Below are 72,089 nucleotides of genomic sequence, written 5' to 3'. Positions count from 1 at the left end.
AAAAGAAGTAATTGACCCAAAAGATTTTGACTTCGCTCTCTCATTGTCCACCTCTCCTCCAACCTCTACCCAGTGTTTCTTCATCGTGTGGCGCTAATCAGTCAGATATTTTTGCATTTGTCTTACCATGACATCGTTGATTGCTGGATTGTCTTGTGGATAAATGAATTTGTCCTAAAATCACAATTAAATTTGGAATTTGTTAAAATATTATGAAGATAGACAAAATATTTAATAATGAGTTATTAAAGGTTTAAAAAATGCTTACAGATAGCCTATTTTGAATAACTTGGATATCAGCTAGTTTTACTTGTTCCCAAGCTAGTTTAGTTGGGGGTACGGTGTTACGCAAATAACGAGCCATGGAATTGTTGAACCACTTGTCGTACGTTTTAATAGTTTTTCCAGTTTGTGCATCAAACTCTACTTTCAAATGACTAACTTTTTTGGTGGCCAGCTCCTTCTCGATATTGGCACTGTAATAAGCTCCCCTACCCCTCTTGGAGCCACCACCTGTGTCATTACTTGGTTCGGCCATTCTACATTAAAATATTCATTAATTAACTAATTCAAATTATGTATGTCTGTTGTTTTTTGTTATAAAATTAATATTTATTCATTATGGTATTTCCAAACCTACCATATTCCGACCTAGTGAATCCTTTGGAGGTAGTAAGGAATCATGTACTTCTCCTCATTTTTTTAAAATGTTTCTCAAACATTTTGAAAAAATGAGGAGCAATACATGAATACATTGGCTATCCCCAAGGCATCCACTAGGTGCATCACTATTGTTTTTTGTTATTAAATTAACATTTTATTACTTATTGTCTTTCCCAACCTACCATATTACGACATAGTGGATCTCTAACCTACTATATTACGACCTAGTGGATCCCTTAGAGATAGTAAGAAAACATGTTCGAATACCCATTTTTTCAAGATATTTAATCAAATATCTTGAAAAAATGAGTACCAGTACATAAATACATTGACTATCCCCAAGGCATCCAATAGGTGCATGTGTACCTATATCTGATACTATCATTAATTAATGATAATAAAGAAAGTTTTCATTGAATTAAATAAAAAGTTACATATATTGGTTCAAATTACATATCACTGTCCTCATCATCACTAACTACAACATCATTACGGACACCACTATCACTATCACTATCGACTAGAACATTGTCGTCATCCTCATCGTCTTCATACTCGGCCAACGTGTCGTCTTCAAATTCAACTTCATCATCGACGACAAATTCATCTGAACCTTCGCCAATCAAATCATCGACGTTGTACACTTTAGTGGCATTGACATCAACCCGATCATACTGAAGATTATCAAAAATTGGAAGTTCTACCCACAACTGAAATGAAGAAGAATTAACTTCTTGCAATATTGGTATATCATTTGTGGTCTCAGTATCATCAACATCGGAATTTGAGAAATCCCATACATTCCTCGGAATGTATTCATTAACGAGCCTCCAATCATCCCTATTTTTCACATCTCGAAGATAATTATAACGTCCCTAAGGTAGGGTACGTCTGCCACATACTCATAATTCTAGGGTTTACGAGTATGTAAGGCACTTGACCAAAAGAATTAAATAAAATGATACGAAGAAATACAGAAAAATTTAAAACTTTTATATAAACTTATTAGAAGAAATTATTACACGTATGAGTACTTTAAATTTAAGGCAGCCATATGAAAACTCTAAACCATTATTGCATTGCTACTTAGTCCGTGCTCCACAAGTTGCTCAACAGCTAAAGCCACACCTGGAAAAATGTTGGAAAATAACATAATGAGCTAACGCTCAGTAAGTAAATCTCATGCATACACATACACATGAATGTCGTGAGTTTGTAGTGCACATATACTAATATGTTGACTTATATACTTATGCATTTCATTTATTACTCATGCACTTTCAAACTTTACTTTTATGCTCTTTCTTTTAGTTTCACATTTTTATGGGTCCAATATCACTTGTGCAAACTGTTTGATTCGGCCAATGCCTGCAGGGCTTGTCACACATATCATATAGAATCCCATGGGTTCTCCTCCGGCTAGCCATCATCTCAGCTAGGCTCATCATAACACTCATTTCACCGTCGCCATAGCTGCCATACTTATTACACATATGGAGGGGAAAGACGGGAACATGGCAAGCATGTCTGAATGGTCAACTCTGACCTAGCCCATACTAGTGGGCAGCCACTATTAGTCTTATAGACCTCCGTCTTCTTTGCTGAACTTACTTTATTGCTTCATCAAAACAGTGGCACCCTTTTTAAACATATTATTATCACTTTGCTTAAGTCTTGTGCCATTAAAATGTTAAATTTTACATAAGACTTTTCAAGGCATGTCATAACTTTTCTCATATTCATATGCATGGTCTTATATTACATAATAATGTATCACATAACTGTACATGCCATGCATACATGCTAATGCGAAAATGCCAATGTTCATGTTCATGATTCATGTTGATGGTATTCAATCAAGGCATTGTATCACATCTCATATAACTCAAAACATCTTTAGTCATAATACATGAAGCTTTGGATTGGTAGCGTTATTATACCTTAACGTAGAGCTATGGCTCAGGTCTAAGGTTTCCAGCCTAAAAACTTAAACGCTTCATATATCATAACATATAACAAATCATGAACATAAAGTAATCCACATATCCATCAACATAAGAACACATACTTGCACATAATTCATATCATTCTTAACCAAGTAAGACATCTTTCACATATCACGGAATTCATCAATTACATATCACACAACACCCTTATGGTGTTCATATAACAATTCTTCACATACTTATCACATGCATCATCATCATACCATACTTAACTCATCAGATGTACACAATCAATGTAGTCATGCATCTTACACTTAAGCACAAAATGTGAGATTTACTTACCTTAGGTCCTTAGCTTATTTTAAAATTGCTCAGCAAGAGTCAATCAATCAAATCCATACAAATCCTATTCAAGGCACATCATTTATTAAATTCTATCAAAATCGTAAATATACACTATTGATAGTGTATATTAACAATACCATAAACTATATGAATGATAATAATAATTATTATCAACGCAATACAAATAACTCTTCATATAAAACCATGCTTTAAACCTTGCTCATAAGATAATGTACTCTTATGATAATAATAACAAGAATAATAATTATCGTCTATAAATAAACTTACTTCAATATTAATAACAAAAATACTTCAATAACAATACATATATGAATGTATATATTCAAATAGTCATTTTATAAAAGAAATCATATTTTTAACATAAAGTTGTAATAATCGATATAATGATAATAATATAAATATAAATATTTATATTATTATTAATTAGTCATAATATCAATTCCAGTGATATAATAAATATACTTTATCCAAAATTTACTGGTCTTACAAATATCAATAACTGTAAGAAACTAATACTGATATTATTTTGATATTCAAATATTAACAAAATATTAATATATAAGAATAATTGTTAAATAATAGGTTTACTATAAATCACACTTTATATATATATATATGAAACTATATTCTTGATTTACTTAACAAAATAATAACAATAATAATTAAAATTTCCATATTAATATAAAATCAATTAAATATGTATTTTTTTACTTTATTTAATATCTAATATTTTCTAGAAAATTGGACAGCACAACAGCTATAAAATGGACAATCCCAAAATCAAAACCTGTATAAAAAATACATATAATCTCAGACAGCCAGTAAATTACAGAAAATATTCCATATATCAATAATATATAATTATATACTATAAATACACATAATAACAATTACTCTAATCAATCACAATTAAATCGCAATATAGGTCAAATAAATTATACCACAATGATCGGGTTCCACAACAAGTCAATCAGTGATTTTCCGAAACTCAAAACGTACTTCGGAACCTCAAACACTCAGTTTCGACCGTCGGTCTACGGTGGATCGCGGTTGCTCGTGGTGGGCCCACCACCCAACTATGGTAGATGTAGGAACAAGTTATTGGGTTTTGAAGCCCACAACACGAGGAGCACGATGGTGGTGACGGATCGGTAAACGGATGCCCGAGGTGGCCGAATCGCAACTTTGAAGTCTCGGGGTGGCCGAACTTAAATCGAGTTGTTGAGGCGTTTAATCGGCGAGTGAGCTCTATATTCTCGCGTGGGACGATAGTTCGGAAGCCTCTGAATCCAACGGTCCGGCGCATGGCTAAAAGTGGTGGCCGAAAAGTACTCCTGCGTCGTCGGCAACAGTAGCACGCAGAGAGAGAGAGAGAGAGTTTCTAAGGAGAGAGAGAGGGGCTCGGGTAAAAAGAAAGGCTGAAGCCTTTTCTTTTCTTTTTTTTATTTTTTTATTTTTTATTTTTTTTAAAATTACACTTGGACCCAAAATACTAAAATTCTTTTCAAATAAGCCCTTTAGCAAAACTTTCTTAATTTTATAAAAATTCCCAATTAAAATTATATGACATTTGGGTCCAATACTTGACTACTCAAGTTTCTCTCTCTTTAATCTCATTAAAACATAAAATGATATTTTAAACACTGTTTTTCCATTACTATTTCTTAAATTTGTAAACTTGTACATTTTATGTATTAAAACTCTGATTTATAATAAAAAAATGTATAATGAAAATATTGGATATTACAATAATACACCAACTTCGCTTGAGATGTGAGAACGAAAGGATCATCTTTATAACATTCTTCATTCACATATACGCTCGTAAAATTGGATTCCACTTTAATTCTACTTATATTGAACCATCTACACTTGAATAGGACAACACTGTAACTCATCAAGTAGGACAATTCAATTACTTCTTCCAGAACTCCATAGTAATTCACTCCTTCCTCACTTGGCACCATTACACCGCAATTTTGTGTTTTAAGCTTCATATCACGACCATGTGTCACAAATTTCACACCATTCACTTTCATCCCTGGATATGAGAACACGGTACCGCTTGATTTGTTTGCGAGAGCATACAATTCATTAATCACTTTAATAGGTGTTGACTCATGCAAACCGTTCACCTATCAACATTAACATTGAAAGTTAGTTTTGGATTGATTAAGTGGGGTTTCGGAAAAGAATTGACTAATATACATACTCTTTCTTTGAACCACTGAGGAAAATCAGCTTCTTGTTGAACTTCAAGATTCGAGCCCCCCGTCTTCTTAATTCATCCATATGCTCACTACAAATGGACAACAATGTTATGATTTTTGTCTTTACTCGGTATATAAACCAAACAAATTTATTGAAAAAAGACTAGAAAACACACCTAAGGTACTCTTTAATTTCGGCACAATTGTTCAAGATATACCACTCAGCCTTTTGCTTTAACTGCGGATTGAGGAGCATACTTGATTTCTTACCAAATGGACGACCAACAACCTTATAAATAGAATATTCCCAATTTGGTTGGGATTCAACGCGATCGTCATTCCTCCCAGGTCGATTGAATTGAGTCTCAACCCCCCGGAGGTACATTGAGCGAAAGGTTAAGGCCTCGTTGACCACGTAAGCTTCTGCGATTGAACCTTCCGGACGTGCACGATTTCTTACATATTGTTTATAAACCTCCATCGAACGTTCAATGGGATACATCCACCTAAAGTGCACGGGACCGCCAAGAATTGCCTATTTCGGAAGATGCAAAACCAAATGCACCATAATGTCAAAAAATGCTGGAGGAAATATCATTTCCAACTTGCATAAAATGGTGATAATGTCTGTCTCCATCTTCTCAAGGTCTTTCACATTCAAAGTCCGTGAACAAAGTTTTTTGAAAAAACCGCACAACTCAATAATTGGCTTTCGAACTTCAGGAACCAAAAACGACCTAAGCAACCTTGTGATTTCAGCCCAGTTATCTTGCTATCATTGACATTGACATTCTTCGAAAGGTTTGCAACAAAATCGTCCGAGAATTCAACTGACTTCACAAATTCACAGAAAACTCGATGCTCCGGGACACTAAGGGTGTAACTGGCGTGCGGTTTCTTCCACTTGTTTCCCTCTTGCAGAGGTGGAGTTTTTCCCTAATTTTCATGTCTGCTAAATCAAGTCTTGTCTTGTCAGTGTCTTTAGATTTTTCCTCTAAGTTCAACAAAGTTCCCAAGACACTGTCGCAAACACTCTTCTCAATGTGCATTACGTCCAAGTTATGCCTCAGCAATAATTCCTTCCAATAATCAAGCTCGAAAAATATGCTCTTCTTCGACTAATTAAGTTCAATCGGAGCCCTTTTGTGTTTCACACCACCAAATTCTTTGTGTTTCCTAGGATGTCTAATCTGCAAATTCTCTAATTGCTTCAACACATCATCACCGGAGTAATCTTTCGGTGGTGGCCTGAGTTCCTTGTTACCATCGAATAGTGCTCGTTTGCTCCTCCATTCATGATCCATATCAAGAAATTTCCTATGGCCAATGTATGCAATTTTATTTCTAATCCCTACAGAGAGAGTTTCTTCATTGCATGTGGGGCACGCCTTGTACCATTTTGTGCTCCACCCAAACATCATAGCATAAGCTGGGTAGTCGTTAATGGTCCACAAGATTGCTGCATGCATATTGAACAAGGTATTATTGTATGCATCTCGTGTCTTGACACCATTCACCCATAACTCCTTCAACTCGTCAAGCAAATGTCTCATATAGACATCAATATCTTTTCCAGGTGAAGAAGGACCTGGAATTAGAATAGACAACATTAATGACTGTGGTTTCATGCACTTCCACGGCGGCAAGTTGTATGGGACAAGTATCACAGGCCACATGTTGTAAGAGTTGCTCATGTTCCCAAAAGGATTGAAACCATCTGTAGCCAACCCAAGCCTAACATTTTGAGGTTCGGCTGCGAAAGATGGGTACAACTCATCAAGGTGCTTCCACGCCTTACTGTCAGCGGGGTGCCTCATCACACCATCTTCCTTTGGCCTTTTAGAATAGTGTCATCTCATATCCTCTGCAATATATCTGGAATTGTACAGCCTTTTCAATCTCGGTGTCAACGGAAAGTACCGCATGACCTTATGGGCCACTTTCTTCCCGTTCCCACGATTATCTTGCCAGCGACACTCACCACAAACCGGACAGAATTCCAAATTCGCATTCTCCTTCCAAAATAGTGCACAGTCATGCTTGTAAGCATCGATGGACTCATATCCCAATCCAATACTCTGCAACTTTGCCTTCGCCTCATAGTTAGACTTAGGTAAAATTGTTCCGTCAGGCATAGCGTCGACTAACAATTCCAGCAAACCATCAAAGTAATGATTGATGCAATTGTCAATAACTTTCAGATGCATCAACTTCACCATGGAGTTCAACGCGGAATACTTTCGGCAACCCGGGTACAGTTCACTTGGCATCTCCTTAAATAAATTGTCATACTTGTCACGATGTTGAGGATCATCTTGGGGAGGATCATTATAGTTTCCAGCAGCAACGTCATCTTCAGCATAAACATCCTCCAGGATATCCGCTATCTCATCACTATCATGATCTCGTACCACAGTTGGTGGCGACGGCAGCGCCTCTCCATGGTAATGCCACACTTTGTAGGACTGTATGATGTCATTGTTGAATAAATGCATCGAAATTGCATTTATTGGCTGGAACTTAACATTCCCACATTTCTTGCACGGACAACGAACCAAACCCCGATCGTTCAACTGATTTTTGGCGATATCGAAGAACTCCTTAACACCATTTCTATACTCTAGAGACCAACGATTCCTCGCACTCATCCAGCTTCTGTCGCTCGCCATCTTTAAGCGAAATAATTAAGAAAATATTAATAATTGTCTTAAAATGAGGGAAATGATAGTCAAAATATTTCATGACTGTTTGTCTCCCTAATTATCACTAACTGATAATAATATCCTATCTTTGGCAAAAAAAATTATTTATAGGGATATTTGTAGCTAAAATACTCAAACTTACAATTTACTAACACTTAAATGACACGTGGCACCACATGATTGGTACACATTATTATTATTATTTTAAATAATTTTTCATGAAAAATATCATTTTATATTTTTCATTTTTTTAAAAAAAATCAAATTTATTGTTTTTCAATTTAAAAGTAACAAAAAATAATTTTTTCTTATTTAAAAAAAAAATCAAATTTGTTGCTTTTAATCAATTATTTAAGATTAAGTAAAAAAAATATTTAATCTTAAATTATTGCTTGGATTTTAAACAAAATTACTTAATTTTTATTTGAAAAAAAGTAGACAAAATGATAAATAGGAAGATTTTAATAATAATAATAAATTTAAAAAATTGAGGATATTAACAATAAAAAATTAAATTAAAAAAAAATGTATTTTTCATACTTAATCTTAAATTGAAAAAATTTTGAATTTTTTTTTGAAAAAAAATGTAAATTTTATTTTTTGTTAAATTGAAAATTATTTTAAGAATAATAACAATGTGGACCAATCATGCAATGCCACGTGTCCTTTGACCAGTCAACTTTAACATTTAACACTGTGTATCTCTAATTGCAAGTAAATTTCACATTTTGGTGCTTTTGCCACCAAAAAATCAGTTTTGGTATTTAAGTGTTAGTAAGTTGTAAGTTTGGGTATTTACTTATTTATTACTTTTATTTTAAAATTAATTTAATTATAAATTAATTTAATTTTGTAATTTTTTATTAAATTCTTCAATTTGTATTGGATTATTTACTTAATCAATAACAATTTTATTATATTTATATTTTACTTAATTATATTTTATTAAATCATTTATATTTTTAACTTTTTTAATTACAAAACATCTAATATTAATGTTAAAATTAATTATTAATTATTATGATTGGTAATTTTATTTTATTTAAATTATAGTTAAAAATTAATTTTTTGATGAATTTTTAATTATACTTAAATTTTTATTTAATTAATTATTAAACTTTTATTAATTTTACTAACTCTAACAAAATTTGGGCAGCATAACGACTATATTTCAAACTATTCCAAAAATTAAAAAACTTACAAATTAAACACATATATAACCAGAATATTCTCAGATCATACAAAACATATATATACATTAACAAATACATCAATTTACATATATACAAATATTTAACCACAAAAAAACATATACGAAAACTAATTTTTTTATTAATACAAAAAAAAATTATTAAATACATATTTATAAAAATATCACCTTTAATATAAAACAATTTAAAAATATAAACATACATTATTAATCTAATTTTTTTTAAGTTCATACTTTAACTAAAATACATATAACACAAAATGCAATATAATAAATATTAACAAGCAAAATTAAACAAATACATATAACACATTAAAATAAAAAAAAATACATATTCAAATCCGTTTTTTTTTATTTTACAAAAAAAATTAATAAATATAAAAAACATATATTATAAAAGTAACTTGAATATAGTTGTTATTAAGAGAAACAAATACATGTAAAGCATTAAAATAAAAATTAATATTAAGGACTATATTTTTTGTAATTAATGTTTATTTTCCTAAGACTAACAAAATTTGGGCAGCATAACAGCTATATTTTAAACTATCCCAAAATTTTATAAAACCTGCAAACTACACACAAAAATATACATAATATTACTAGATCAATATACAGAATATTTCCAAAGCATGCACAACATAAACGCATATTTACATTTATAAATTTTGATTTTTAATTGCTAAAATTTAATCTTATTATAATACCAAATCTAATCTCATAATCTTAAGATTAATCGAATACTAATTAAATTAATTTCTAATTATGAGATCATCTAATGTAATGATTTTTACTATACTATCATGCACAACATAAAATTTGATTTTTTTCTTGTTCCTTTTTTTCTAAAATTTAAAACAAAAAAAAAATAAAAAATAAAAACAGAAAACAAAAATTAAATCATATATAAACAGAAATAAAAAAAATACAAAAATACAAAACAGAAAAAAAAATATAAATATAAATATAAATATAAACATATACCATTTTAAAACATAAAAAACATATATAAATATAAATATATATCAGTTTAAATATATAATATATATAAGATTATATAATATATAATATATATATCAGATTATATATATAATATATATCAGTATATACTAGATGACGTGGTGGTCCGGTGGTGGCGGAGTGGTCCGGTCGGCGTGGTGGTTCGGTGATGGCGGGGTGGTCCGGTCAGCTGGTCCGATGTACAACTGAGAAAAAAAAAATAGAAATGTGAGGGAAAATCCATGGGCAAAACAAATAAACAATGGGGAAAATAAAATAACTTACCTTACCTTGAGAGGAAAAATAAAGGGTGGTGCTGTTAAAGAAGAGAGGAAAATTGTGAAGATGAGAGAAATTTGAGAAATTGAAAATAATGGGGAAGAAGGCTCGGGCGGCTGAGCTATATCCTTATGACTTTTGCCGGCGCGTTTCGTTGCGCCGGCAAAAGTATAAAAATGCGTCGACAAAAGTCTATCAGAGAAACCCTAGTTCAAAACGAAGCCGTTTAAATAAGCATACATTTACCGACGCATTTTTAGACTTTCGCCGACGCAACGAAACGCGCCGGCAAAAGTCTGGTCACCTACCTCCTTGAAAACGTGCACAACATTAATTTCACACTGACTTTTGCCAGCGCGTTAGGTGAATTGCGCCGGCAAAAGTCCCTTCATATTATATTGTTAAACTTTTGCCGGCACAACTCGGAATGCGTCGGCAAAAATCTTGTTTCTTGTAGTGACATTAGATAAATACAAAGATAATAAGAATAGAAGATAGATACAAAGAGAAGAACAATATAAGAGAATATTGAGGCTTAGAATCTAAAACCTAGAGCATCTTCTCAAAAACCAAAATTTTATAAAACCTGCAAACTACACACAAAAATATACATAATATTTCCAAAGCATGCACAACATAAACGCATATTTACTTAAAATTTATAAAATATTTTAAAATTTGATTTTTAATTGCTAAAATTTAATCTTATTATAATACCAAATCTAATCTCATAATATTAAGATTAATCGAATACTAATTAAATTAATTTCTAATTATGAGATTATATTAGATCATCTAATGTAATGATTTTTACTATACTATCATGCACAACATAAAATTTGATTTTTTCTTGTACATTTTTTTCTAAAATTTAAAACAGAAAACGAAAATAAAAATAAAAACAGAAAACAAAAATTAAATCATATATAAACAGAAATAAAAAAAAATTTAAAAATAAGAAAATACAAAACAGAAAAAAAATATAAATATAAACATATACCATTTTAAAACATAAAAAACATATATAAATATAAATATAAATATATATATACACCAGTTTAAATGTAATATATATAAGATTATATAATATATAATATATATCAGTATATACCAGATGGCGTGGTGGTCCGGTGGTGGCGGGGTGGTCCGGTTAGTTGATCCGGTGTACAACTGAGAAAAAAAAAATAGAAATGAGAGGGAAAATTCATGGGCAAAACAAACAAATAATGGGGAAAATAAAATAACTTACCTTACCTTGAGAGGAAAAATAAAGAGTAGTGCTGTTAAAGAAGAGAGGAAAATGGTGAAGATTAGAGAAATTTGAGAAATTGAAAATAATGGGGAAAAAGGCTCGGGCGGCTAAGCTATATCCTTATGACTTTTGCCGGCGCGTTTCGTTGTGCCAGCAAAAGTATAAAAATGCGTCGGCGAAAGTCTATCAGAGAAACCCTAGTTCAAAACGACGCCGTTTAAATAAGCATACCTTTACCGACGCATTTTTAGACTTTCGCCAGCGCAACGAAACACGCCAGCAAAAGTCTAGCCACCTACCTCCTTGAAAACGTGCACAACATTAATTTCACGCTGACTTTTGTCGGCGCGTTAGGTGAATTGCGCCGGCAAAAATCCCTTCATATTATATTGTTAAACTTTTGCCGGTGCAACTCGAAATGTGTCGGCAAAAACCTTGTTTCTTGTAGTGACATTAGACAAATACAAAGATAATAAGAATAGAAGATAGATACAAAGAGAAGAAGAATATAAGAGAATATTGAGGCTTAGAATCTAAAACCTAGAGCATCAAGAATAGATCTTCTCAAAAACCAAGTCTTTCATAAATCTAATTTCAACTATCACTTAGCATTCTTTTTATAGGCTCAATTATGTCATTTATTTAAATTAAAATCAATTATGTCGAAATTCTCATGGGCTTTACACCTGTGAAATTTCTCATTTAATTATAACCCTATTATACTTAAAATCAAAGCATATTTTTTTTTTATTATTTATTGATAAAATAATTAAAAAATAAAATAAATTATTTGTCTAACCCCTCTCCCTTTCTCTTTCTCTTTCTCTTTCTCTTTCTTCCTCTATCTTCTCTTCCTCTAAACCCAGTCATTAGCTCGCACGAATGAGATCCTCTAGTAATTACATGGCGTATTAATTACACAATTATTTCAAAATACAAAACTTTTATACACAAACAATATTTTAATAGTTTAATTAAATATACAACAAGCAGCCGTCCACCAAAACTCTCTAATTTATTTTATTGTATACTTTATATTATTATTATTTTTTAGTAAAAAGTTATGGTAGTTTTGTCAAAACAAACTAGCAACCAACAAAATGATGGAATCGAAGGTCATTTACATTATTTAATAATAGTGCTCATTATACTTAAATGTGCACTCATCGTCTAAAAGCTTCTTAATGCATAAATTATATTATACTCAAATAATTACGGAACCTAATTTTCACTTTTTTAGTTTTAATTTAGTAGTAATAGTGAACAATATTTTATATATGTATAACATCCATTTCAAATACATTAATTAAAAAGGAAAAAAAAATAATCTCCTTTAAATTAAAATATCTCTCCTTAGAGCACATCCAATGTTGATGCTAGAGGCATTGTCATAGTCATTTGTGGGTCCCTAAATCAGATTGTTGTCAAGAGAGGTTGCCAAAAGTTAGCGACGTTGCCGTTTTGTTGTTTTATTTTAATAAAAATATTTTTATTAGGTGATGAAAGAGAATACAAAATTTTTTTTTTTTTTTTTTGCAACTTTGTAGAATACTAAGATTATAGATGCTCTTATATGCTCAAATAATGAACTTGCTTTAATACTTAAGTGTTGTTATTTATTAAACTAAAATATACGACGATATTAGATTTCAGCGATAACGGGACGAAAACGGAAAAATTCAACGTCGTACTAATTAAGATCTCAAAGATTCAAGACATGTACACCAAACAACCCTAATTTTAATATGAAAATCATGCATTTTCAAAGAAGAAGAAGAAAAAAAGCTTTATTAGAACACAGAGAGACAAAACTACTAAAGAAATTATACTAAAATTAGTTCTGGTTCAAGAGGTAGTGATAAGACTATATAGTGCTTTGATAAAGCCATCAATATAAGAGTCCTCAAGCCCTTCACTCAAAAGAAACTCTCTCCATTTCTTATGATTAGCCCTAACTTCCATGCCCACAAGGCTCTCCTCCACCATTACAGTCTCCACAGCTCTACAAACACCTTCTTTAGTAAACAACCCATCTTCATCGTCTTTCTCAACCTCAACTCCAACTTTGAGATCTTTACTCATGATCCTAGCATTGATAATCTGATCTCCAACGTTTGGGACCAAAACCAGTTGACACTCATTCACCATAGCTTCCAGCAAAGACCCAGAACCACAGTGAGTCACAAAGCACCCAACCGAGCCATGGCTCAGTATCAGCTGCTGCTGGACCCAACCCCCCTGGACCATCCCTCTGCTACTCCCAACTCTCTTCTCGAACCCATCTGGCAAAGCTGACTCCACTGTTTCAGACCCAACTGGGGGTTTCAGCGCCACTAGGAACGGTCGACCGGTCAACTCGAGACCCAGAACAAGTTGTTGGAATTGCTCTTTTCCCAGAACGCATTCGCTCCCGAAAGCGCAGTACACCACGCTACCCTTCTCGAATCTCGAAAGAAACGACGCCGTTTCGCCTTCCAACACCGATTTCGGTGGCTCCGGCACCACCGGACCCGCGAGAATAACCGTCTTCCGCCACTTCTCGGCCACGTAATCGGAGTAGACTCCCTCCATCTCTCTCGAGGTTTTGAAAGCGATGGCGTCGCTGTCGTCTAACGAGGCTCGCTGTCGTTTGTTGAACGAGACTCCGCTCCCGAATTCTTGTTCCATTATTTTGACGAGGTCTCGAGCTTCGTGGGACCGAAATCTAATGGAAGCAGATGATGGGAAGCCCGGTAGAGGCCTTACTAAATCTGCTTCGGTTAACGAAACTCGGTTCAGTTCTCTATCTGGACTCATCATGAACCCGAATGTTGCAGGGCTAACGGTGCAGTAATAGACTGACTTGATCCCAAAACGACGTACCGCTTCAGGTACCCAGTGGGTGAAATCGAAGAAGATGAAATGGGGTTTGAGTTCTTGAAGAGAAGCTTCGAGTTGGGGACGAGTGAGATCCATGGCTGTCATGAGAAACGAGAGGAGATGGAAAGGAACGTCGGCGGTGGTTTCGGCACCGGGAGGGAGACCTTCGACGTGGGGCACGTGGATGGGGACGAATGAGATGAGGTGTGGGTGGAGGTTGAACGACAGTAGTTTGGACTGCGTTTTGATTGGTATGTAGAAGGAGATTCTGTGGCCTCTTTCGGCTAACTTGTTGGAGATGTGGAGGAACGAGGTGAGGTGTCCCATGGCCAGCCATGGATGCATCGCTATGTGAAGCTTCTTTTCTTCTGTCATTTTCGTTTGTTCTTGTGTGTCCATGAAGGTTTTGAAGATTTTGCATGGCTGAACTTAATCTCTACTCTGTTCATATATAGAATCTACTTAGTTTGGAAAATCATATTTTTATGAATTGAAACTTCGTAATTCATTGCGTCACTGTTTTGTTTTTTCTTCTTTTTTAAATGAAAAAGAAAAAAGAAACTCCATAAATAAAGAATACGTGTCAGTTACAGGTTAAAGGTATAAAAAAATAGAGCACTAACAAGAAGAAGAGTTCAGATTCGATTTCGACTAGGTATGCTGTTGTTTAGTTTAAGAATTCTTTATCACCATTGGTTAAAAATTATGTAAGAGTATTCAGATTAAATTAAAAATTAATCTATATGCATAAGAATCAATAAATAAATTGTTATAAAATTTAGATGATCGAATAGGTATCCGGCGTGTTAATTGGATGACATCCAATGTTTTTAAGCCCATCCGATCCGATCCAATTATCCAATTAGATGTTGGATTTTTGGAACCGATCCGATCCAATCATCTTGAACCAACCGATCCGATCCGATCCAATGGATGATTGGATCGGTTCGGTTCCATCCATTGAATGCATCCATTGGTTATCTATTGGATCGGATCAGTTCCATCCGATCTTTTAAAACATTTATTTAGGCTGATTTTAAAAAAAAAATATTATTTCAATTATAAAAATACTAATTACTCATCCAAATAATAAAAATATTTAATTGTAATGATTTAGAAGTTTACAACACAAATTTAATATAAAATTAAAAACATAAGTCTTAATAATTTGTAATCATCCCATGTGTGCAAGCCTATAGTAAGCTACAGTGAGGTATTTGATGTAATTGGATGGAAATTGGATCGGTTCGGTCGGTTTTTATTGGATGTCGGATAGTCATCCAACAACCAACCGATCCAATTTGGATTTTTAAAAATTACATCCGATCCGATCCAATAGTAATTGGACATCCAATTTTTGGCGGTCGGTTTTTTTTGGATCGATCGGTTTTTATTGGATCGGATATTTTCTACACACTCCTAGGTATCCCTCTAGCCAAGTATACGGGTTTCAAACTCTCACTAATTATTTTAGATGGAGTTATTGAAAGATAGAATAATGAGTAGCGAATTTGGGACCGGTACTCTATATTTATAGAGTAAGACATTCCATCAGAATCTCTGCCACAGATTGAGATATTCTCTCAATTAGTTGGATATACAAAATCGGGTAACAAATAATGTTGACCATTAATCAGAATATTTGTCAATAAAATATTGACTTTGATATATTAAATCAATTTAAATAAATTAGTTGTAGCAAATTGATTTTATATACCATATAAAAAAATATTCTAACATTCTCCTACTTGGTGAGCATTTAAATTAATGTATTACTTAAGCCCAACAATTATCCATGTTAGATAATAAACACATGAATCATGGTAATATGGCTAGTATTATCTTCCATGTATTACAATATATTTATTACATAACAATATAGTTTATGTGGCTATGTACTTAAACGAATAAACCTTATGTTTATTCAAGTCCTATAAAATTTTCTCAAATAAAATTAAAATGCGCATAAATATGAGAACATCAAAATAAGAGTTTTATTGATAATAACTTCAGTTTGTACAATAAATTTACATAAGGGAACTCAATCTCATGTTCACTACATGATCCTTGAATTTATGAGGTAGCAAGTCTTTCGTCATAGGATCAGCAATCATCAATTCAGTGCTAATGTGTTGAATGACCACTTTATTTTCTTTAACACTGTACGCCCTGATTTTCCCACGGGCTGATTAGCGAGCTGAGCTACGGCCTAATCATGATTACCTCGTGGACATCCCCAAAACCGGAGCTGCCATTATAAGATCATACCTCCTTAGCTCGAGGAAACCCAAGGGTTCGCCTCTGGTTGCTTCGAGCTGAGTCCGGACTCTGAAGGCCGAAGGTCGAGTTAAGTGTCCAGCTCGTGGTACGAGCTAGAGTTGGAGGCTATGACCCTTTATGAAGTCAACCACGCAAGGTAAACGTGCATATATCAGACATCATGTGTCTGATATATCCCTGACTTCTCGGACACGCAGCGTGAACGTGCGTATTCAGACACCCACGACTGGGTTGGGCCGTGCGGCCCATTATCCCCTTACCTATTGATTTGACCACACTTATGTGTCAGGTTTAGGAATTAATCATGAATGTCACAGAGTTGATACGAAAGGTAAGAAGGTCACAGGATGACCTTCTTACCAACTCCCAGGTGCCTTCTCCTATAAATATGGAGACCCTGGGAGTAAATAGGGGTTGGATTTTCTATTGTAAGAAAGACCCTGTAATCAAATATCAAGTATATAGCAATAATACTGACTAGTGGAGTAGAGGATTTTAACCTTTGAACCACTCAAAAACGCATTTTGTGTCATCATCTTATTTCCAAAATCATTCATCTGTTTCGGTTCAACATTAGCACTAATCACTTTCTCTTCTTTTCTTAATTACCTGTTGGCGAAGAACCGCGTCAACAGTTTGGTGCTTTCATTGAGAGCAAGTCAGATTAGTGATGTCGCAAACATCCAACTATGGTGACTACTCGATCCATACACGGTAATGAGACAGAACAACGTGATGGGCAGGAGGCTCATCATACTGCCATCCCTGGTGAACAAGTTCCTGAAGTCCAGCAGCGGCCAGGAAAACAGCCGGCGGGCCAAGATGACACCGGAAGTTCGGCGCCCCGACCACCGAATCCAAACCCATGTTATTACACTGCGGTGGAGATAGAGAATGCTCAGCTGAGGAGCCAGCTAGCATTAGCTAACCAGCAGATCAAGGATGTGCTGGCCCGACTACCCCCTCTCACAACCGACGCTAACGTCAGAGAGAGGCAAGGCGAGGCTCCTAAGTCTCGCCGGGGTAACCGGTCCAGGCATAGCCGCTCGGACAGACTTCCGACAGCCAACTCCACTCCTTCATCACACCATCAAGAGGAAAACTTCGAAGAAGTGCCTAGAGCCGGACAACAGCAGTACAGCCGTTCGGTCAGGACGTCAACTCCTAGCTCCCAACTATCCTCGAGAACGCCCAGGGGAGCCCGAGGAAATTCCCGAAGGAGATCCGGGGAGGGCTCGCAGCATCAGCCCGTCCCCAACAATCGTCCTGCACCTCGTCCAGATCGCCAGGCGCGGGACCAACAGGTTGGCAGGGCCGAAAGGCCCCCACCGAAGTTGATCCGTCTTGACGGGACCAGGATCGCCTCTCCGGTCAGGCATCCTCCGTCTCCAATCAGAAATCCATCTCCTCCTCGGCCCGTCTGAGATATTCCAGCCTACGAGAGTAGTAGGAGAAACCCGCCATCAGCTGGACCTTCCCGGCGTAGTAGGGCGCCAAGGGAAAGCCCAGATCCTCAGCACCAAAGGCGAGCTCCAAGCCTCTCTAGCAGAAGCTACTGGACCGGCAGTCGCAGGAGTTACCTTTCTGGCGGAGACCTGCGTCAGCGTCTAAGTTCGGCACAAAGTCCGCAAGCCACCCAGGGGGGTGACCTGCGAGATCGCCTTAACTCCCATAGAGGGGAGCAGATAGGAGGAGACAGCCATGCTCGCTCAGGGGGGCCCTGTCCGAAGTACGTAACGGCGGGAATGCCCCAAATAACCTATCTCAAGATAGAAGGGGCAATAACCCACCAAATATGTACAATGGATCCGGAGCTGTTGAACAGCCCCGGAATAACCAGGGACATCAGGACCAAACCCTCGAGCGCTTGGCTCAGATGGAGGAGCTAATGAGGAAGCTCCTATCGGAGAAAGAAAAAGATGAATATGATTCAGGGGATGAGATGGAGCTCTTCGCCCCCAGCATAGCAGCAATGGCGTACCCACCTGGTTTCCGCATGCCGCACCTGTCAAAGTTCAATGGAGACGGAGATCTGTCGGATCATCTGGGGATGTTCAACACCCTGATGATGGCCCACAACATCGGCCCCAAGTTGAGATGTTTAATCTTTCCTTCCACACTGACCGGACCAGCCAAGCAGTGGTTCAAGCAAGGTAAAAGACAGTCAATTAGCTCCTGGAAAACTTTCTCAGCTGATTTCAAAAGGGCATTCCGAGCCTCCCAGGCTGCCCGCGTCAAGGCCGACTCTCTGGCTAACGTGAGGCAGCAGCCCGGCGAAACTCTGTAGGCTTACCTGAGCAGGTTCGCGAACGTCGCTGCTCGGGCCAGAGACGCAGATGACAGCTCCAAACTCATGGCCATGAGAACGGGAATCCTCGTCAGAGGGGGACTCTGGAAAGATATACAAATGAAGGGAGTTAGCTCGGTTAACGAATTCCTTAATAGGGCCCAGGAATGGATCAACTTGGAGGAGGCTGAAGCTTTAGCTGCAGGAACCAGCCAAGTCCTTGAGCAGCCCGCTGGAGTGGGGACGGAGGTCGTGGCAGCGACCCAGAACGTCACACAGAACAACCAGCCCGGTGGAGGCAAAAGAAAGGGAAATGGCGACGGCAGCCAGCACGGCCAAAAGAAGAATAAGTCCGTAGACAAGTTTAAGCCCGTCTTCGCAACTTATACAGAGCTCACCCAGTCTAGGGAGAACATCTTCCTAGCTAACTCTTCTCGAGTCCCCTAGAATAGGCCGGAGCCATTAAAGCACCAAAAGGGGAAGAGAGACACCTCCAAGTTTTGTCGTTTTCATAACGATGTTAGCCACAATACCGACGATTGTAGGCATCTAAAAGATGAGATCAAGACTCTCATCCGAGCCGGCCCCTTGGCTCAATACGCGCGGAACAGGGTTCCAGCAAGTCGACCTGCACCAGAAGTCCCGACCAGTCAGCCTGGGTCTTGGGTAGATCAGGACGTCCCTCCTCCCATGATAGGAGGAGAGATATCCACCATCTCTGGAGGTCCGCATATGGCCGGCACGAGCAGGGGCGCCCAGAAGAGATACGTGAACGAACTAAAAGCGCATAACAGAGTAGAGTTCGTCTCGGAGCAGCGTCAGCCAAAGCAGCAGCGATTGGAGAGGCAGCCGATCATTTTTACGGAGGAAGATGCGGGCCATGTCCAGTTCCCTCACAATGATCCTCTGGTCGTAGCAGTTCAGCTCGTCGATCGGAGAGTTAGGAGGGTGCTGATTGACAATGGGAGCTCTGTGAACCTCCTATTCCGGTCCACATTAGAGAATATGGGTTTGACCGTCGCCGAGCTGAAGGCGACTGTAATGCCCCAAATTTCCTAATAAGGTTTAGGACCTTGATTAGGAGGCCGGGAGGGCCATAATTGATTTGTTATGGTATTTAATGATTTCATGCATGTTTACGTGAATTATATTATTATATGATGGTGAATGCATGCATATGGGAGTATTTATTAATATAAGGATATCTTGGTAATTTGGCCGCTGTGGGCGTAATTGTGTATTTTGGATGCATGATTGTGATTAATTAATATAGCCACATTATAAGGTGGATTGGTGCGAGCTATTCGGCATGAGACGATCATGAGATGTAAGTGTTCGGTCTAGTCATAACGGGTTTAAGTTCGGGGCTCGGGGTGAGTCTCGGGGTCATTTTGATGACTAGAGCATTACCGGGAATTAAAGGGTAATGGGATATGATTTATTGGTATTTGGGAATATTGAGAATAGCGGGAATTGGAGAGCGTTAACTATAATTAACGATATAGGTGGGAAAGGACGGTTTTACCCTCAGAAGCCTTTAGAGGGATTTATTTGGCCTAGGGGCATTATGGTCTTTTGACCTTAAGGATTTATATCAGCCTTTGAGTGTTTAGAAGGCTGTGGAAAATAGAACAAAACAGAGCCTTATCTCCTTCTCTCCCGTACAAGATTTCTTCTTCATTTTCCCTTCAAATTTTGAGAGCCATCTTGAGGTGTTAAGCTAGGAGATCAAAGGTGGAAGTTAGGGAACTTGTTTCAGCCATTAAAGGGGATTCAAAATTGAGTTTGAGGTGAGTTCCAGTTATGAATTTTGTGGTGTACTCTGTTTTTCCTTTAGTTTTTCAGCTTGTGAATTTCTTATTGATAGTTTGGATTTGAGGAGGTTTTGATTGAAGTTTAGCTTGGGTTTTGATGAGGGAGAGTTATGGGTGATGTTTAGAGGTTAAATGGAGAGTTTGGAGGAGGTTTGGAGCTGGTTAGAGGGCTTGGTTCCAAGGGAAAACGCAGGGGAAAATCTGGTGTTGCGTGCTGTCATTTTGGTTGGTCTGGGCTGGGCGCCGCGGCATGGCTATGGTGTGCCACGGCCCTTGGCGTCTGGCAGAGAAGGCTTCCTCTGTTAAAGGGGCGCGCCGCGACGCAGCTGGGGAGGGCCGCGGCCCTTAGGGCAATTTTAGCCCAAATGGTGTTTCTAGCTTAGGGATTCAAGCCTTAGGCCTCGGGGTTGAACCTAGTACCCGGTTAAGTGGGGATTGATGTCCCGAAGGCTAGATATTGGTTTGGGAACTTATGTTGATTATTTTTATTGATGGTATCCTATATTTGGTTATGACTAGGTGACCGCTAATGGACTAGAAGTTGATCGTTCTCAAGGGTCGTTCTTTAAATCATTCTAGCTCGAATTTGAGGTAAGAAAACTGCACCCTGTGTATATGTATGACATGCATGGCTATTCTTGATGCATGTCGGTTGATTATTAAGTATGACATGCATGGCTATTCTTGATGCATGTTGGTTGAGTATTAAACATGGCGTGCATGGCTGTTATGGGTGTGTTGACTGCGTTTTTAGCCAACGACGTAAGAACGTCAATAACGACAAGCCTTCAAGAGAATGTAAACGACACCAACAGTTTAATAAAGAAAATAAAGAACACACAAGATTTTATAGTGGTTCAGCCCTGATTGTCGGTAATAGCCTAATCCACTTAGAGTTGTGATTTATAAATCTGTACTCAAGATCAGATGGACTAAGCCAACTGAGTTTCTTCAGTACAGATTGCAAAAATACAAGAGTTCTTTCAAATATCAGCACTTTCTCTCTCTAGAATACTCAGACCCAAATTTTCTCTCTCTAGAAAGAAGAAGCAGCAGAAGCCCCTCTCTAATCCCATAAGCTCTCTATTTATAGGCTTAGGGTCATACATACGGTATCCCCTAGAACCGGGATATTTTATTATATTTATTACATTTAAATTACAAAGAAACATTCAAAATTCAAAATGTAACAAACTCCCCATTTGTGGGAAGAATGAGAGATTCCCGCATATCTTGTTGAAGTTTTTTCTGGGAATCTTGACTTAGTCTCCTCTAGCTAGTTGATCCACCTCCTATTGACCACTCATGCAAGTGTTGGTCGGACGTGCATGGCGGCAGGACATGTTTTTGTGGGTCGGACGTGTATGGTGGTAGGACATGCACTTCTCTCCTCTAACATGGCACTCTCCTCTAGCATGCCATGTTTCTCCTCGGACCAAATTCTTGGGGTCTCCTAGGATCACTCTCTTGGGGTCTCCTAGGACCACATCCTTGGGGTCTCCTAGGACCACTCTCCTGAGTTCTCCTCGGATGCACTCCCCTTAGCTCTCCTAGAATGCATTCTCCTTAGCCTCCTAGGATGCACTCTCCTTAGCTCTCCTTGGATGCATTCTCCTTAGCCTCCTAAGACCAAGGTGCACTTGGCTTGGTTATGACATCTTTCAGGCAGTCCAAATTCTTCGTCAGTCTACCGGGTCACTTTATCACAACTCTGAGGAGTTAATGTATTTATTGACTATTAATGTGTCTTTTACTGACCATGTACTGCCACTTGTCACATTTATTGCCACGTCATTGATCTCCAATTTTTGGGTATAACAGGGTGCATGTTGGATTGTTGAATATTATACATATGATGCATGAGAAACATGTGATTAGGATATGCTTTGTATACTGTGTATGATATCGTTCAGAGCTTGAGCCTCTGTGGTTGTGCATGGTCCTAATTGTACTAGTACCTGTTTAGTAAGCATGCTGAATACCTTGTTATGGATATTGAACATGTGATATATGTTTGGTGGCATGACTTACTTGTGTATGGCACTGACTAGTCAGGGAGCAACCCTAAAGTCGATGAACATGCATTGAATGGCTCTATGGCATTAATGCTGGACCGACCCTAAAGTCAATGAACATGCATTGGATGACTCTATGGCATTAATGCTGGACCGACCCTAAAGTCGATGAACTTATAAGCGCTTGCCTGGTCTAAGACCAGATGATCATGGCCCTGGTGACTGTTTGACACATGGCTAGGGGACGTTGTCCATAGTTACGACTCTAGAGTCGGGAGGAAGGTTATGTTGGTGACCATTCACCATACACCTATCCCGTTCCAACTTATGAAAGGTTCTCATATTAATTAAGCCCTGGTGGCCCTATCGTCACATGGCAAGAAGGAGTTGTACCTACTTTTATGACTTTTGCTACAGTCACCTATCTATTTTGGACTGATAGTCCTGGACGGTTATTATGGTCATTGTTGATATTATATCATGCTTTATTGTGTTTTCTTGCTGAGCTTCGGCTCACGGGTGCTATGTGGTGCAGGTAAAGGCAAAAGGAAGCTGGACCATCCCTGAGTTGGAGAGCTTAGGTGATGACGTGTACATATGCAGCCGCTCGTCCGCCACGGCCGAGGTTTAAAGAAGAACTAGGGTTGAACCCTGTTTTGCTGCTTAGAACGGCCTGTTGTAAATATTTTCTGTAATAGACTCTGAAATTATATTTTCGGGATCCCAATATATATATATAACGATCTAGTGAAACGTTCTGTCTTATCCAAAAAAATTTATCCCTAAACCGCTAATCATACTTAGTTACACGATTTGGCCAAATGACTCGATTAGCGAGTTTAGCACTGTTTACAAGGCACACCATAACGGTCCCTGGAGTTGGGGCGTTACAGCGACCTCCATGATGATGTATGGTTTTTCGGGAGAAGGATCAGCAGCAATAAGGACGATCGAGCTGGTGATCACCCTAGGAGAAGGATCTCGGACAATCTCCAAACTCCTCGAGTTCGTGGTCATTGACTGCTCCGCCGCATACAACGCAATTTTGGGACGACCTACGCTCATAGCTTTTGAGGCCGTCACTTCCGTTCGTCACCTCGCGATGAAGTTCCCTATTTCAACGGGAATATGCACTGTCCATGGCGATCAGCTCGCTGCCAGGGAATGCTATAGCATTTCCATGAAGGGAAAATCTAAACCCAAGCAGCTGACAATGGCCATCCAAGGTAGTGAAGAGGAATCTCAGGAACCCTTAGCTGATCCTGAGATTGAAAAACCTCAAAGCGCCGAAGGGGAAAATGTCGTCTTAAGTGAGGATATTGACCCCCGAATAGGCGAGGACAGGTCCGAGCTCCAGGCTATTGAGGAGCTCGAGGAAGTTAACATCGATCCACAGAACCCTTCGCGGAAGGTCAAGCTCGGGAAAAACCTCTGTAGCCAGAGGAAGGAGGAGCTGACTAAGTTTCTGCGAGATAACCTGGATGTGTTTGCGTGGTCACACGAGGACATGGTGGGGATCAGCCCGAGTGTCATCATGCACATGCTTCATCTGGATAAAAGCATTCCTGCAAAGTCCCAGAAGCAAAGACGTTTAGGAACAACCCGGGCTGAAGCCCTAGAAGAAGAAGTAGCCCGGCTCAAGAAATGCGGCTTTATCCGTGAAGCCAAGTTTTCGATTTGGGTCGCCAACCCCGTGCTGGTCCCAAAGCCCAACGGGAAATGGCGGACCTGCATCGACTTCTCCGACCTGAATAAAGCCTGCCCCAAGGATTGTTTTCCATTGCCAAGGATTGATCAGTTAGTGGATGCCACAGCGGGGCACGAGCTCATGTCCTTTATGGACGCGTACTCAGGCTACAATCAGATCGCCATGAATCCGGCGGACCAGGAACACACCAGCTTCATGACCCCGACTAATGTTTATTGTTACAAGGTTATGCCGTTCGGGCTGAAGAATGCTGGAGCTACCTACCAAAGGCTAGTAAATAGAATGTTCACAGACCAGATCGGAAAAAACATGGAAGTGTACGTTGATGACATGCTAGTCAAGTCAAAGACTGCCGATAACCATGTTTCCGACCTGGAAGAATGTTTTAAGATACTACGGGAATATGGCATGAGGCTCAATCCACAGAAGTGCACTTTTGGAGTCGCATCAGGGAAATTCCTGGGGTTCATAGTCAATACCCGAGGAATCGAGGCAAACCTCAACAAGATCAGATCATTGCTTGAGCTTCCCTCACCCAGGTCGCGCAAGGACGTCCAAGGCTTGACAAGAAGGGTGGCAGCCCTCAACCAGTTTATTTCGAAGTCCACCGATAAGTGCTTGCCATTCTACAACCTGCTCCGAGGAAATAAGAAGTTCGAGTGGACAGAAGAGTGCGAACGCGCTTTCCTCGACCTGAAGGCACATCTGGCCGAGCCGCCCGTATTATCCAAACCAAAAGCGGGAGAACCTCTTTTTCTCTACCTAGCTGTCACGGAGGATGCAGCTAGTGCCGTATTAGTACGGGAGGAAGACCGAGTTCAGAGACCAGTTTACTACATCAGCAAGAGACTTCTCGGAGCTGAATCCCGGTACCCGTTGATGGAAAAATTGGTATTCTGCCTTATCACGGCCTCGCGGAAGCCCAGGTTGTACTTCCAGTCCCACTCAATACACGTCATGACCGATCAGCCTTTAAGGCAGGTTTTGCAAAATCCTGAAGCATCGGGACGCTTGTTAAAGTGGGCTATCGAACTCAATCAGTTCGAGATTCTGTACACTCTGCGAACTGCTATAAAAAGTCAGGCCCTGGCCGATTTCGTAGAAGAGTGCACAGGATTCCGGGAGGATCCCACAGAAGACTCAACCCAGGTCACCTCGTCTCAGGCGTCGTGGAGGATCTTCGTGGATGGTTCATCCAACGAGAACGGCTCCAGAGCTGGAATCATTTTAATATCCCCCGAGGGACATAGATTCCACTCAGCGCTGAGGTTCGGATTCAAGGCCTCCAACAACGAGGCCGAGTACGAAGCTTTGCTGGCCGGGCTAAGGATAGTCCAGGAGTTGAAGGCGAGCTCCGTCCAGTGCTTCAGTGACTCCCAGCTCATGGTAAACCAGGTTCTGGGCGAATATCAAGCACGGGGACCCAAAATGGCTGCTTACCTAGCGAAGGTAAAAGTCGAGTTGTCCGCGTTTGAGCGAGGCTCGATCAAGCAGATACCTCGGGAGCAGAACGCCAACGCAGACGCTCTTGCCAAGCTCGCCACCTCTGGGGAGACGGAGACTTTGGGGTTAGTTCCAATAGAAATCTTGGAGAAACCAAGTATAGAAAAAGTCAGGACGGAGGTCGAGATGATCGACGCCAGGCCGACCTGGATGACCCCCATCCTTGAGTATCTCGTCGAAGGAAAGCTACCTGAAGGACGTAATGATGCACGGTGAGTACTCTATCAAGCTCCCAGGTATACGATAGTTAATGGGGTGTTGTATCGACGTGGGCACTCCTTACCTCTCCTACAGTGTGTTCTTCCAGGCGAAGCAAAGGCCATCCTGTAGGAGGTGCATGAGGGTTTTTGCGGAGACCACACTGGGGGGCAGAGCTTGGCCTTAAAGGTCCTGAGGCAAGGATATTACTGGCCAACTCTGTCCAAAGACTCGATCTCATACGTGAAGAAGTGCGACAAGTGCCAGCGATTCGCCACAGTTGCACAAGCTCCCCCAGTCGAGCTGAAGATGATCTCGTCCCCTTGGCCGTTCGCAGTTTGGGGGATCGACTTGGTTGGCGCCCTCCCTACTGGCAAAGGCGGGGTCCGTTTCGCCGTAGTGGCCATCGACTACTTTACAAAGTGGGTCGAGGCAGAACCTTTGGCAACGATAACTTCCAAAAAAGTGCTTGACTTCGTGGTCAAGAACATTATCTGCCGCTTCGGCCTGTGATAACTCTACAAAATAGAGTTATTTTACCACTTAGTTCTTGAGTTTTTAATTAACTTATTAAGTTTTTATGTAATTTTTAATTTGTTAGTCTTATTATTGTTTTCTAGATTTTTATATGTTTTATAGATATTTTATTATAATATGTTGTAGTTTAATTATTTGAAATTTGTGTTGATAGATTATAAGTTAAAAAATGTGATTTTATTGAACTTAATTCTCAAAGTAAATTAAATTTCAATTAGTATTTTCTTGGACTTAATTTGAGTTATTTTATAATTGAAAATATTTGATTCTAATTTATTATTTACTTATTTTGTAGGGAGTAAGTTGTATTTTTTTGGCTTTGAAAAGAAAAGAAAGAATGGCAAATTTGAAAGAAAATAGCATGAAAAGTGATATTTGTCAACATATTGTAGAGTCCAAGAACTTTACTTAGCTAATTGTTTAGTAGTATTATAGTATGTTTAGTATTATCTTTGTAATAGTGGATTTTTGGTTCAGACCGGGAATTATTTGGACACTCATAGTAGTACTTATAGATTTTCTAAGTTTAATCTATAGTTTAAGAATATTAAGTATAACCTAAGGTTTGATTAATGTGACTGATATTAAGGATTATATTTATTATATTATAAGGTTTAGATATCAACCAATAGGATTTTAAGCACATGTTATGAATGGTAATTAAGGATTAAGTATTTTTGAGGATTAAATTAAATAAGGGTAAAGTTTGAATGTTATAGGGTCAGTCAGCAGCTTTGAATATGTTGAGGGCTTAGTCAAGGCTGTTTACTCCATTCAAACTTAGCTAAAAATGTGTAATTTCGTGTTTAAATATTCAGCGTGTGCCGATATATCGCAGCTATAGGGGCGATATACCGCAGCACGTAGATACGGAAAACACGAGACGATGCACGGTCGCCTCGGGCATACTGGCCCAGGCGATATATCGCCTACAGGGGCGATATATCGCCTCCTCCAGCATATGTTCAAACGTTTTTGAATTCATTTCCTTTCATCCATTCAAACTCCTTCAACAGTCCAGCATCTTTTGAACGAGTCTTCAGCCTCTGCTGAACGATTATTCAAATGATTTTCACCTAAAAAGCCATTATTTTTATTCAAGTAAAATCAAGATATTTTCATTCCCAAACTCTATAAATAGGACCTAGTACCCAGCCATTTCTTCACCTTTTACTCTAAGTTCAGAAGCTGCTAGTGCTAAGTAAGTGTGAAAGTGTAAACACCTGGTTTGGGAAAATCATAAGCTTAAACATCATAAGCTTATCAAACACTTTGGGAAGTGAGTTCTATAGTATTTCGGTAGAGGTGTAGATTGGTCTTTCAAGTCTTTGAGGTAACCAAAACTCTAGTTCCTTTCAGTATTATGTTATTTTCTTTCTCATAGTCTTCTACTCAATCTCTAACCTTAATCTTCATTTTGGTTAGGGAATCTAAGTTCTTGAGCACATAAGTTCGGTAAGCATGTTTCTCAAATGGTTTAGTCTTTCCATCTCTTCATTTCATCTCCTTTCTTTATACTCACTCTTTCTTATGGTTTTAGGAGTGTTCCAAAAGTCCTAACTCAGTCCATTATATCCCGGTAACTTTGGTAAGGAAAATAGGCTAGAATCAATATGTTATGTGCTTATGTTATCTATATGTTTTATGTTATTAAATGTGTTATGATATGTATGTATGTTTGTAGGCTTGGGCATATGACCCATATGGCTAACAAGACCCCAAATGGGTTATGGGCATATGACCTACTTAGCTAGTAGGACCCCACTAATCCCATGGGCATATGCTTGTTTAGTCTATGGGACCCCAAGTAATAATGGCCATTATAATAAGTGTATGTTATATGTATTATGTTAAGTTTTTATGTTTCTTATGAAATTATGTGTATGACTATGTGTTAGATTTTCCTTGCTGGGCATTAGGCTCATTCCTTTCTGTTTTATGTGCAGGAAAATAAGCTTTAGAGGTGGTAAGATTCGTGACGCTTAGAGGATGTGTATCGATGGTGAATGGAGTCAAGGGGCCGAGCGTTATTCGATTCGAGGATGTAGTCTCATTTTATGTTTTTTTTTATGATTTTAAGTGTATTTTCCGCACCAATTATGTAATGTCTTTTGTTTTAAATCATCTTTTGTTTTAAAAACAATGGGATCCCATAATCCTTCTTAGTATTCTGTTTATATGTAAATAACTCTTATTTTGAAAGTTACTCAATAAATTATGGTATTTTCGTAAAAATGTAAGTTTTATGTATAGTTTCGTTAATGGTCCAAATAGTCTAGAGTAGTGGGTCATTACACATATGCCCAGGCCCAAGCTAGGCCCACGCCTGCCAGCAGCCCAGGCCCGCTGCTACAGTACCGCTCCTCACCAGCCATCACATATGCACCACGCCAGCTGTCACACCATCAGCCTTCAGCATTCCCTCTCCACGCCAGCTGTCCCTGCCACCACTTCATCAATCAGCACTTGCCACCAACGCTAGCTTCAGCCCAAGTCAAATGCCACTTTCTTCCTACGCCTATGCTTCAGCTTCAGCATATGCTTCCAACGCCAGCTGTCAACGTTTCAACTCCCCAGCAATTCCCAGCACCAATTCACGTTCGGCCCAGCTCCAATTCAACCTCCAAAGCAGCTCCAACACCTGCTTATGACCAGCTGCCCATTTCCAGCCACACGGGCCCATTGCATTCAGCCCAAGCCCATTTCGGCCAACCTAGACCAAGCACCAAACAACCACCAAAAAGACCCAAAAATCACATTTTCATTCCCAATATTTTTCACTCAAATATCAATTCACTTTTCCCTATTTTTCTTACATAAATAAACATTCCTAATTTATTTTTCTTACCCTAGCTTTTTACTAATCTTTTTACCCAACCAAACATTTCATCTTTCCAATACCCTTACACTTACTCTATTTATCCTACCACTTCCCAACACAATTAAATTAATCAATTTATTTATTTTAATTTGATTAATTTAATCTCCACATTTTGCCTATAAATAGAGTCTTGTAAGACCATTTGGGGAGCTCTTCTTCTTCATCTTTTCAATATCTTCTACACATATTTTTCTCTCTTTTCTCTACCATTTTCATCTTTTAAAGAGCATGTCAAGTATGTTATTTTGTAATTTTTATTTCAATCTAGTTATGAGCTTCTAATCTTTTTCAAATGTTATTAAGATGATGATGAAGCAAAATGTAACTAGATAGTATTTTTTGTTGTATGTTGATTTCTCATTTGTACAATATTGTTTATGGATTTTTCTACCAAAGATATGCATTTTTCATCTATTATTGATTGTTAAAGCATATTACACTTAGCTCTTCATTATGCAAAAATATGATATTCTTTGATTAAATGTTTTTCATTAAATTGTTCACATCTAATTCTTAGAGCATAAGTATCATATTTTGCCTAAACATAATCTCTTTGATTTTTTGTAGTTTCATTAGGTTGTAACACAACTAATGCTTAGAAATTATATCTTATATAAGTGAAGAAAAATCCTACCTTTTTAGAGTAACTTGTGCTTGAATAGAAAATATATTTTAAAAAAATATATAGTGTGATTTATTTCAACTATATTAAAATTTGGGAATCAATATACTTATAAATACTATTGAACTTGCATTTTGTGGATTCTAAAATCTTAATAATCTTATTTTAGATATATCATTTGAAAACCATTTTTCTATTCAATCTTAAATCTTTTTATTACTTGTCTTTTATTTTTCTAAAACAAAATCTCATCAAATATTTGGAACTAGGTTAGAATACTATTGCTTTGTTTGAAATAGTTTCTTTTGATGTTAGTCAATTCCCATGGGTTCGACCTCGTACTTACATGAACATTATATTCCGAAACGAATCGTGCACTTGCGAGTTTAAAAATATTAAAACACCCTCTTTTGGGATTCAACGAAGATCGTTTCCGACAATGGCACTCAGTTCGATAGCGACCTGTTCACCGAGTTTTGCGAAAGGTACGGAATCGTGAAAAGTTTCTCCTCCGTAGCATATCCTCAGGAAAATGGCCAGGTCGAGGCTGTCAACAAGACTCTAAAGGCGAGCCTCTAGAAAAGAATAGATGAAGCGAAGGGGGTCTGGCCAGAACAGCTCCCCCAGGTCCTGTGGGCATACCGGACCTCGCATAAGACTCCTACAGGTCATACTCCTTTTTCCCTAACCTTTGGGAGTGAGGCAGTCCTCCCCGTGGAAATTAAGGTGCTTTCGCATAGGGTCCAGTCTTATGACCAAGACCACAACCACAAGCTACTTTGCGCTTCCCTTGACCTAGTTGACGAAAGGCGAGAAGATTCGCAACTCCAGCTCGCCCATTATCAGCAGAAGATCACTCGCTATTTCAACTCCAAAGTCAACAAACGCGCCTTTAGCGTTGGCGACCTGGTTCTAAGTAGAGTCTTCTTAGCTGGTAAGGATCCCAAAGATGGAGTCTTGGGACCGAACTGGGAGGGGCCATATCAGGTCATCGAAGTCATTAAAGAGGGAACTTACAAGTTAGCTCGGCTCGATGGAGGGGCAGTCCCACGAACGTGGAACACCATCCATTTAAAGAAATATTATCAATAATTCCCTTGTAAGGCCCGAAGGGCCATTCTTCATGTATTAAGCAATGAGAATTAACTCTTCGTTTATATTTGTACATGTTTCTCAAGTGTAATCTAAAGTAACCACGAAAGACCCTTTCCCAGTTACTTGGGGGGCATATGGTACCTGGATATAACCAGGTCGCCTTAATGACTTAGAAGTTGATTCATATCGATTGACCGATTGTTTTTCTTAAAAAATGCGAGATATTGATAGGGATTAACACGAACTAGTCTTATCCTGGATTTAACCAGGTCGCCTTAATGACTTAGAAGTTGATTCATATCGATTGACCGATTGTTTTTCTTAAAAACGCGAGATATTGATAGGGATTAACACGGACTAAGTCTTATCCTGGATTTAACCAGGTCGCCATAAAACTTAGAAGTTGATTTAAATCTATTGATCGTTGTTCTTCCTAAGGAGCTCGAGATATGGATAAAAATTGACACGAACTAAGTTTTTAAATTAAGTTCCTGGATATAACCAGGTCACAAAACTTAGAAGTTGATTTAAATCTATTGATCGTTGTTCTTCCTAAAGAGCTCGAGATATGGATAAAAATTGACACGAACTAAGTTTTCAAATTAAGTTCCTGGATATAACCAGGTCACAACACTTAGAAGTTGATTTAAATCTATTGATCGTTGTTCTTCCTAAAGAGCTCGAGATATGGATAAAAATTGACACGAACTAAGTTTTCAAATTAAGTTCCTAGATATAACCAGGTCACAAAACTTAGAAGTTGATTTAAATCTATTGATCGTTGTTCTTCCTAAAGAGCTCGAGATATGGATAAAAATTGACACGAACTAAGTTTTCAAATTAAGTTCCTGGATATAACCAGGTCATAAAACTTAGAAGTTGGTTTAAATCTATTGATCGTTGTTCTTCCTAAAGAGCTCGAGATATGGATAAAAATTGACACGAACTAAGTTTTCAAATTAAGTTCCTGGATATAACCAGGTCATAAAACTTATAAGTTGGTTTAAATCTATTGATCGTTGTTCTTCCTAAAGAGCACGAGATATTGATAAAGATTAACGCGAACTAAGTTTTTCAAAAATTGTAACTAAAATGCGTAGAGGCAAAAGGGAGAATCAATTAAAAATAAAATTGAGTTAAATTGTCTCGAGGTGGAAGCACCTCATGCAAAGGTTACACAAAAAATTAAATTAAGAATATTGAAGGAAAGGGCACGAGAGAGGAAGGCCTAAGCTCCGCCAGGTGGCCCCTTGGAGGTCGCCGTCTCGCCCTGCTCAGTTGCGCCGGAGCCTTCCCCGGCATCGGAGGGCGCTTCTTTATCAAGGCGAGCTTGGAACTGCACCAGCAAGCGCTCCCAGATGTTCGCTGCCAGGAAGGAGAAGTCAGCGTCCGGATTGTAGGCCCAGCAATGGTAGAACATGTCTTCCATGGCCTTGTCCGAAGTTGCCCACTCGGCCTCCAGGGCGGCCTTGGCCTCGGCCTTCGCGGCGTCTAGGTCTGTCCGCGCGGTGGCGAGGGCGGTCTCAAGCTCTTGAATCTTTGGGCGAGTTTTTTCCAGCTCGGCCTGCGAGGCCGCCAAGGCATCCTTAGCCGCCTGCAGAGAAGTCTGGTGAGTGGCCACAACCGCCTGGTGCTTGCTCCTCATCTCCTTGAGCTGAACCTTGTCCCTAGCTATGCTCCGATGAAGGGCAACGGCGCCCTGCGAGAGAGGAGGGACAATTGCCTTAGGAAAAAAAAAAAAGAGAAGGGAGAAAAGAAACACAGGGCAAAGCATGATAATAAAAAGCCATAAAAGGGTAAAGTTAGCTTACTGTTAGGGTCATGCCCAATGAAGACTCCATCACGCCCACCGGGCTCATTGTCTCGATGGCCCTGAGCTCCTTCTCGTTGAACTTGTAAATGTGGCTGACGGCGTAGTTCGCCGACTTGTACACCGTTCCCCGGAAGGCCTCGGGAATCTTCTCCAGGTCCTGGGGGTCGAATGGGATTCGCACCTCGGAAGATACGATCGCCGAAGACCCGGGCTCCGCCCCTACGTCCCAGACGAGGATCGGGGCTCGCGGGGGAGGTGGGGGCATGCTGCTCCCCCCTGCAGCAGGAGGAACAGTTCCCACGACCTGGGCAGCTAGGGGCTGCTCTTTATCCTTTGCAGGAGACTTGGTGGGGGTCCCGGCAGCATTCTTTGACATTCGGAGCCTCTTCATTCTTGGCCCAGCGGCCCCAGCTGAGGGGTTCCCCCCGACGAACGCACTTCGCAGGCTCTCTTCGGGCTGAGACATCTCTTCTGTCAAAACAAAGACATGGTTAGTACAAGAGTTAGCAATCATACAGAAACAAAAACAAAGGGGGAAAAAGAGAAATTCAAGTATATGTATACTAAAGGGAATCCTACCCCCGAGCTAGAAGAAGAATCTAAGTCAATTACTTCCCGAGCTGGCACAAGTTCTGGGTCCGAGGCTGATTCAGGGCTAGATTCTTCTACATATTGCCTAAGTCCCGGGCTACGGCACCCCTCCGGAGTGATGGCCATGACCGACGGTTGGTCCCATACTCCTCGAATAGGATCGGCCTAAAGGCTAGGGTGTTATCTACTACTACGGTCCCCCTAGGCCGGCTATCTTGGTAGTCCAACACAAGCCGGTCGACACAGTGGAGCAGGGTTGTGTCCAGGTCCGGATCACTTCGGTGACGATGGATGAGCTGTCTAGGATTGAACCTAGTTAGCCGGGGGTCTGCGGTGGCCCTATCTAAGTTCCTAAACAAATAACGGTGACCTTGGCCAGAAGGACCCGCGGCTGCTCTGGACAAGATCCGCTCCTCGCCCGCTGTCTGGGCGACCTCCAACGCCCGCTTCTTGTTCCTCACGAAGGGAACCTCGTCCTCCTCATCTTCAGCCCCCGTGACCTCCTCAACGATGATGGGCCTGGTGTCGCGAGCTAGGGGAAGCCCCCGGGGCCTCCTCAAGTTTAAAGTCTGATTTGGGAAGATCAACTTGCAGGCCACCATCGTCTCGTCTGTCACGAGCACGCGGTAGTCCTTTTCACTGGGGGGCAAGCCCACCAGTGTTTCGTACTAGGCCCCGAGGGTCACAGATTTCTCTGTCCTCGCGAAGATAGCTGCAGGATTAGTCTAAATCAGGAAGGGATACAGGAGGAGCTATATGATACTTAACTTACGAGCTAAGGTTGAAAAACACTTACGAGGACGATTGAAGTAGTGGAGCTTGCAGTTCTGGAACCCCGTCGACATAAAGAATTGATCTTTGAAGTTGTTATGGTGGCTGGGCAGCTCGATGACCGCAGCCGTATTGGGAAATCAGGTTAAGTAATAAAACCCATCGCCTCACCCCCGCTGATCCGGGCTGGCCTTGAGGCAGAAAAAGTACAAAATATCTGTAGGAGTGGGGACCTCCCACTCGTGCTTCAAAAATAAATATCTTAACCCCGCCAACAACCGATAAGAGTTGGGGGAGAGCTGGAATGGGGCCAACCTCACGTAATTGAGGAAGTCAGCGAAATACTGATCCAACGGGAGGAAGGCCCCTGCCTTAAAATGCTCGTCGCTCCAGGCCGCGAACGACTCGTTGAGCAGCGCGCAGCTCCGCTCGCCTTCCAAGGGAGGTCGGGCAATCACGGATGCTCTCCCCAGCCCGATGTTGTGGGAGAGGAATATTTTGTTGATCTTCGTCTGGTTGGTAATCTTTGAGACGATCCTCTCCGCCTCAAAGAACGCATCAGGAGCTACCTCGAGCTCCTGTTCCACTGTCGGCCCAAAGTTGGGGATCGGGGAGTCGGGCATCACCGCTTTTCCTTTGTCTTGGGGCGTTCCTCTTCGGTGCCTTCTGGTCGCCTAGCGAACAAAAGAAAAGATTTCAGAAAAGATGACCTAAGCATAAGGAAGAATCAAAAAGAGTATTTTGCACGAGTTGAGGTAAGCCCAGCCCGTGGAGAGTGAGACCACGCGACTCTATGAACACGCGCCTGTGCTCCCAACAGATCCCAGATTACTCGGAATTCGTGTGTCAGGAGGGTCAGGATAGAATTTGCCTTGGAAGGAAAGTTTCAGTAGGCAAGGAAGGCAAAACCGCCTATGAAGCGTGTCCCCTAAGCTACTCGGTTTTGCACCCAAATCCTGGATATTTTTGAACTAAAATACCAAAAATCCTACCCAGAAATTTTCCCCAGAAAATGCATCCTGTAAACTATACTCCTAAACGATTTCCTACAGCAAAAATACCCTAACCTAAAAGGCTTTCACCCTTCATACCCACAAAAACCAGTAAACTCTTGCATGTGGCTACAGTAAATATTTACCTAAGCTATAGTGAAAAATATTTTCAAAACATGCATAGTCAGGAGACTTACAGAGTGTTTGGCTGGGAGGTGGATGAAGGTGTCACCTAGGTGGGAGCTTCGTCGGAGTATTTGTTTCCAAAGCTTTGAAGGAGTCCTTACGCCTGAGCTTCTTGAACGCTGAGAGTGGCAGTCGGAGAGAAGAGGGTTTTTCTTCTGAGATGAAGAGAGAAGAATGAGAGAATTTCTGAGAAATTTCAAATGAAAGGGTGGCCCATGCGTAGGGTGGCCACCCCTTTTATATACGCGAAGGGTCACGTAAAGAGGGCTGTTGGATGGCCCTGATGTGGGATCCAAGGCCCTCCACTCGAAATACGAAACGACGGCTGAGTATAGGCTAGGCCATTGAATGCGGTTCTCGGAAGACGTACCGTCACCAACCACGATGTTCCACGTATCAGGCGCCTGCGTAAAATGTGGAATGTGAAGAGTTCCTGGGGAAGCCTAAAAGCCCCTACTGTGGCCTTATACGACGTCGTATGCCACGAGCAGGGGCTTGGGGGGCAGATGTACGTCCTGATTTTCCCACAGGCTGATTAGCGAGCTGAGCTACGGCCTAATCATGATTACCTCGTGGACATCCCCAAAACCGGAGCTGCCATTATAAGATCATACCTCCTTAGCTCGAGGAAACCCAAGGGTTCGCCTCTGGTTGCTTCGAGCTGAGTCCGGACTCTGAAGGTCGAAGGTCGAGTTAAGTGTCCAGCTCGTGGTACGAGCTAGAGTTGGAGGCTATGACCCTTTATGAAGTCAACCACGCAAGGTAAACGTGCATATATCAGACATCACGTGTCTGATATATCCCTGACTTCTCGGACACGCAGCGTGAACGTGTGTATTCAGACACCCACAACTGGGTTGGGCCGTGCGGCCCATTATCCCCTTACCTATTGATTTGACCACACTTATGTGTCAGGTTTAGGAATTAATCATGAATGTCACAGAGTTGATACGAAAGGTAAGAAGGTCACGGGATGACCTTCTTACCAACTCCCAGGTGCCTTCTCCTATAAATATGGAGACCCTGGGAGTAAATAGGGGTTGGATTTTCTATTGTAAGAAAGACCCTGTAATCAAATATCAAGTATATAGCAATAATACTGACTAGTGGAGTAGAAGGATTTTAACCTTTGAACCACTAAAAAACGCATTTTGTGTCACCATCTCATTTCCAAGATCATTCATCTGTTTCGGTTCAACATTAGCACTAATCCCTTTCTCTTCTTTTCTTAATTACCTGTTGGCGAAGAACCGCGTCAACAAATACGTTCTCTCACGGCTAAGTACTTTATGTCGATGTGCTTACTTTGACTACCACTTTTGTTGTTCTTAGCCATGAATGCAGCAACTGAATTGTCGCAGAACATTCTCAATGGCCTAGATATGGAATCTACAACTCTAAGGCCTGAAATGAAACTCTTTAGCCATACACCATGCGATGTAGCCTCAAAACACGAAACGAAATCGGCTTCCATAGTAGAAGTAGCAGTCAAGGTCTCTTTGTTAATCCTCCATGATATAGCTCCACCGGCAAACATAAACACGTAATCAGAGGTTGATTTACGTGAATCAGTACAACCAGCAAAGTCTGAATCTGAGTAGCCAACTACTTCTAGGTTATCGGTTCGTCTGAACATGAGTTTGTAATCCTTAGTACCCTGAAGGTACCTCATAACTTTCTTTGCAGCTTTCCAGTGGTCTAATCCCGGGTTACTCTTAAATCTTCCTAGCATTCCGACAGCAAAGGCAATGTCGGGTCTTGTGCACACCTGAGCATACATTAAGCTTTCAACAGCAGAAGCACATGGGATATTCTTCATTTCTTCCTTTTCAAAATCATTCTTTAGGCACTGGCTCAAATTTAATTTATCACCCTTAATAATGGAAGCAACACTTGGTGAACAATTTTTCATCCGAAATATCTTTAAAACTTTGTTAATGTAGGTTTCTTGAGATATACCTAAGATACCTTTGAATCTATCTCGATGGATCTTAATGCCAATGACATAAGACACATCACCCATATCCTTCATCTTAAAGTTCTTTGAGAGAAATCGCTTCACCTCACGTAGCATGCCCTTATCATTGGTTGCAAGAAGAATATCGTCCACATATAAAACAAGAAAACAAATCTTACTCCCACTGACCTTCTTGTATATACATTGATCCATGACATTCTCTTCAAATCCAAAGGAAGAGATGACTGTTGTGTAAAATCGATACGCTAGTGTACGTAATCGTAACAAGTAATAAAGAGTAAGTGAGATCGTTCCCACGAGGACTGTATATTAAGTACCAAAACTTAATTCCTATTTTTATTTGGCTAACGATAATTGAGGCTCAAGAATTAACTAAAATTATAAAACAAAAATCTAAAATTAATTTCAAAAACTGAAAATAAACAACGTTAAGAAAATTCAATGGATTAAAAACTAGGGCAATCAATTTCATCAACCATCCTCTTTAGTTCTTATTAACAGAAATCTTACTATTCAATTTTTCTCTTGTGATAGCAGGTCAACAATAATAACTTACATTCGTACTAGGATATATAAGTCTCAATGGATTAAGGTCTCAAAGATTCAAGACATGTACACCAAACAACCCTAATTTTAACATGAAAATCATCCATTTTCAAAGAAGAAGAAAAAAAAAACTTTATTAGAACACAGAAAGACAAAACTACTAAAGAAATTATACTCTAAATAGTTCTGGTTCAAGAGGTAGTGATGAGACCATATAGTGTTTTGATAAAGCCATCAATATAAGAGTCCTCAAGCCCTTCACTCAAAAGATACTCTCTCCATTTCTTATGATTAGCCCTAACTTCCATGCCCACATGGCTCTCCTCCACCATTACAGTCTCCACAGCTTTACAAACACCTTCTTTAGTAAACAACCCATCTTCATCGTCTTTCTCAACCTCAACTCCAACTTTGAGATCTTTACTCATGATCCTAGCATTGATAATCTGATCTCCAACGTTTGGGAGCAAAACCAGTTGACACTCATTCACCATAGCTTCCAGCAAGGACCCAGAACCACAGTGAGTCACAAAGCACCCAACCGAGCCATGGCTCAGTATCAGCTGCTGCTGGACCCAACCCCCCTGGACCATCCCTCTGCTACTCCCAACTCTCTTCTCGAACCCATCTGGCAAAGCTGACTCCACTGTTTCAGACCCAACTGGGGGTTTCAGCGCCACTAGGAACGGTCGACCGGTCAACTCGAGACCCAGAACAAGTTGTTGGAATTGCTCTTTTCCCAGAACGCATTCGCTTCCGAAAGCGCAGTACACCACGCTACCCTTCTCGAATCTCGAAAGAAACGACGCCGTTTCGCCTTCCAACACCGATTTCGGTGGCTCCGGCACCACCGGACCCGCGAGAATAACCGTCTTCCGCCACTTCTCGGCCACGTAATCGGAGTAGACTCCCTCCATCTCTCTCGAGGTTTTGAAAGCGATGGCGTCGCTGTCGTCTAACGAGGCTCGCTGTCGTTTGTTGAACGAGACTCCGCTCCCGAATTCTTGTTCCATTATTTTGACGAGGTCTCGAGCTTCGTGGGACCGAAATCTAATGGAAGCAGATGATGGGAAGCCCGGTAGAGGCCTTACTAAATCTGCTTCGGTTAACGAAACTCGGTTCAGTTCTCTATCTGGACTCATCATGAACCCGAATGTTGCAGGGCTAACGGTGCAGTAATAGACTGACTTGATCCCAAAACGACGTACCGCTTCAGGTACCCAGTGGGTGAAATCGAAGAAGATGAAATGGGGTTTGAGTTCTTGAAGAGAAGCTTCGAGTTGGGGACGAGTGAGATCCATGGCTGTCATGAGAAACGAGAGGAGATGGAAAGGAACGTCGGCGGTGGTTTCGGCACCGGGAGGGAGACCTTCGACGTGGGGCACGTGGATGGGGACGAATGAGATGAGGTGTGGGTGGAGGTTGAACGACAGTAGTTTGGACTGCGTTTTGATTGGTATGTAGAAGGAGATTCTGTGGCCTCTTTCGGCTAACTTGTTGGAGATGTGGAGGAACGAGGTGAGGTGTCCCATGGCCAGCCATGGATGCATCGCTATGTGAAGCTTCTTTTCTTCTGTCATTTTCGTTTGTTCTTGTGTGTCCATGAAGGTTTTGAAGATTTTGCATGGCTGAACTTAATCTCTACTCTGTTCATATATAGAATCTACTTAGTTTGGAAAATCATATTTTTATGAATTGAAACTTCGTAATTCATTGCGTCACTGTTTTGTTTTTTCTTCTTTTTTAAATGAAAAAGAAAAAAGAAACTCCATAAATAAAGAATACGTGTCAGTTACAGGTTAAAGGTATAAAAAAATAGAGCACTAACAAGAAGAAGAGTTCAGATTCGATTTCGACTAGGTATGCTGTTGTTTAGTTTAAGAATTCTTTATCTCCATTGGTTAAAAATTATGTAAGAGTATTCAGATTAAATTAAAAATTAATCTATATGCATAAGAATCAATAAATAAATTGTTATAAAATTTAGATGATCGAATAGGTATCCCTCTAACCAAGTATACGGGTTCCAAACTTTCACTAATTATTTTAGATGGAGTTATTGAAAGATAGAATAATGAGTAGCGAATTTGGGACCATTATTCTATATTTATAGAGTGAGACATTCCATCAGAATCTCTGCCACAGATTGAAATATTCTCTCAATTAGTTGAATATACAAAATCGGGTAATGTTGACCATTAATCAGAATATTTGTCAATAAAATATTGACTTTGATATATTAAATCAATTTAAATAAATTAGTTGTAACAAATTGATTTTATATACCATATAAATAAATATTATAACATTCTTCTACTTGGTCAGCATCTAAATTAATGTATTACTTAAGCCCAACAATTATCCCTGTTAGATAATAAACACATGAATCATGGCAATATGGCTAGTATTATCTTCCATGTATTACAATATATTTATTACATAACAATATAGTTTATGTGGCTATGTACTTAAACGAATAAACCCTATGTTTATTCAGGTGCTATAAAATTTTCTCAAATAAAAGTAAAATGCGCATAAATATGAGAACATCAAAATAAGAGTTTTATTGATAATAACTTCAGTTTGTACAATAAATTTACATAAGGGAACTCAATCTCATGTTCACTACATGATCCTTGAATTTATGAGGTGGTAAGTCTTTCGTCATAGGATCAGCAATCATCAATTCAGTGCTAATGTGTTGAATGACCACTTTATTTTCTTTCTCTCACGGCTAAGTACTTTATGTCGATGTGCTTGCTTTGACTACCACTTTTGTTGTTCTTAGCCATGAATGCAGCAACTGAATTGTCGCAGAACATTCTCAATGGCCTAGATATGGAATCTACAACTCTAAGGCCTGAAATGAAACTCTTTAGCCATACACCATGCGATGTAGCCTCAAAACACGAAACGAACTCGGCTTCCATAGTAGAAGTAGCAGTCAAGGTCTCTTTGTTAATCCTCCATGATATAGCTCCACCGGCAAACATAAACACGTAACCAGAGGTTGATTTACGTGAATCAGTACAACCAGCAAAGTCTGAATCTGAGTAGCCAACTACTTCTAGGTTATCGGTTCGTCTGAACATGAGTTTGTAATCCTTAGTACCCTAAAGGTACCTCATAACTTTCTTTGCAGCTTTCCAGTGGTCTAATCCCGGGTTACTCTTAAATCTTCCTAGCATTTCGACAGCAAAGGCAATGTCGGGTCTTGTTGTAACGACCTCCTTTCTTAACATACATATATATAGTGTAAAAACAAAGTTTTACCTGAATATAACACTACTGAAATTCTGAATTTACAAAAACTTTATTAAACAATACATAAACTAATGTTCATAACTTCAAACCGTACAATACTCACAACTAAATAAAAACTTTATCTTACATACAAATCTTAATACTTTTATAAATAATTTTTGTGGCGTTACTACACCTTAACGTAGAAATGAAGATGTATCCAACCGATAAATTGAAAAGCTTTATGTAAATTACAACGTTCATGAAATACTTTTAAAGCTTTAAGTAAATTATAAAGTTCACAAAGTACTTTTAATGAAATATAGTTATAAAATCAAGTTTCTTGTTTATTTATAAAATAGCATAGCAGAACTCCACTCCCTTCAGGCCAGCCCCATATGTACAGTCATGTTGGCTCCACGTATACTCATCAACAATTTATATTTGGGGCCTCTTACCTACAATACAAAACATTATCTGATGAGCAAAGGCTCAGTAAGTAGAATAACCACCTCATATGCATTAAAATAAACATGCAACATGCTATGTATTTTCTTTCTTTCACTTTCCTTTCTTTTGGGCCCTAGAGGATGCTACTGCCGGCATTACATAGGGAATCACATTCCCACCTGAACATAAACATGATAATAGGGAATTTCTCCCTCATAAACATTCATTATATAGGGACGTACATCTCCCTCCTTACTTATTTGGGACTTAGGTCTCCCAAGCAGCACCTCTACTTTAACGCTTTCAGTAACTTGTTTGTGAACATTAAGCGTGCTTATGCATAATAAATATAACATTCTTGAAAAGAACTTATGCATAAGAACATGGTAGGATAACATATAAAGCATATAAATGCACATAAAACACATAAAAGACTTGTATTGTAGATGAGGATTCTACTTACCTTGCGTCTTGATAAACAACCGAAATTGTTAGCTTCCTGATAAAAACACAAACTATTAACTTACATAAAATCTACATGATTTAATTTTAGTTTATAGTTGTTGTTATTCTATTTTTCCTTTCTTCTTATTTTATTGTTTATTTTATGTCCAGGCATATGGTCATACTATAATTGTCCATGGCAAGATCCTGGTCTAAAAGTCATGGTCATACGGAAATGTCCATGTCATAGTATCAGTCCATAATAATAGAGAATAAGGTCATATAATAAAAGTCCAAATAGTCCAAAGTGTGACCATAACCTATATAAGTTTAGTATTATAAAGATACATAAAAAAATAGTTTATATTTCAATTTTGGCATTTGTAAAATATGACGACATGGTAAAATAATCCATATATAAATTTTAGCATTTTAATGGCATAGTAAAGTAATCTATATAAATTTTGGCATTATAATGGCATGGTAACATAATCCATATATAAATTTTGGCATTATAGTAAAATAATCTATATATAAATTATGGCATTATAACGGCATAGTAAAATAATCTATATATAACTTTTGGCATTATAACGGCATAGTAAAATAATCTATATATAAATTTTGGCATTATAACAGCATAGTAAATTAATCTATATATAAATTTTGGCATTATAACGGCATAGTAAAATAATCTATATATAACTTTTGGCATTATAACGGCATAGTAAAATAATCTATACATATAATAATAACTAAATAACTGAAAAGAAAGGCTCGGGAAAGAGCTTACCTAAAAGGTTTTCGTAGGCTAGCGTTTCGGACAGAACTTTGCCTAGATCTTCAAGGTTTAGAACTTTAGAAGGGTGTTAAGAAGATTTTTGGGTAGAGTAAGAGAAAGGAAAATGAGGTTTTTTTTTTGTGATTTCAAGATGAGTTTTGGAAGGGCTATTTATAGGAAATTTTTGGGTTACTATGCTAATAAAATATTTAAAATATAAAGCATAGTGGAATAATAAAATATTCAAAATATAAACATGGTGGTTTGCTAAAATCATCATTATATCACTACTGCATCATCATGTGGGAGCCATGGGGTGGACCCCGCTGTGGGACCCATGTGGACCCTACTGTGGGACCCTTGCGGACCCCACTGTGGGACCCACTATGAATAGTACCGGTGAATAGTAAAAAAAAATGAAAATTTCTCAATCTTCTTATATTACTTAGTTTAACATTTTTGACTCACAAACTTTTCTGAAAATGTTTCTCTAACACCCATAAATTAATTATTCCCACCTGTTGGTTACTTCAACAACTTAGAATTGTTAAAATCCCATAAGAGAAAACAACTATATCCCCAACGGTTAGGATCACTATTCACCAACGGTCATAAACGGCTAGTTTTTGTCCTATAAATACTTGTTCTTTCAACCATTTACTTGCAAACTTCTTCATCTCTTACCCCTTCTAGATAAAATTCATCATCAAATCATGAATTTCTCTTTATTTTTCATAACTTTAGTGATTGTTTGCTTGTATTTAGCATCATTCTATGGGTATTATACTAATTAAATGCCCATGAATGTTATAATTGCATATTCATTAGTTATTCTTCCACTTTACTTAATAGCTCTAGCATTCGGTTAGCATTGTAATGCACTCAAAAGTATGAATAAAAAATATCTTCTCTTATTTTTCATAATTGTTATAATGTATTTGTAAAAAGAAATGGGAGTTACACTTGTGCACACCTGAGCATACATTAAGCTTCCAACAGCAGAAGCATATGGGATATTCTTCATTTCTTCCTTTTCAAAATCATTCTTTAGGCACTGGCTCAAATTTAATTTATCACCCTTAACAATAGGAGCAACACTTGGTGAACAATTTTTCATCCGAAATATCTTTAAAACTTTGTTAATGTAGGTTTCTTGAGATATACCTAAGATACCTTTGAATCTATCTCGATGGATCTATCTCGATGGATCTTTAGGAATAGCAATTCCATTCCTATGCTCATTCATGTAAACCAAACATTACCTAAGAGTTTTCTCTTTAGTCTGTTAGAGAATCTCCATTGCAGGCTACAATGCCAATCTTGGGAAAAATATCAAATATAATATTTTATTTAATTAATACAACCTTAACCAAAAATAAGAAAGAAAAAACAAAGCAACATTGCCAACAAATAAAGTTGAATATATGGTATTTTGTTGACTTTGGGATCCACGTTAATATAAGCAACGCTTTTGGCAACAACATTGCTGATGCTCTGAATTCTCACGTAAATGTCTTATTCTTTATAATATAGAGAAAAAATGGTTAAATAGTCTTCCAATTCCAATTAGTGATGTAAATGTTGAAGCAACAATTTGTCTTTCTATATCTGGAGGTGCAATCCAACGATGGAAGATGCTTTGTCACTATTCCGGTGATGAAGTTTGCCTTTGACTCGTCGGGGTCACCTGCAAGAAAGACATTTCGATGCTTAAGTCAGTCCAAAGTTCGATCCCTTTACTCTTCTCTGAATCTTATATTTATAGGACAAAATATGTAAAGCGGTTAGTTAGTTCAAGCAAACCCTGGAATGGTGGGAAGAAATAACCGAATTTCCCTCCAAAAATACTGGTTTTGAATGTCTCGTTCAGGGGTCAGAGGCGCGGACCGCCTCTGACCTGTAGCTTCTGCCTTCGGAGCTTCTGTATACCAAAACGGACCGTTTGGAATGTTCGGTAAATGAGGAAAGGATTTTCGGGCCGAACATTTTGGGCCCAACAGATGCCCCCTGGCCCAAGCTTCAAACAGGCGAGGCATGCTAATCTATTCGAATCTTGGGCCGACTCTTCAATGCCAAAAATTTCGCCTAAAGCCGTCATTCTCCGCAGATCGAGGCAATTCGTAGGTACATGATCATTTGATCGTCTGACAAGCTACACTTAATGCAAACACAGTTACCGAGTGAAGCATTTGGTTCAGAATTTTACCTGTCATTTAAATAGTTTTATTTCAAAATAATTTTCATTCAAATTTTCAAACTTTATTCTAACTTCCAGAAAAAAGCTCTGAGGAAGAAACCCTAAAGATACCCCTTTGTTCAGTCCTACGACAATCATCTCAACCTGCATAATCATGTCTTCTCGTTCATCTCCCGAGCCTTTGGATCGTGAAGGATACAAGAATGCGTATGAACGCCTACGCAAATCGTTCGACATTCCTGACAATGTCACGGTGAGGATGCTTTCGGATGTTGAGCTTCGAGAATGGCGATTCAAGGACGTAGTCAAGCCCACAAAAATCGTCATGAGTCTGAGACATATCGAATGGCTCTGCTTCCCTCTCCCTGCTCTGCTAGTTCAGATAATCTCAAATTCCGGAGCTCATATTTCTCAATTTCTCCCAAATGCTATTCAATCAATAGTTGGAGCTCATATGATAGGGAGCTTTAGGAATGTCGACATTCAGTCATACGACATTTACGCGTGCTTTACCAAATCCACAAACAAGGCGATAGAGGGAAAACCCTGGAAAACCTTCTACCTTTCTCCCAAAAAGGATCAGACAACCTTTACCGATTTCGATAGCTCCCATCGAAATTGGGATAAATACTTCTTTGATGTTGGAGGAGCGTGGTATCCTGAATTCCTGCCTCAAGAAATTTTTCCTTTGGCCAGGGTGTTTATAAAAGGTGAGTTACATTTTTCATTTTGTTCCTTATTGGTTTTAATGTGAATTAATCATACCTGGATGATTATCTGTTAGTTTAACTCTGCGTATTACTGTTTTGCCTCCTTGTATCAGATTTTTCTTGGCCTCAGGTTAACATGAGTCCTGGGCGGCAGAACATGCTGACAGAGAAGGAGCTTCTGCATGAATCTAAGGAGAATGCCATTAGTATCAGGGATGTGTTGAACCCCTACTGTATGCAAATTATGACTCGGATTTGCTTTGTGGATCGAGTCGATCCTGGCACCGTGCGAGTTAGATCGCAGAAGGGTGACATGACCCTTAGCAAAATTACAGCAGCATGTGCGAAGCAGCTGGGAACTTTTATGAAGAAATCTCCTCCTACTCCTTCAACTCTATCACTGTCGAAGACCGAGTGTGAAAGGGCGTGTTCTGAGACCTACGCCGCATGTGCCAAATGTCAAGGGGTCCCAGAAGGTAAAAAGAAAGAAGGTTCTGGTCTAGCTTCTGCTGCAGAATCGTCCCCTGATAAGTCCGGCTTATCGCGCAGATCTTCCCGTATTCAAGGGCGATCGTCCACGCCTTCTGACGCTCTCCAGATTTAGCCTCTTCAACAAGTGCCTTTGCCTACAGACGCCTTAGGAAAAAGAAAGGAGCGTGAGGAATCCTCTGGTGAAGATTCGGACAATGGGAAGTGCATTTCGTCCAAGCTTCGGATCCCAAAGGGTTCTGTCTCCACTGCTCAAGGATCTCCCCTTGCAATCCCCAAACTTACCCCAGGAAAGTTACCAACAGGCCAGGCTCTGACGTTGTGTAAGAAGCCAGGAGGATCTGCCCCCGCTGGATCTTTACCTGGGGCGTCTTCTACCTCACATGTAATTGGGTCTTCCTTGGAGGCAGGCTCAGAAGGGGTGGCTCATGCAGCGGGCTTTTCTTCTTCTCCGTCTAAATCATCAGAAGTGGTGACTGGAGATGGAGTGCAGGGTGGCTTACCAGTTGAGGCGAAGTCTCCTGTCGTCTGTATGAAGTCGTCAGAGGCATTACCCTCTGCTTCTGCTTTGGCTGGAGGGTCTGACACTGGCCGTAAGCGTGGCTCAGAGGGGAGACGTCCTTCTTCTGCCTCTCATAAGAACAGGCTTCTGGAGGATGCTTTCTGTAACGACCTCCTTTCTTAACATACATATATATAGAGTAAAAACAAATTTTAACCTAAATATGACAATACTGAAATTCTGAATTTACAAAAACTTTATTAAACAATACATAAATAATGTTTATAACCTTAACCACACAATACTCACAACTAGATAAAAACTTTATCTTACATACAAATCTTAATACTTTTATAAATCATTTTCGTGGCGTTACTACACCTTAACGTAGAAATGAAAATGTATCCAACTGATAAATTGAAAAGCTTTATGTAAATTACAAAGTTCATGAAATACTTTTTAAAGCTTTAAGTAAATGATAAAGTTCACAAAATACTTTTAATGAAATATAATAAAACCAAGTTTCTTGTTTATTTATAAAATAGCATAGCAGAACTCCACTCCCTTCAGGTCAGCCCCATATGTACAGTCATGTTGGCCCCACGTATACTCATCAACAATTTATATTTGGGGTCTCTTACCTACAATACAAAACATTATCTGATGAGCTAAGGCTCAGTAAGTAGAATAACTACCTCATATGCATTAAAATAAACATGCAACATGCTATGTATTTTCTTTCTTTCACTTTCCTTTCTTTTGGGCCCTAGAGGATGCTGCTACCGGCATTACATAAGGAATCACATTCCCACCTGAACATAAACATGATAATAGGGAATTTCCCTCATAAACATTCATCATATAGGGACGTACAGCTCCCTCCTTACATTTTTGGGACTTAGGTCTCCCAAGCAGCACCTCTACTTTAACGTTTTCAATAACTTGTCTGTGAACATTAAGCGTGCTTATGCATAATATAACATTCTTGAAAATAACTTATGCATAAGAACAATATGACAGATTAACATATAAAGCATATAAATGCACATAAGACACATAAAATACTTGTATTGTAGATGAGGATTCTACTTACCTTGCGTCTTGATAAAACAATCGAAATTGTTAGCTTCCTGATAAAAACACAAACTATTAAATTACATAAAATCTACATTATGAAATGTTAGCTTAATATTGTTATTATCCCATTTTTCCTGTTTTAGTGCTTATTTTATGTCCAGGCGTATGGTCATACTATAGTTGTCCATGACAAGGTCCTGATCTAAAAGTCGTGGTCATGGTCATACTGAAAAGTCCAGGTCATAATACTTGTCCATAATAATAGGGAATAAGGTCATAAGAGTCCATAATAATAGTCCAAAGTATGACCATAGCCTATATAAGTTTACTATTATGAGGATACAAAAAAAAATAGTTCATATTTCAATTTTGGCATTTGTAAAATATGACGACATGGTAAAATAATCCATATATAAATTTTAGCATTTTAATGGCATAGTAAAGTAATCTATATAAATTTTGGCATTATAATGGCATGGTAACATAATCCATATATAAATTTGGCATTATAGTAAAATAATCTATATATAAATTTTTGGTATTATAACGGCATAGTAAAATAATCTACATATAACTTTTGACATTATAACGTCATAGTAAAATAATCTATATATAAATTTTGGCATTATAACGGCATAGTAAAATAATCTATATATAAATTATAACGGCATAGTAAATTAATCTATATATAAATTTTTGCATTATAACGGCATAGTAAAATAATCTATATATAAATTTTGGCATTATAACGGCATAGTAAATTAATCTATATATAAATTTTTGCATTATAACGGCATAGTAAAATAATCTATACATATATAATAACTAAATAACTGAAAAGAAAGGCTCGGGAAGAGCTTACCTAAAAGGCTAAAGTTATGGACAGAACTTCGCCTAGATCTCCGAGGTTTAGAACTTTAGAAGGATGTTAAGAATATTTTTGGGTAGAGTAAGAGAAAGGAAATGAGGTTTTTGTGATTTCAAGATGAGTTTTGGAAGGGCTATTTATAGGAAAAACTTGGGATACTATTCTAATAAAATATTAAAAATAATAAGCATAGTGGAATAATAACATATTCAAAATATCAAGCATAGTAATTTGCTTAAGTCATCAATATGTCACTACTGCATCAACATGTGGAACCCATGGGGTGGACCCCGCTGTGGGACCCATGTGGACCCTACTGTGGGACCCTTGCGGACCCCACTGTGGGACCCACTATGAATAGTACCTGGTGAATAGTAAAAAAATGAAAATTTCCCAATCTTCTTATATTACTTAGTCTAGCATTTTTGACTCACAAACTTTTCTGAAAAAGTTTCTCTAACACCCATAAATTAATTATTCCCACCTATTGGTTACTTCAACAACTTAGAATTGTTAAAATCCCATAATAGAAAACAACTACACCCCCAACGGTCATGAACACTATTCACCAACGGTCATAAACGGCTAGTTTTTGCCCTATAAATACTTGTTCCTTCAACCATTTATTTGCACAACTTCTTCATCTCTTAACCTTCTAGATAAAATGCATCATCAAAACATGAATTTCTCTTTATTTTTCATAACTTTAGTGATTGTTTGCTTGTATTTAGCATCATTCTATGGGTATTATACTAATGAAATGCCCATGAATGTTATAGTTGCATATTCATTAGTTATTCTTCCACTTTACTTAATAGCTCTAACATTCGGTTAGCATTGTAATGCACTCAAAAATGAATAAAAATATCTTCTCTTATCTTTCATAATTGTTATAATTTGTAAAAAGAAAATGGGAGTTACAATCTACCCTCCTTCTAAATTTTCGTCCTCGAAAATCTAGAATAAATCGGGATGTTTAGCTTTCATCTCATCCTCACGCTCCCACGTAGCCTCTTCTATTGCCTGGCTTCTCCACAATACTTTGACCAAAGGTATTTCTTTATTTCTTAAGACCTTATTCTTTCGATCCAAAATTTGGACAGGCTTTTCCTCATAAGTAAGGTCTTTGTCCACCTGGATAACTTCATGTTTCAACATGTGACTGGAATCAGGAATGTATTTCTTCAACATAGACACATGGAATACATCATGTACATCCGACAACTCTGGTGGCAGTGCCAATTTATAGGCCACTTTTCCAATTCGGTCTAGTATTTCAAAAGGTCCAATGAACCTTGGGTTCAATTTCAAGTGATTTGGGTGAAGATGATAGCTTACTTGTACACCCTTCCAAGACGTATTCTTCTAGAGTGGGAACAATTGCGCTGGCGTCTGATAGTGTTATGGTGTCAACGTTAGCAGAAGGTGGGAAGCCGGCTGCCCCCGTTGCTTCTGCTGCTGCATTAGCAGGGGGAGAAGCAAATGACAGAGCAGGAGTAGTGTCGGAATATGGTCCTTCTGCTTCTACGGAAGTGATGGAGGAAATGCTACGCATAAGCAGACCCCATCTTCCTACAGAAGCAATTGGATCATTGAGTGGGCAAGGTGATTTGCTGCAGCAAGTATCAGACCACATTTGGATGGTAAGTTGGTTAAAAAATTAGGCCCTTTTTATATCTCGTGATATGTGTATAATGTTATTTTTAATGAGCGTAATTGATGTGTCACAGAGCTATGTATGCGCTTCTGCTGCAAGGCGAGAATATGTGGCGGCTGTACAGAATGGCTCTAAATTGGCAGAGCAGATGGTAAAGTTAGAAGAGGAGCGGTCGGGGAGAATGATAGCTGAAGCAAATTGGGATGTGCTTGTGGAAGCCATCAAGAAGTTAGAGGCAGAGCTGGCAGAGGCTAAAAAGAAGGTGACCGCCACAGAGGAGAAGCTGGTAGGCACTGTCGGACTCGAAGTAGAGCGAGACAAACTGAAAGCTGACTTGGTGGATATGACCAATAAGTGGATGGAGAAAAATCAAGTCTGCGTACAGCATGGAGCCCGCATGGAGAAGCTTAGCAGTATGATAAATGACCTTGATGAGGATATAGTGTCGTGCAGACTGATAAAGAGATCCTAGAAAAAGAGAAAAAAAAACTGCAGCGAAAGTCAGATGAGCTTGAGGATAACACGGCGGATGCCAAGAAGCAGAAGCTGGAGACTGAACTTCATCTAGGGAAGAAGTTGAAGGAAGCAGAAGAGGCGATGACCGAAGCTAAGAAGCAGTTGGAGGAGATGGCTGAGGTATGCGACTCTTTTTTAGTTATTAATGTATTGGAAAATTAATGGGTCCATAAGGCATGTGTGTTGATTTCATAATGTTTTTACTTTTGCAGAGGGCAGAAGAGGCGGCGATTGAAGCCACAAGGCAGCGCATCCGAGATCGTGAGATCACCGAACCCAAACTTGTGAGGATGGCTGAGGTAGATACTGCGAAGTACCTTGATCTGGCATTACACAATAAGAAGCAGACCCTAGAGGAGAAATGGGCAAAACTCGAGATGTATTGTAAAAGCGTCGATGTGAAAATAGGAGAGTATGATGTCGACGAGTATTTGAATGAACTCAGGGATCTGCAGATTTCCTATCCGCCGTGTCATCTTGAGAAGTTGAAGTTGAGGGGCGACGCTCTGGGGTCGATGTATAATGCCAACGGGGAAGCTGTTGAAGATGGTGTTGTCAATGAGGCTTCTGAACAGAAGGCAATAGAATCCGTGCCAGTTGCAGAGGCCAAGCCAGATGGTGAAAGAGGTGCCGTAGAATGAATGACACACTATCTTTTTGTTAAATTCTGTTATGTTTTGCTTTGTATTAATTTTTGTATATGCATTCTTTGGTCTTTTTTGGCCGCTAGTATGTAGACAATTGTAATAGAGCAAATTATCAATACAAGTTGAGCTTTGTTTCATGTTGGCTGTCTTGGTGTGTTATTGGATGTGTTCGTTTCCGTTTAGAACTTAATTGAAGGCGTGATGACAGGTGAGAGTCATATGGTTTATTCGGATCAGAAGCTTCATAGACCCTTTAGGCCATTGCGTGCGAGATACAGTGAAAGATCATACAGATGGTGGGAGAGAATGCCCAGTTAAGTGTTGTGTGAACGATCCGTCTTAGTGTTTTGGTGATGGGTTGGAGCTTACAACATTGTTGTTGCAGGTGAGCACCGTGAGTGGATGAAGGTTCCCTTTTTGAGGAGAATCTTTGATAACCCACAGTGGCTTTACTCAACGTGGGCGATGGAGGAACTTATCAGAAGTGGCATCCCGTACTACATATCGTGTGAACGTTATGGGTTAGGCCATCCGAAGCTAGAGAGTGCGATGGCAGAGTACATGCGTCGTATTGAATGGGACTAAACATGGGCAAGAGAATATTTGTATATAGAGAATAGATCAATTATGGAATCAGAAATTAATATTGTCGTCAATGTAACATAATTTATAAATAACAACTTCTGATTTATTGCCATTTTTTTATTACACGTGGCCTTCTGATTGTGCGAAGTACAAATATTCATTTTTTGTTTATTAAAAAAGGAATTGAGCAAATATGTGTGCCCACGCTTAGCATCTTCCAAGTTAAGTTATAGTGATAAGAGTGTTGTACTTCTGCAACGTCGTCATTATTGTTGAGTGGTAGACTTTCTTACGCTTAGGGAGTTGTGTAGAGGTCTGTTTGGAGCGGGTTCGGCCTCTGGTGTGTATGAAAGAGTATGGCTGATACTTTCCCATATAGCCAGAGGGGTTAAGGTGATTCAGGCCGAATGCGGGGAACAAAGCATAGAATTGGGTGTCGAGGCAGAGGCAAAGTGGTTAGGTTTACGAGGCAGATATATTTCCAATGCACCCATACCGTGTAGTATAGTGATGGCTCGTTTGGGCTGTCTTTGTATTCTGTCAGAGGCACCCATTGTGTAGGATATGGGTGCGACTGCGAGAAAAGTTCCTCCCAGCCTTGGATTGCCAAACCAGTTAGTGTGTACTGGTGATGAATCCAAAGTGTGACAGCTGATGGTTTTGTTGTGATAGTCAGGGCAGAGTAAACAGCAGGAGGTGCTCCTCTTATTCGAGTAAGAGGGTAGGGTATGTAGTGCACCCTCATTGGACGGCCAGATCAGCATAGTCAGGGCAGATTAGACTGCGAAATGGCTGGCCGTAGCTCCCTATAAGCTTAGTCAAGTCAGATTAGAATGCGACACAATATCTATTGAAATGCCAGAGGCAGTAGGATCGTGTACGAAGATTGTGTGTAGTGGCCTTGCTGCCATGAACCGCTGAGATTCAGCCTGGTGCCAATGTGTGGGGTGAGATGCAGCACCTCACCGTGCATTATTATTGTTCTTTGTTTGTTGGAAAGCTTATTTTTTGTTGTAGGTGTGGGTAACGTATGTATTGAGACCAAAGACATATGGTGTATTGCTATGGGAGGCTGATAACTGCAAGCATTCAGATAGTTACTTATTTATAGCCATTGTGGTAGGTGGTTTTTGAGTGCACGTGAATAATGTTGTTTTTAACAAGGGTAGGTGGGGATATATTTGAGAGGACCTTTCAAGTGAAATGTTAATTGTCACGTGTCTGGCTTAGTGTGATGTCATGGAAAATAATGCCAAGAAATTGAATGTACAAGAGAAATTTAAAATAATGTGAAAAAATGGAAAGTTGTTGTATTACTTTTGAATTGCATAGTACAACTATTAACAATAATATTGTTTCAAAGACATTGAATTCCAAGTACGGGGTACGATTTTCCCACTACGTACATTCTTTAGGGTGTAAGACCCTCTGCCTAGTACTTTTATGATTTCAAAAGGCCCTTCCCAATTAGGTTCTAGCTTCTTCTTATTGCTTGTGACCTTGCGCAGAACCCAATCACCTTCCCGAAATGTGCGTGAGTGGACTCTTTTGTTGTAGTAGCGTTCTGCAGCCTTTTGATAATTTTCTAGTCGTAATTGTGCTACCATGCGTACTTCTTCCAGAAGGTCTAGGTTGTGCAGTAGTTGAATGTTGTTTGATCAGACGCGATCTCTGTTCGAAGTGTAGGTAGGCCCACTTCTGTTGGGATGATAGCCTCTGTTCCATGTACCATGGCGTAGGGAGATTCACCCGTAGAGGATCTTTTTGTTGTCCTATATGCCCATAACACTTTTGGTAGTTCTTCTGCCCATGCTCCTTTTTTATCTTCTAGGTTCTTCTTAATGTTGGCAAAAATAACTTTGTTGGAAGCTTCTGCTTGACCGTTGCCTTGTGGGTAAGTGACAGAGGCAAAGCTCAGCTTGATCTTGTATGTGTCACATAGTTCTTGTACCTTCGCATTTTGGAACGGGGTTCCATTGTCCACGACTATCTCCCACGGTATCCCAAATTGACATATGATATGCTTCCAAATGAAGGTCATAGTGTCTGCTTTGCTGACTGTGACGTATGCTTCTGCCACAACTCATTTTGTGAAATAATCAGTGGCTACCAGAGCATACCGTCTTCCTCCAGCAGCCTTAGGTAGTTCACCCACCACATCCATACCCCATTTTGCGAAAGGCCAAGGTGCAACGATGGAGTGTAAAGTTTTAGCAGGTTGATGGATGGTGGGTGCAAATCGTTGGCACTTATCACATTTTTTGGCATAGTCACGTGCTTCTGTCATCATGTATGGCCAGTAATACCCTGCTGTAAGTGCCTTATGTGCCATACTTCATCCCCCTGTGTGATTTCCGCATGTCCCCTCATGTATCTCTTCTAGCAATTTTTTAGCTTCTGATGGACGCAAACACCGTAGGTAGGGGCCGTTGAAGGACTTGCGGTATAGCGTTCCATGGATTATGGAATAACGTTGTGCCCGAAGGCGCAGAAGCTTTGCGTCGTTTGGATTAGGTGGGAGTTCAGAGGTGGACAAGTATCGAATGATTGGATCCATCCAACACTCAAGTTCTGATGAGGTTGAGTAGACTTCCATGTCTTTGCTTGATCGGCTTATAGATATGGAGGATTGGCGTGTGCAACCTCCTGCAGAGGCTAATTTGGCAAGGGCATCGACCTTCTAATTTTGTTCCCTAGGCACTTGTATAAGTTCGAACTGGTGAAAATGTGATCACAAGGCAGTTACCTTCTGTAGAAGGCCAGCCAGATGGGGTGCTTTAGTATCGAAATTCCCAGCCACTTGTTCTGTCATAAGCTGTGAGTCTCCTCTTACATTCAGACGCTGGATGCCCATGTCTCGTGCTAGTTCTAAACCATAGATCAGAGCCTCATATTCCGCTTCATTATTCGTCGTGGATTGCTCTAAACAAATGGCTTCCTCGATTTTAAGGCCTGAGGGAGCCTATAAACGATGCGAATACCAGCCCCCTGGGAATTGGATGCCCCATCAGTATGCATCGTCCACACCCATTGATCTTCTGATTCTAACAATTCTGGCAGGGTGCCTGGGGTGAATGATTGAATTTCGACCAGGAAGTCAGCAAGTACCTGTCCTTTTTTTGCTTTTCGTGGCGAGAACTGAATATCATACGTCCCTAGCTCAATTGCCCATTTAGATAACCTTCCAGAGAGATCGGGTTTACTCAATACTTGCTTTAGTGGATAGTCCGTATACACAATGATGGTGTGGCTTTCAAAATATTGTCGTAACTTCTTCTTTGCTGTGAGGAGTGCGAGTGCCAATTTTTCCATCATACTGTAACGAGTTTCAGCGTCCAGGAGCATCTTGCTGCAGTAGAACACTGGCCTCTGACGATTAGCTTCTTCTCGGAAGAGAACGGAACTCACAGCGAATTGTGAGACAGACAGATACAAGAATAAATCTTCATTAGCTACGGGGGAGCTCAATATAGGAGGGGAGCTTAAATAAGCTTTCAATTCTTCCAATGCTTTTCTTTGTTCTGGTCCCCAAGTGGTGTTGGTGGATTTCTTTATGCACTGTAAGAAGGGCTGGCAACGGTCAGACATGCGTGATATGAACCGACTTAATGCTACTACTTTTCCCGTCAGAGCCTGTATGTCTCGGATGGTTCAGGGTTCTTTCACTTCTGAGAGGGAAGCAATCTGTGTTGGATTTGCCTCGATGCCCCTCTGACTGACGACGTATCCCAAGAACTGTCCAGAGGACACCCCAAAGACGCATTTAGAGGGGTTTAATTTCATTTTATAAGTGTCAAGAATGTCGAAGCACTCGGTCAAATCGTCTATATGCAAAGAGCTTTGTCTAGATTTGATGACCATGTTGTCGATATAAACCTCCATGTTTCTCCCAAGCAATGAGGAAAATAGCTTGTGCATCAGCCTTTGGTACGTCGCGCCTGCATTCATTAGACCGAAGGGCATAACTTTGTAGCAATATAAACCACCTTCTGTTATGAAAGCCATGTGAATCTGATCTTCTGATTTCATGGGGATCTGATTGTATCCAGAGTAAGCGTCGAGGAAGCTCAGTCTTTCATACCCTGTCGTGGCGTCTATCATCTGATTGATTTTCGGCAGAGGGTAGCTATCTTTGGGACATGCTTTGTTTAGGTTCGTGTAGTCTATGCATACTCTCTTTTTTCCATTCTTCTTTGGGACCACGACAGAGTTGGCAAGCCAACTGGGATATAAGCATTCTTCGATTGCCCCTGTGCTCAGAAGCCATTGCACCTCCTCTTGTATGACTTGATTTACTTCGGGAGCGAACCTCCTCTACTTCTGCTTGACAGGTGGGAAGCTATTTAAAATATTTAGGCTGTGATTCATGACGGAGGGGTCTATTCCGGGTATGTCATGCGGAGACCAAGCGAAAGTTCCCATTCTAGCTTTGAGAAATTGTATGAGGGTCTGTCTTTCTTCTTCAGAGAGCTTTGTACTTACCAGCACTATCTTAGATGGGTCATCGTCATCTAGACATATTTGTTCCAAGGTATCGAGTGTAACTAGGGGTTTTTCTTGATCTTCCTCGAGATTGATCCCTTTGAGGCATGCTGGTAGGTCCTAGTGTAATTGCTATTTGTCAGGGGAGTTGTTATGGGAGGCAGTGGCAGAGCTATTTATTTCTTTCAAGGTAAGAAAGCACTTTTTGGCCTGCTTCTGGCAGCCCTTGATGTCGACGGTGTAGCGCCCATTGGGTGATAGACATCGCATCACCTGATGCAAAGTTGAGACTACCCCCTGCATCATGTGGATCCAATTTCTCCCCATGATGGCGTTGTAGCTTGTGGTGGAATCTATAATGAGAAAGTCTACTGGCAGGGTGCATTCTGAGGCCACCACAGGCAATCGAACGAAGCCTTTCGGATATACGCTTTGGCTGTTGAATCCCAGAATGGGTGTGGTGGAGGGTCGGATCTGATTCTCCTCTAGCCCCATTTTCTGGAAGGCTTCCCAAAAGAGGATGTAGACCCCACTACCCCAGTCGATTAGAACTCTGCCCAGCTGGCAATGGTCAACCTGTAGTGAAATGACGAGTGGATCATCATGGGGTAGGTGTACGCCCTTCAGGTCATCATCGGTGAAGGTGATTGCAGAGGTTGGATAACTTCTGTCCTCTGAAGTGACAAGATTGACCATGTGGCCTAATGATTTGTATCGCTTCACTCGTTCTTCCATCCTCTTATGGATTTTGGTGATATGCTCTTGGTTCTCAGTGAGTTCCACGATCCCGTGGATCATAGGGACTTGCTTAAGAGGCTCCTGAGTGCTATCAGAGGCTGTGTGCACGGGATCTGACGCTTGCGGCGCTGGGGCAGAAGCAGGATTATGCCGCGAGGTGCCAGTTTTGCCTGCCTCCTTGATGTATTGGGTAAGCCTCCCACTCCTCATGAGAGCTTGGATCTGATTGTTCAGGTTATGGCATTCAGCGATCGTATGACCATGATCTTTATAGAAGAGGCAGTACTTGCTTTTATCCCTCCTATCAGAAGGAGTGGTAATTTTATAGGGCTCTCGCCAGATAGGTCTTTCTTTATTTTCTTCATAAATGACTTCTTGCGGGACGGTGTATTCGAAGGAAGGGTATCGTGGTGACTGTCGGTCCTGTCTTGGCCTCTTTCCTTCCTTCGCGTGATCTGTTTGGTTCCGTTTCCTCTTGTCATCTCTAGCAGGTGGCGGAGGGTTATTTGTTGGTGGAGCAAAGATGAGCGCAGACTTCTTCTGCGCACGTTCTCGAAATTACAAGACCCTGAAGACGCCCTCGGCTCGGGTCTGCACTTCTGCCATGTCGTAGGGTGGCGTCATGGTGAGATTTTCATGTAAGAGAGATCCCACCTGCAAGCTTTTGACGAAGAGATTGGCTGCGGTAATTGGATCGACGTCGTGGATTTGATGCACGAGGTCAATGAAACGCTGCAAATATGTTTTCAGATGTTCATTTTCCCCTTGCTCAATCCGATAGAGGTCAGCCATTGTTCTTGGTGCCTCTCGGTTCGCACTATATTGTTGTAAAAAGGTCCGTCGGAGGTCACTAAAACTGTTGAGGGATCCGGGCTTTAACTGTCGGAACCACAACAAAGTTGGCCCGGAGAAAGTCGTTGAAAAGACCTTGCATTGAATAGCTTCGTTGTTTACTTCTAATGCCATTTTCTGTTGAAATTGGAATAAATGGTTTAGCGGATCTCCATTTCCATTAAATGCAGGCAGGGAAGGGATGATGAAGTCCCGGGGCTTAGGTTCATTCTGAATCCACTTTGAGAAAGGAGATTTCTCAGTGGTTCTTGACACTAGATCCAAATGCTCGGTGGCGTAAACGGATCGCCCGTCTGAGAACTTCTGCATCATTTCTCTCATCATATCTTCTTTCCAACTGTCTAAGAACCGGATCGAGGGAACACGGTCTTCAGAAGGTGAATCGTGCGTGGCTTGACGTGTGGTTCGTTGAGGCCAAATTTCGGCTGTTGGCTGAACGGATCCGATGGGGTATGCTTTCGTCCGCATATGTGTGTCAGAGAGTAGGGCTCGTCGTTCTTCGGCCCCGGAGGGTGGCGGGAGACCTTGGGATCTTTCACTATCGAGGTTCGTGTTTTGCCGAGGGGAACTCATGCGGTTGATTGGTACTTCAGGTCTACCAGAGTCGAGAGTGTTGTTGTTTTGGGTATTGCGTGTGGTGTCAGCGGATCTGCGCAGCTCAGCAATCTTAGCTTCGAGCCTAGCCTGAGCTTCAGTCAATGTCTTGATTACTTCGTCGGACCGCTGCTGGCTTGCTTCCAGCAGGCGACACATCCTGTCGATCTGGTCGCCCACGTCCGTTGGTGGGACGCTCTGCGCGATTGGACCCGATACTCCATTGCCTTTTGGCGGCATGGTTCCAAGGTGTTTAAAGGATCTTAGATGTAAAAAGAGGGTTCTTGATTTCTTGATTCGACGACGTGGCTAAGGCCGAAATGTTTTTCGTTTCCCACAGACGACGCCAATTGTTGAAGCAACAATTTGTCTTTCTATATCTGGAGGTGCAATCCAACGATGGACGATGCTTTGTCACTATTCCGGTGATGAAGTTAGCCTTTGACTCGTCCGGGTTACCTGCAAGAAAGACACTCCGATGCTTAAGTCAGTCCAAAGTTCGATCCCTTTACTCTTCTCTGAATCTTATATTTATAGGACAAAATATATAAAGCGGTTAGTTAGTTCAAGCAAACCCTGGAATGGTGGGAAGAAATAACCGAATTTCCCTCCAAAAAGACTGGTTTTGAATGTCTCGTTCAGGGGTCAGAGGCGCAGACCGCCTCTGACCCGTAGCTTCTGCCTTCGGAGCTTCTGTATACCAAAACGGACTGTTTTGAATGTTCGGTAAATGAGGAAAGGATTTTCGGGCCGAACATTTTGGACCCAACAGTAAACTTATTTTTTTTTTACCTAAATAAATACTATTTATATATATGTAGTGAAATATTATTCATCAAGCTATAAATATTTTATTATATTTTTATAAACTTTTGTATATATATATATATGAGTGTGATACTATTATATTTAATTATTTTATTTCTTAAAATGAATAAAATATATTTTTTAAATATAATATTTAAATGATGTAAAAAAAAAATAGAAAAGCTAATGTATGGTATAATGTAAAAGTTTGAGATAAATTATAAAAAAAATATATGTTTTGGTGATATATTTTGTAATATATAGTAGAACACCTATTGGGAGTGCTCTAAATAGACTAATTAGTTATTTCGTGCCAACTAACTCTGATAAGACAAACCCTAGATTTTTGTGTTTTTGGTTCAATCGTTTTTGTTTCAGGTAGAGAAACTCAAGGTTGAAGAAGAAGCTGAAGAAATCTAGCTAAGTGTCGTAGATCGAAGAGGAAGAAAAAGTTTGGTTCAGACAGAAACTGAAAGGATTTCAGTCAGGTATTTGAAGGGAGTTCAAAGAGTGTGATATGTTGAATCATGCAAGTTTATAGTTGTTCTTTTTCATTGTTTACTTGTTATTGATTCATTAAACAATATGTATGATGAAACTTTGAAAGATTGTATGTGTGTACTTCTCAATTTCTTGAAGTATTTCATATTTGTAATATCTTTCTTAGATTAAGAAATTGATGTTTCTTTGATTGTCTGTTTTATCACTTGAAATTGATTTTCTCAAATTGACAATAAATACTTTAGATTTGCCATTAAAGTAGCAAAATCATTTTCAATATATATATTAGAAAAAATTATTATTGAACTGTTGAGGACGCTTGGGAAAAGTCTCATTATATTAAGATATCTTAACGAGTGAATCAAAAGACTCAATAGACATTAATAAGTGCTCATGACTACTAAGGATTTAAACTGAACTACATATGATGATCATTTTGATATGAATTAAATCTATTTATAACAAACGGTAAGTTTATATAAAAATTAATCCACATCGGTCTTGTCATATATAATCTAATTATATAAAGTATTTTCACTAAAATGTCCATCTGCATCAGTAATTTAAATCCCTCTAATTCTAGCTCACAAACTCAAACCTCATAGTCCAAAGCGTGAGTACTTGCAACTTTATGTGTTGTCGCCAAAATCCTCCAACAACAAAATCTACTTTCTTTTTTCTCACAACTTCAAATCATTGGATGATGCTTTCAATCCTGAAAATTCTCACGAAACCAAAAACTCAACCAAAAGAGAAACTTTAATATACTATTTGTATTGGAGTAACTGAATCTCTTCTAACGGTTTGACTATATCACGCTTATGAAATTCCACAACCAACTACTAAAGCCATAACAATTTTTTTTATATATATATATAAAATAAGGATAAATAAACGAAAATGAAAAACATATAATAACAATTATAATCATCGGCTTGGCCTAGCTAGAGCGAAAAAAGCATCAGGTTTTAATGACATCAACAGCTCTACGACGACAACCCCATTTGGACAATGGATCTTGAGACTAGGTTCGATTAAGCCTGCTTAAACAACCCAAAAGAACAGTATTAAAAACATATATTTATAGATTTCATATATATATAAAATGGGCTAAATACTTATTTTGTTTCCTTAATTTTGTCGAAGACTTTTAATAATGCTCGTATGAATCCAATAATTTGATTAATAAATTTTATCAATATGACTAGAGCATCTAAAACCTAGAGCATCAAGAATAGATCTTCTAAAAAACAAAATCTTTCATAAATCTGATTTCAACTATCACTTAGCATTAATTTTATAGGCTCAATTATGTCATTTATTTTAATTAAAAATCAATAAAATAATAGATAACATCAGTCATTAGGTCGAAATTCTCATATGCTTTAGACCCGTGAAATTTCTCATTTAATTATAATCTTATTGGACTTAAAATTAAGGTATGTATTATTTTTTATTTATTATTTATTAATAAACTAATTAAAAATAAAATAAATTATTTGTCAACCCCTCTCTCTTTCTCTTTCTCTTACTTCCTCTATCTTCTCTTCCTCTAAACCCTAGATGGGCAGTAATCACTTCTCTAAGCAGTTGGTATGGAGGGCAGCTCCTCTAAACCTTAGATGGGCAGTAATCACTTCTCTGAGCAGTTGGTATGGAGGGCAGCTCTCTCTTTCTTAGCTCGCACGAATGAGATCCCCTAGTAATTACACAATTATTTTCAAATACAAAACTTTTATGCACAAACAATATTTTAACAATTTAATTAAATATACAACAAGCAGCCGTCCACCAAAACTCTCTAATTTATTTTATTGTATACTTTTTTTTATTATTATTTTTTTAGTAAAAAGTTATGGCACTACAAAAAATAAAGCATATACCGAGAACACTATACCGAGAACACGTTCTCGGTATAAACAATTCAGAACCGCGTCATATCTACGCGGTTTTTTTTCATTTTAGTTGATGTACCGAGGACGCTATACCGAGAACATGTTCTCGGTATAGGTTCTTTATATACTCGTCTTCCCCAAATAGAGAACTCATTTCTCTCTGAAACCAAAAAAAAAACCCATCCGTTTTCTCCGCCATTTTTTTCCCATTTTCTGGATTTCGGCCCCCAAAAGCTTGGTTTTTGATAAATCTTCACTTCCAAAGAAGATTTATTCAGCAATAAGGTCTATCAAGGTATGCATTTATATATATTTCATTTTTATTTGTGTATAAGTTTATCAATTTTTTTTTTCTGTTTTGGTCTTCTCTTATGGGTTTTTTCTTTGTTTATTTTCAAGTGTTGCATTATTCACAAGTGGTTTTACAGGTATAACGAATTTTCTTTATAATTTTTTGGTTTTTTTTATATTTTTTGCATAAATATATTTGGGGTTTTATGTATAATTTGTTTAATATTGTTAATATATTATTATTTGTCATATTATATATATAATTTTTTATTATGTATTTAAAATAGGTAAGAATAATAATTAGTAATGAAAATTAGTTAAAAGTTTAGTGATATCCAATTTAGAGGAAATAATGTTGTGTAGTATTTTAGTAAAATACATATATAGCTTTAGGATTTAGTTAGTGTAATCATATGGATAAATAAGTAATTTATTAGTATGAAACTTTATTAATTTAATAGTTTATTTTTTAGGTATATAATTTGACTTTTAGTTATAAAAATATGTTTGTATGAAAATATAATATTTGCGTGTTTGTTTTTTAGATTGGGTTAAATAATTTTAGTGTTAGATTATTAGATTTGGTTAATAAAGTTTGATTATTAGAGTGAGTTTTGTTTATTTAATTTGAATTTTGTTGTTGTTGTTAATTTTTTTATCCTTAGTGTTGATGAATATTGATGCTTTGTTTTTGTTGTTAATTTTTAGTAGAATTATGATATTTTAAATAGAAAATTGAATAATTAATAAAATTTAGAGTAATAATTATAAATTATATAGTCATTTACAATGTATTTGTATTGCTTTGTGTATGTTCTGGAACTGGATATTTTTTTATGTGTTATTTGTAGGTTTTTAAATTTTGGGATATATGAAAATACAGTCGTTATGCTGCCCAATTTTTTATAGAATTAAAAGTACTCAATAAAATTTCTAATTTAAGAAATAGTGAATTAATAAGTAGTATAATATATTTTTAATTATGATTAAATAAAATTAACAATAACATTATGCAACCAAATTTTAATAAAAATAAACATTAATCTTGAAATTTTATTTAAATAAGTAATAAATCTTAAAGTAATTATAACGATTTAAACAAATCTTAAAAAATGTGTATAAATTTATAAAACTATTCAATAAAGCATAAGTAAAATATGTTATTTAATAAATATTGAATTAATATGTAAAAATAAAATTAACAATTATATTATTAGAAAACTAATTTTAAACACAATGTTAATCATTATTAAAATTAAAATTAATATTTGAAGTTAGAAAAAAATAAGTCAAATTTAAATAATTTTAATAATATTTACACTGAAATATATTATAGTTAGATATCATAAAACAACATAATTAACTTCAAAGAGCATAAGATATTAAAAAAACATATTTAATTTTATTTGTTTTTTTCTTTGGTAATAAGAAATTATTACCAAAGATATGATAGTGTTATTATCACCTAGTGATAATATTTTATTTTTTTAGTGTTCATCACAAGAAGCCTTAGACCCGTTCAGAGAGGGTGAGTCATTGAAGACTCTTAAATTTGCCTCTCTCTGAATTAGGACACACACACAAATTGATTGTAAGTTTGATGATTAGTGTTCCGTGCAGTGCTACATTCATACAATGTCGATCGACAAAAGCTGGATTAATTTGACAGATCGATTATCCGATGAGAATGAGGCTGGTGTGATGGATTTTCTCCAGAGAGCTCGGCAGTGCGTTGACTCAAGGGGATTGGTGAAATGTCCGTGTAGGAGGTGTGTCAACGTTGAATTTCAGACGATTGATGTATTAGAAAATCATCTCTTTGTAAATGGTTTTCTACGGAAATATACCAATTGGCATTGGCATGGAGATGATGAAATAATACCAATGAGGAAAGTGATAGATCAAAATGATGAAGATGAAATGATGGATGTTCTCAATGATGTTATGCAAAATGATAATGACGAATATGAAGAGAATGAGCGCGATCAAGAGATACCTACAACAGACTACAGGGGTGGGCAACATTATAACGATTTGTTTGCTGAGATCGAGGCTCCATTATTCCCCGGGTGTCAAAATTACACATCATTGAATTTCCTAGTGAAGTTAATGCATTTCAAAGTGTTGGGCAAAATTCCCAACAAAATATTTGATGGAATGCTGGAGTTGTTACATGATGCATTTCCATCCCCAAATAAGCTTCCAAAATCGCATTATGCAGCGAAAAGGTTGTTGCGGAAACTTGGATTGGGCTACGAGTCAATCCATGTCTGCAAGCATGATTGCGCACTGTTTTGGAAAGAACATGCTGGAAAAAGCAAATGTCCTGTTTGTGGGGAGGATCGATGGGTGGACAAGAACACCAAGGGAAAGAAAGTGCCTCATAAAGTGATGCGTTATTTTCCTTTAACCCTTAGGTTAATGCGAAAATATGCATCGAGGCACATTGCTCAACATATGAGATGACATCACGAGAAACGTATAAAAGAAGATGGTGTATTGCGTCATCCTACTGATGGGAAAGCTTGGAAGGACTTTGACTGAAAGAACAAGCGGAGGATGTAGAAGTAGATGTTATGCACAACACTAGTTCCTCTAATTTCCAATTATTCGTTGATCTTGGACCGTTGCCACAAATCAGCTTTGAACGTACGGGGGCTCCATTACAATTTGTTGAGATAGATAATGTTGCAATTGAGGAGGAGAGGGAGGAGGAAATGGAAGAGGAAGAGGAGGAGGAGGAAGAGGAAGTGGAAGTGGAGGAGGAGGAGGAAGTTGAATATGAAGATGATGAAGAGGAAGATGAACACATAGAAACTGATGATGATAGTGAAGATTATTATAGTGATTATTAAGTGGTAATTTTATAATATGTTGAAGTAATTATTTTTAACAATAATTAATTTTATATAGTTATTTTTAATGTTGCAAATGTAATTTTAATATCGATTAATTTGACAGATATGGGTGATGTTATTGCTCGATCTCACGGGGGTGATGGTGGAGGATGCGATCATCCACGTGGACCGTCAGATATCTCAGCTGATTGTGAACAAGGTAATACTTTACACATTGATATATGTTAACGCCGTTTCTCGCCAACAGTGAAAGAAGAGCACGTAAACAATAATCAGTAATGGCCAACTAAAATATTATAATTCAAAAACGATTTTTTACGTGGTTCAGCAGTTAAATCTGCCTAGTCCACGAGTCTTTCTTATTGAGTTTTAAGAATATCTCTGAAAATCCTTTAAGAATGAATTCTCCAGAGTTTCTCCTTAAGATTACAAAAATTCGGTCCATTACAATGGTGCATGACCTCTCTATTTATAGAGGAGGATGCTGAATACTATCCCACATATTTCGGGTAGTTACTCTATATTTGCAAATAGATTAAATGCCTGAAATCTAATGTAAAAGGAAACGTCCCCTGAAGACCAGGGGGCGTATAACTAATCAAATAATATCCCATGATTGTAGGGGATTTCCAGTAATAGATGTAGACCGCGTCTTGCTATTGATGATTCATTAGGATATTCAAAGTTATTATCCTTTATCACCAAGGCCGTATTCTCCCAGATTTCTTATTGACTTTCATGCTATGACATTTCCCAAGGCCACATGGCTTCAAGCTCGTACGCGCATCAGACTCAAGCCCCTGATCCGAGATCATCCCAGAGAACAGATGCACCTCAGGCTTATCCCTTCGAGCTCATGAAGATTTCGAGGCTACCATCTCCGAAGTCGTCTCTGTTTCGTAGGCTCGTTGTTTAGATTTCAAACATATTCCAGATTTCACGAGTTCACTCATTATGAATCCATCTTTCGAGGTCACAATCCTCATGGCTCGAAATCTGGGTATAACATCTTGCCCCCTCAAAAGTATTTGTTCGAATCCTATGAGAAGGAAACTTTTGAACTACTTTCTTCAGGAACCGTACCATCACGTTCTTGAGAATGGACACGTGTCAGTCGGGTATTGCCTATTCAGGGTACTCGAGTATCTTGGAAATCTACCCATGATCATTCGCCTGCCACCTTTTCGGTATCATCATGTCATCAATCCCTTTTATCATCATGAGGATTCTGGCCAATGGCTCAGATCAATCCCTTTTATCACTTCTTTCCCTCTATGTATATAAGGTCTTCTTCTTCCTCTTATTTTACACGCATCATAAGCGAAATAGAGGGGACAAAACCAGAGGCCATCCCAAAGAACTTATTGCTTGTGCATGTTCTCCCAGCTGAAGAAACAGAAGACCACCAGTTTGTTCGAGACCGTGTGCTCATACCTGCAGCCTCTCCTTCAATCGACGATTTCTCTGCAATCGCCAACCTTGTGTAAGTGTCCGACTGTCTTTTAATTTTCCCTCATACCCGTTTCTGTTCATATTATTCTTGTTATTTCTGTGAATGTACTAGTTTTTTTTCTTAGTACGATACGTTAGGGAATTTTTTGATCGATAGGCTCTCATGTTTTAAGTCTCCGTACTGGGATTATATCACTGATTCCATACCCAGTTTTGGTGTTTGAGCAAGACCTCTTTTTTTTTGGGGGGGGTTTAAAATTTTAAGAGACGTATCTTGCATATCAAGATATTTGGGTGCAAAACCTTGGTTTTGAAGAGTGCATGATACCCAATGTTACCTTTTCTGAATAACCGCCAACTCTTTTCCCAGATAATTCGGGATTTTCAAAATGTTATGCCCACTCTCCTCCTTTTTCCCGTAAAATACACGTTATGACTCTTTAATAAGGGTTTTAATTTCGAACTCGCTTCGTCCATAAGATCCGAGCTTGTCCTGTCAAGCTCGTAACCTTTGAACTCTTGCACGCATGGCCCTCACCATTTTTTCTTTCTCGCTAGATGTCACAGAATCTGGAAAGACGGTGGGGGTCATTGCTGGCAATCCCTTACTCGCCAAAAACCCCGAGCCCGGAGTCGCTGTTTGCTCGGAATCAACGTCGGATTCGTGAGTACAAGCTTGCGCGCGAGCAGGAGGATATTCGAGCTCATTATCACCGCCAAATAGACGAGGTCATAGAGAAGAAGAGGAGAAATCTTCGGGAGGCCCTTTATCCAGAGTCCAATTCAGGGCCTAGGCCGATCCCCCTCGACCCTGCATTAAAGGTCACCGTCGCGTACAGTCCAGGAGAACTCCAATTTTCATTGATGAGGGAGCCTTCTTCCTTGCAGTCGAGGAAAGAATTCTTTGAGGCCGAGCACTATTGGAGCTCGGTAACCTCAATAATTCAGGTAACTGACATCCTGGCATTACATGGCCTGAGGCTGTCAAGCTCCTTGAGATGTCGAGCTCCGACCTCTAATGAACGAAGCTGCCATGCTCCAGGGACTGGAAACCCTGACATTAAACTGAGGTATGCGGCCTGGAGCCAGGAACACATGAAGGCAGGAGCTCTACTGCCTTTGAAGTCTTTCTTCAAGGACTTCACGGACTTTGTTGGGTTGGCCCCGTTCCAGCTCAACACCAATTCTTACAGGGTCCTGTCAGCCCTAAGGTCCTTATACCATGAGCTGAAGTGGGAAGGACCTTCACCTCAGGAGATTTTATATCTCTTTTGTCTGAAAAGCAACCCCTCCCGAGCTCGGGGAGGAGATGGTTTTTACTACCTTTCAAGCTATCCCAAAGAGAAAAAGGTCTTTGAAGATCTCCCTAATCATCCACCTGATTTCAAAAAAGCCTTCTTCTGGACAGACGGCCTGTCCCCGTCTCGATGCTACTCATTCAGGCGGATTCGTAAGTATCCCGGTTTTCTTTATCTCTGTGCTCGGGCTTTTGTTTGTAGGTCTGTACTTAGTTAAAAGGTGTCTTATTTTCCAGCCAATTTTCAACGTCCTACCCCCGACGTCACGATGAAGGAGCACAGAGAGACCCTGCTCCAACTTCCTTACGGCCGGAGGTCTCTCTCGTACCTCTTACATGAGAGTAAGCTCCGAGCTTGCGGGCTCTTGGGAGATGGCCAGTCCACCTCAGACTGGTCCAACAAGAAGTATGATCATTGGGAGCAGGTGCCTTTGTCCACAGGTATCCTCCCTCCGAGGAGAGAGGTGAGGCCTCCACCCCCAGCTCGCCGAAGGAGTCCACCATCGGGGAATGAAGCTAATGACGAAGCCTCGAGTTCAGACTCGGATGAAGGTAAAGCCATCCTTACCTCGAGAATGTGGTCCCCCACCTTATTAAAGCATAAACCCAATAGGTTAGTTTCATGCACGTATGATAGATACAACTTCTACATATGGACTTGGGTAGACGATCGAGTTCATAGGTTTGATAGTTGGCTCGGGAAGTATGACACCATGTATACTTCAGACAAGGTGTGGAACGGGATAGCTGTCCAATATGGGACCAACGATTATAGGGACCTTTCGAGGTTGATGCCCACCTATAGGGAAGGTACTCCCCCCGCCTCTTATGAAGATGGGGGAATTTCATGGTCCCCGAGTTCTAGTTCGGGGGAGAGTTCCAGTTAGGTCTTTCTTTACTTGTTTTTTTTTTTTATTCAAGTCTATCTGAATGATGTCTAACTTCGATTAGAACTGTGCAGTTGCCATGGACTCCGACCTCGACAACATTATCGAGAGTGGTGGCGCCAAAAGGAGCAAGCGTCCCAGGGCAGGGGCGCGAAAGGTGGACCGGCCTACTAAAGTCCCCAAGAGGACCGAGAAGACACCTCCACCCCCAGCTCCGCCTGTTTCCGGTTCCATCGCGGTGTCGTCTTCGTAGGTCGATGCCTCAACCGTGGCACCGACTTCGCAGGTCGATGCCTTTATCATGACCGGGCCCCAACTTCCTGTAGTGGTTCGGCCTACACTCGGTCCACTTCCTAGAAAGCCCTCTGCTTCTCGAACTCAGAAGCTGTCAGTTTCTACTCACATGGAGGAGTATGTAATTGACAATGCAGCTGGGTCCCATGGGTCTACGCTGGGCTCGGATGTTATGTCCCGAATCGAACAGAGCTTTAGCAGTCTCGAGGCTCCTCAGTGGCAATACTTGAACAATGCTCGAGACTGCACTGCCCTCTACGAGAAGAGTATCGAGCACGCTGCTGCGGTAAGTTTTCTTCTACTTCTTAGTTATAATCACACAGTCCTAGCGCTAATGACGATTTCTTCTTTTGTCAGTCTCTTGCCTTTACTGCCCAGCTCAACTATAAGTTGAACAATGAGATCCATTCGAGCAAGTCTTATGCTCAGGAGGCGAAGGATCTCCACCTCAAAGCAAGTGATGATCTGAAGGCAGCGAACGCAAAGCTTGAGGCAGGAGCTAAGGAGCTTGAGGCTAAGGCATCCGAGCTTGGGAAGCTAAAAGCTAGGCTAAAGGAGCTTGAGAAGGCCAACAAAAAGCTCGAAGAAGATAAGGCCGCCACCTTTGATATTATTGAGGGTGAAAAGGCTCGTCTCCTTGCTGAGTATAAAGAGAAGAAGGACCAGGCGGTTGATTCGGCCATGTACAGAATGTGGGCCAACAACGAAGACCTGGATACCAGTTTCTTAGGCCCTCTCGAGGCGAAGCTTCTTGATAAGTGGAATGCCCGACTTGAGGCGGAAGAGGCTGCTCGGGAAGCCGCCTCCGAGGGAGCTCGGAAGGATAGCCATGCTATTCGTCCTGAGGGGTCCGGTGCTGCTGACACTGGGAAGGCCAAGGAGACTCCTCCTTCTTGAATCTGATCTCGAGGAAATCTTAACTTGGGGCTGCGTCCCCTTATTTTTTGTAATTACTTTAATTTATGCCCACAGGGCTGATACAGTTTCTTTTTATATTGACTTTTATATGCTATACACTTCTTGGCTCGAAATATTTTGCATATTTTATATGAATGAGTTGTTTATGTTTATTTCTTCATACAAACATAGTTTGGATTTAGGCTCGAGACTCGATGCATTCATGCATCGCTTGCTAGAATTATCCGCTTCCGATCTCGTTATTCATCAAGGCCGGATATTACTTTAACCATGAACCCGAAAGTACTTATATGGTATGTAATGTGAATGGTTTAGTTATATCTTTTTTGCTTAGTTTCTTTTCCTCATCCTCGGTTATCTCCCCGAGGTTACGAGTTCGAAACTATTTTTCTTTAAGATATTCCAGCCTCGATCTCGACTTATTTCGAAGTAGGTTTTCCTCATCCTCGGTTATCTCCCCGAGGTTACGAGTTCGAAAATATTTTTCTTTAAGATATTCCAGCCTCGATCTCGACTTATTTCGAAGTAGGTTTAAATTCCAACTCGTCGATTAGTTTTAGCTGGTTTGTTCCAAACCTATTAAGTTTGCACATCTAGTTAAATCCAAACGCTATTATCTTTTGATAATTTGGTTGTCCAAACTATTTAAGCTCGCGTATCTGGTTACATCCAAATACTTTTATTTCTTTGATAGTTCGGTTACGTCCAAACTATCTAAGCTAGTGTATCTGGTTACATCCAAATACTTTTATTTCTTTGATAGTTCGGTTACGTCCAAACTATCTAAGCTAGCGTATCTGGTTACATCCAAATACTTTTATTTCTTTGATAGTTCGGTTACGTCCAAACTATCTAAGCTAGCGTATCTGGTTATATCCAAATACTTTTATGTTTTTCGTGTATGTTTTTTTTATTTTTTAAGCTGATGGTATATATACCAACGATGCCCCCTTAATATCCTATGAGTGTGACCATAGGTTATTAAATTAAGGGAGATTGCAAAAATAAAAAGAGATAATATATTGAACGAAATAGATCTTTATTAGATGGAATTCAAAAGCAGACAAATTAGTACAGATAATTAATCATGGTTATCAGCAACACACTTCATATACTACTGATAGTAAGGTCTCAGGTGTTCGCCTTTCCATGCTCGCGGTATCAGGCTCCCATCCAATCTCGACAGCTTGTAAACACCGGTCCGAATGACTGACTCTATCTGGTATGGTCCTTCCCAATTTGGTCCGAGCACACCTGCTGCTGGATCTCGTGTTGCCAAAAATACGCGTCTTAACACCAGATCTCCCACACCGAATCTTCGATCTCGAACCCTTTTGTTGAAATATCTAGTAGCTCGTTGCTAGTAGGCAGCGTTCCTTAGCTGAGCCTCGTTTCTCTTTTCTTCAATCAAGTCTAAGGTTTCTTCGAGATGAGTGTGGTTTGAGTCTTGGTCGTAAATTTGAGTTCGGACTGTTGGAATTTCGACCTCAATAGGCAACATAGCCTCACATCCGTATGCTAGAGAGAATGGGGTGTGCCCCGTTGATGTTCGAGCCGTGGTTCTATAACCCCATAGGACTTGGGGCAATTCTTCGGGCCAACGTCCCTTTGCTTCCTCCAACTTTTTCTTTAATGAACTTTTGAGAGTTTTGTTTACAGCCTCGACCTGGCCATTCGCCTGAGGATGAGCTACAGACGAAAAACTCTTTATTATTCCATTCTTTTCACAAAAGTTGGTAAACAAATCGTTTTCG

The 72,089-nt window shown here is 39.4% G+C and overlaps 3 protein-coding genes across 3 annotated transcripts; all 3 read right to left on the bottom strand.

Moving 5' to 3' along the window:
* Positions 1–13,291: 13,291 nt before the first annotated feature.
* On the bottom strand, positions 13,292–14,907 carry LOC133801579 (cyanidin 3-O-galactoside 2''-O-xylosyltransferase FGGT1-like). The gene has a single exon (XM_062239823.1). It carries the CDS (start codon positions 14,883–14,885, stop codon positions 13,473–13,475), a length of 1,413 nt encoding a protein of 470 aa, XP_062095807.1. The 5' UTR covers positions 14,886–14,907; the 3' UTR covers positions 13,292–13,472.
* Positions 14,908–38,199: 23,292 nt separating this feature from the next.
* LOC133801578 (cyanidin 3-O-galactoside 2''-O-xylosyltransferase FGGT1-like) lies at positions 38,200–39,927 on the bottom strand. The gene has a single exon (XM_062239821.1). The coding sequence runs from the start codon at positions 39,905–39,907 to the stop codon at positions 38,495–38,497; it is 1,413 nt and encodes a 470-aa protein (XP_062095805.1). The 5' UTR covers positions 39,908–39,927; the 3' UTR covers positions 38,200–38,494.
* A 17,156-nt stretch (positions 39,928–57,083) lies between these two features.
* On the bottom strand, positions 57,084–59,375 carry LOC133800425 (uncharacterized). Its single transcript, XM_062238384.1, has 2 exons — positions 58,344–59,375; positions 57,084–58,229 (listed from the first exon to the last, which is right to left on the bottom strand). Exons 1-2 carry the CDS (start codon positions 59,373–59,375, stop codon positions 57,084–57,086), a joined length of 2,178 nt encoding a protein of 725 aa, XP_062094368.1.
* Positions 59,376–72,089: the final 12,714 nt, after the last annotated feature.

Source organism: Humulus lupulus, chromosome 9 (genome assembly GCF_963169125.1).
Source record: "Humulus lupulus chromosome 9, drHumLupu1.1, whole genome shotgun sequence".
Classification (NCBI taxonomy): Eukaryota; Viridiplantae; Streptophyta; class Magnoliopsida; order Rosales; family Cannabaceae; genus Humulus; species Humulus lupulus.
This window is presented reverse-complemented; position numbering and strand designations above follow the sequence as displayed.

What these genes read in the sequence shown, in the direction of transcription:
- LOC133801579 (XM_062239823.1), bottom strand. Translation starts at nt 14,885, where the DNA reads ATGGACACACAAGAACAAACGAAAATGACAGAAGAAAAGAAGCTTCAC.
- LOC133801578 (XM_062239821.1), bottom strand. Translation starts at nt 39,907, where the DNA reads ATGGACACACAAGAACAAACGAAAATGACAGAAGAAAAGAAGCTTCAC.
- LOC133800425 (XM_062238384.1), bottom strand. Translation starts at nt 59,375, where the DNA reads ATGCCGCCAAAAGGCAATGGAGTATCGGGTCCAATCGCGCAGAGCGTC. An exon ending in TCTTCGTCAAAAGCTTGCAG is followed by an intron (nt 58,230 to 58,343) that starts GTGGGATCTCTC and finishes GAACGTGCGCAG; the next exon opens with AAGAAGTCTGCGCTCATCTT.